General features: G+C 37.7%; 1 protein-coding gene across 1 annotated transcript; it reads right to left on the bottom strand.

Annotated features, from left to right (window-relative positions):
• Window positions 1-15,380: 15,380 nt before the first annotated feature.
• Window positions 15,381-55,410, bottom strand: GRXCR1 (glutaredoxin and cysteine rich domain containing 1; the record flags this gene model as incomplete). Its single annotated transcript, XM_084285990.1, has 4 exons — window positions 15,381-15,560; window positions 18,429-18,494; window positions 26,311-26,550; window positions 54,964-55,410. The coding sequence occupies 4 exons, from the start codon at window positions 55,408-55,410 to the stop codon at window positions 15,381-15,383; spliced, it is 933 nt and encodes a 310-aa protein (XP_084142116.1).
• Window positions 55,411-72,089: the final 16,679 nt, after the last annotated feature.

Here is a 72,089-nt window from a genome sequence, read left to right on the forward strand (position 1 = left end):
CTGAAAAAACTTTTTTTCTCTGTATAACCCAGACTAATACCTTTACATACCCAGACCTGAGTAATTACTACTGAAACACTTATCTGATATCAATTTATCATCACTACCAAATTAAAACAACATTAGCAGGATTTGTTGTTGCACAATAAAAATATAAATTATTGTAAAATGCTTTTTGTTTCCATACAGGCACATTTTATTTCACCTTTTCATCCTCAGTTCATAATATCATCAGTGATCAATGTATTTTCTTGCTTTCTCTTTATGACTAAAATTATCTTTCAAATAGAGACAGCTGTACCTTGATAACTTCCTGTATGATTGTGTCAACATCTTTACAATCCACCACCTCTTGCCAGAATGCAGAAATGCCCTGTACAGATAAAGTTCTAGTTTGTTTCTTTTCCAAGCCAAGTCTGAAGGGAAAACAATCTCTGTCTTACTAAATCATGATCAGTCATGTTTATTGAGGTCTGAAAGGTTCTGGAAGGCCTCAGAAAAATGATATCCTCGTATAAAAATACTGTTATTTGTAAATATTTTTGTTATTTATTATATTTTTTCCATATAAATATATGTCACAGGAAGCATAAGGGAAGCATTCAGTGACCTAAAAATCATACACTCAAAATATATAAGCAGGGTGGATAGTTGATGATGCATTTCAAAGGATGAATGAGAAGGCTAAAACAGACCTACATGCTTGTTCATGGTCCAAACATTATTGTTTATATGTGTGTACAAATATGTATTCCATATCAATAGTATGTACATTGTATATATAAATACATAAAAATATATTAAGTATATATTTATGTGTGTGTGCAAATATATATAAATATGTGTGTATAATTAACATGTCTGTGACCTGTTTAAGGTCACCTTTCTTAGGCATGGTTTAATTTCAGATGAGTTTACCTGCCCATATTTACAGTTGTCCAAACAGTACTGATCCACTCTTGTTTTTTCAAAAATATTTCATCCAAATAGTTACGTATATCTTTAAAATGTTTTTTTGCTAGCTGAAATTCAGTAGTATTTGCATGGGTCAGAAGAGAAAACACCACAGTGACAATCTCTGTGGTCGTTCCTGTAGGATGGAAAAGGCTAACTTAGTGAAGATTATTTCTTTGAAGAAGATTCTTTTACGTCATATTTCAGGAAACAGGAAATTCTGCAGCCAACAGGCAAAGAAGCAGGTAAAGAAACAGTTCTGTCCCTCTTATGCCACAGTACATATTATTATCATTAATATTGTATTATTGTCGTGGTTCCGCTCGAGTGGGCAGCCGAGCTCCACCACAGCCGCTCTCTCACTCCCCCTCCTCAAAGAGGAATGGGGAGAAAATATGTGAAAAGGGCTCAAGGGTTGAGATAAGGATGAGAAAATCACACAATAATCATTGTAATGGGCAAAACAGACTCAGCATAAGATAGTAAGATTTATTGCTCATTACTAACAAGCTAGAGAAGTGAGAAACAAAGGAAAGAAACCAAAAGCACCTTCCCCCCTCATCCACCCCCTTCCACCTCCTCCCCCCGAGCGGCGCAGGGGAATGGGGGAATGGGGGTTATGGTCAGTCTACAGCACTTCTTCTCTGCCGCTCCTTCTCGGTCACTCTCATCCCCTGTGCTGTGGGGTCCCACCCACAGGATGCAGTCCTTGATGAACTGATCTGGCGTGGGCTTCCCACAGGCAGCAGCTCTTCCAGAACTGCTCCAGATATGGGTCCGTACCATGTGGTCCATCCCTCAGGAGAAAACTGCTCCAACCTGGCTCCCCTACGGGCAGCAGCTCCTGCCAGGTCACCTGCTCCTCCGTGGTCTCCTCTCCACGGGCTACAGGTCCAGCCTAGAATCTGCTCCAGCAGGGGTCTTCCACAGGCGGCAGCCTCCATCAGTGCAGGGCCACCTGCTCCACCATGGTCTCCTCCACGGGCTGCAGCATGGAACCCTGCTCCACCGTGGTACTCCATGGGCTGCAGGGGGACATCCTGCTTCACCATGGTCCTCACCACAGGCCGCAGGGGACTTCTGCTCCAGCACCTGGAGCACCTCTCCCCCTCCTTCTACACTGACCTTGGTGCCTGCAAGGCTGTTCCTCACTGCTCTCTCCCTCCCAGCTGCTGTGTGGCGCAGCGTTTTCTTCCCTGTCTTAAATATGCTCTCACAGAGGCGCATAACAACATCACTTATTGGCTCAGATCTGGAAAATAATGGGGCCCTTCCCAAACATGGGACAGCTTCTAGATCTTTCTCACAGAAACCACCCCTATAGCCCCCTGCTACCAAAACTTTGCCACATAAACCCACTACAATTATATACATTATATATTATGATATATTATCCATTATATTATATATCATATTTATTATTGTTGTTGTTATTATTAATATTATTATTATTATGTGGTCAGGAAAGGAAATAATATGACAAGAAAATATTGTAACACTATATAATGGCATATCACCAGTTCTCTCAGTGTGACTACAAATTTTGCCCAATGTGTAACCAATAGGGTCATTAAGGAGCTTCCTAACCATTTTGAATTACTCCTGGTATCTCATAAAACTGCTGATAATAAAATGCTTTCGGCACACTGGTTCTCTTGTAATATATAGCATATCCCACATGGACTTCTACCTACTCTGACAGGGTCTGATTTACAATGATACTAGAAAGAATGTTTTTTTTCTGCTGTGCTCCAGATTCTGGTTCCATTGTTTTCATCAACATTGTGGTATCACTGTTTCCTACTATATTGTTCTCTTTATTGAAAATTCTTCTAATCCCTGCAGTTCACTGCTGATATTACAAACAGGGTATTTCACATTTTCAGAAACAGCTGCCATTGTGATGTGAAAGTTCAGAGCACAAACAATATATAGCAGCTTTTGGCTATAATTCCATGTACCACATTACTGTGTGCTTTCTTGGTCAAAGACAGGATGGAGATCAATTGCGTCTTCTTCCCATCTTAATCATAATTCAGTACAGTGGTAGGAAATCAAAGGAAAGCACTTCAGCTATCTTACATGCTCACTTAGGAATTCTTCTGGGAGTTCCTGACCCCTCTCAGCATTTCAGAAGGTGTCAATGGCACTCAGCAGCTGTGCTTTGGATTTGTCTATTCAGACTGAAGAATTGAGAAGTAAATAGCAGCTTGAGTTTTATGATTTGAAGTTTCTCAGGTAGTTTGTGTTTTGCTTTTTTTTTTTTTTTTTTTAACTTCCTTCAAGCCTTTTTAATTGCAGTGTCTATTGCAAATTCCAAAACAAAATTTGATCTTTTGGAATTTGTGGAAGAATATCTACAATCTCGGTTTTCTTGTAAGCAAACTTGCAATTCATCTCATAACACAGTGGTGGAGGGTAGAAATCTTACACCTTTTTAATGAGATTGCTGCTGAAGAATATAACTGTATGATGCTGGGATAACATGACAAGATTCAAGTTCATGACAATTTTGATACAAATCCAAAGGTTTGTTTGTTTTTCTTGTGAGATGAAGATTAGTTTCTAAAAAGATATTCTGAACTCTAAAAGGAATAATGCCTATTGCATACAAGAATAGACAAAAACTTGGACACATCTACATTCTTTACTTGGTCCAAGAATCTAGGAAGTCATTGAAGAAGCAATCTAAATTTTGTACTTCTTTATTTGTAAAATTCTGTTTATTATTCCTCATATCTAGAGAAGAATAAGGAGACTTTACAACTTTACTTCAAAAACTTGGTTCGTTAACAATTTTTCAGGGATAAAGAAACAGAACAATATTTTCCTCCGTTGCCTGATTTGTATACCACATTATCTCTGAGGATGAAAAATTAGCCAAAACTCCAATATATTTTTAAATATCCTGGTTCACATCGAGCTCTATAATAAATATGTGTCAAAATTGTCAAGGTCCAAGCTGAGACCAGTATACTTCTCACAGTTTTGGAATCTAAGCTATTGTCCTGGATCACCATGAATCCTCACAACAGGAATTTCCTCCATCACATCAATAAAATTCAGTCAATTCATCTAACTGATCTCTCATGATATGTGATATGCACGTAAATCATGAGCTTTATATGATATGCACTTAAATCATGAGCTTCGAGCAGCTAAAATTAGAGGGACCAAAACTCTTGGAGTAAGATAGGTACATTAAAAACTAACATCTAGTTTTCATCAGGAACATGAAATCCACACCATCTCTTTCAAAACAAGTCTGTTCTCACTGTCTGTTCAGTCCTGTTCATGATGTTTCTCATTTACAACAATCTATGTATTATTTACATCATTTATACAGAAGTATCATTAAGCAAAGTTAGAGAAAAGCAATGATGTTTCTTGGCTGCTCTTTGTTTCTCAAAGGTATCACTATTTTCCCTAAATTAAATAACACTTCTGCACTTCTGCTTCTAATATCAATTTCTTTAAAGGGACTCCAGAAGTCCTTCAGCATCCGTTTTGCTGCACCACAATTTCTGTTGCATTCAGTCAGGAAGACGTGTTCCCTTTCCATGACTGCTATGGGCAGTCTGCCATTTTCCAGCAATATTTTTTCAGGATTTCATGTCCTTTCCCAATGAAGTAAAAATAGACCCTCAAATGACTACCTGACTACCTCCAGATCAGATAACCTTGAATATATCTAGGTAATATTTTCTGGTCCCAGCCGTATCTATAGCTATTACAGTAGCAAATCCATTTTATTTTTTTTTTTAAGAAATCAGTGCTGACAAAAATCTATCCTAAAAATACATTTATGAGTTCAATTGCTGTAGAGAATATCCTTCAGTAATACAAAGATATTTGCAACATAAGGTCAGTGTTGAAAATCCTCAACTTGCCTGAAGCTCCCCAAAAGTCCAGAAAGTATAAGTAAAAGAAACTACAGCGTCTCACTATTTTTTCTGCTACAGGTCTCACAGTGTCAATGTCTACTCTGATTTGTCACACTCCTTAACCAGATGGGTAAGGGCTATTCTTCTGTATTCTTCTGCTCAGGAAAAAAAAAAAAAAAAAAAAAAAAAACAGAGAAAAGACCTTCACAGTTAATGCTAGAGCACAAGTCAGCCCATTCTTTATTACAGGTAACATGAGACCACGGTGCCATCTTAGATCTTTCTGAATTCTTTAGTGAAGTTATACATCAGCACTACTTAAATACTATTTTGGGGATTGCTTTTAGTTTCTATGTACATTTAATATCATCATATGATCACCGTCTTTTGATTGAGACAATAATTTCCATTTGTTATATAGTCCTGGTGGATTTAATCAGGCTAACTTCCCTGTTATTAGAAAATAAATATATAAATAATCAATTACTTCTAAAAGAAGGAAGAAATCCCCTCCTCACTTACTCTAGAAAACTGTGTTTCCAGTAATGCTATGTATCAAAATATCTTTTTTATTATTCTAACCATTAGTAATGTAACAGTTGCACAATATAATTGCTATATAAGACACAGATTTTTTGCTTATTTAATTATATTAGGTTGATTACTGTCACAGTAGAAAATAGAAATTAAATTAGTACACATAAGAGGAACTGGCCAAGAAATGAAGGAATAAGATATAACTTAGATAGTGTGCTTCAAAGAGAAAATGTTCAGTGTAGCAAGATCCGCCTGCAAGAATGTGAAAATGTCCAGCAAACAACAAATTAGACGTGATTGCAAAAAATTGTTATAATTTCCTCTTCAAGGAGGAATAAGTCTATGTGAAATTATTCTCCCTTTGCACAGACCAGTAGTGTTGCCTCTTTTTTTTTAATTTCTTTTGATAAGGGAAAACTCAAATCTCTGTGAACAATTCAAGACTCCTTGTTATGAAAGAAAGAAAATAACTGAAAAAATTCCATAAAAGAAAATCTGAGAAGCTAGCAGACACAATAAAATATAAAAAAAGATCTTTCCAGGAGTACAGGGGAGAACGTGTGAGGTCTTTGAAGGATGTTCTCAGATTATACCTCTGAGAATATGCTGGAAGAGAAAACACTGTGCTAGGATGTAGGGTTGAAAGTAGGGAAATTTTCCCAGAAGCAAAACAATTTTTTCTAATTCAATCTCTGGGTTATGGAATCTAAAATTGTGAGAGCGGGAGTCAGAGGACATAACTGTTATTTAAATAAAATTAAGCATATAAATGTATGTATATAGAGACACCTTGGTAGTTATTATTACGAGGTTATATTCTATACTACAAGACAAATTAATAGAATTACTTTATCTGTGATCACTGGATCACTGATTGTTTAGGTATCAAACAATCAATATGCTATTGTTTGCTTAGGTATTAGAACATTTTAAATGAGTTCACCTTAGCTCTTTCTTTCTTTGTTTCACACTGAACTATACTGAAACAGTACACTTCTCTCTCCAGCATATAATGTCATTAATAAATATCTGTCAATTAATTATACACACCTCTAGTCATTAAATGTATCTTTTAAATAGAAGAAAACATTCTTCTGCTCCATCTTTCTGAAACAAAGACATAATTATTGAGAAAGTATAACTGCAGAAATCCAGTCTTTCATTCTAAACAGAACGCTTAAGATAGATGGCTTTTAAATTTCCTTTATATTTTTAGATGTGAACAGAAATGTTTACATCTTATTTGAAATACATTGTCTTAGCCATAGGTCTGTATACATTTACTAGTAACAACTTCTAGCCTTAAAACAGATCATATAAAATGAAACATTAACAGAATAAGTTACTTCAAAAGTGTTACACACACACACACAAAAAAAAAGTATTTTAAAAAACATAGTTATCAAATTTGGGCTGTGTAACATAAAAGTTAAGTTTATTTTGTGAATTACAACAGTATTATCTAAGATTGGATGCATTTTCCTGGCTACAATGCAGATTTTGGCCTATACATGGAGGTACACTAGCAGTATTACTGCATCCAATACACAGGTGCTACTGCATCGAATATGCTCTGTGTGCCATCCTACCAGGGGGCTGGAGCAGGCGTGGAGGTACAAGTGGCATAATGTGGCATCCAAAGCCTCTGCTGCAGTCCATTGTGTCTCATGCAGGACTGAAAGTGTCAGTGAGGAATGCTTGTGAACAGGATAACTTGTTAATTGCTGGGAACAATGGGACAAGCATTTGTATTATTTATTTCAGAAACAAAGGAAGAAAATGGGGCTTTATTACTCTGAGTTTTGTTTTTAGCTGTTTTGTGGTGGGTTTTTGTTGTTTTTTGTTTGTTTTGTTTTGTTTTTTCAGCCACTGATGTTACTTGTAAATATTATCTCAGCTTTTCATAATCTCCTTTCAATTAAGAAAAAGCATTCTGAACAGATTGCACACATATCAAGCTCTAGAACAAAAGTTCATAAGAGTAGGAAGGTAAATTGTATTTAGTTAATAATCTCAATTTGATTGATACATTTAACAGCAAAACACACAAACATCCATGAAGGGTGGTTGTTATTTTTCTTTTAATTAGATGAAGTATCCAGCTAATACATGTACCATCATTAGCTTTTTCTTTTGCAATTAGTGTAGTAGTTGTTCTTTGTGGATAAGACATTTTTCAATATTTTGTCCATAGAAACAGTGTTCAAAAATTCTTATATATATGTGATAAATTACAAAAATAAAAAAATCCATAGTTAACTATCCTATTTCAACTGCAGATTATTAATCACAATCACAAATGTTCAGAAACAAAAAAGCTTTCCAAAAACTTGTTGTGACTTCTCTCAGTATGAAGCATGAATCCTTGTTTCTGCAGACATGATATGATCCTTTTGTACTGCCATATAAAACACTGAGTGTAACGACTGCTGAAAATATTAATAGTAATAGAAAGAATCAAATACCCATAAAGATGAGAAAACATTACCAAACTTGCTACCAGTAAATTACAATTGATGTCTGTTTCTAATGAACAGTGATGACATGGTGAATTGCCTGATCAGAGTTAGGTAGCACACTTACAACACAAAGCTTTTCAATTTACAATATATATGATTTTTTGTACACAATCAGATTTTAAATGTTAAGACAGTCATGCTATAGATATTTTTAACAATTTAATTATTTCCAGGTATCTAAGAGCATGGTATTTCCGAGTATCTAACAGCATGAACTGAGGAAGGAAATTAGAAAACTCAGAAACTTCTAGCTTTTCAGATAGCAAACTTTTGGCAAGCTCTATACTCTTTTTTTTTTTTTTTAAAAAAAAAAAAAAAAAAAGGATGGGGAGGGGAGGGGTAGCTGAATCCTTCAAAGGAACTTTTTAGGGGACAGAAGACTTAGTGTATTACAATTTCTGCCTAATAACCTCTACATGAATATGAGCATTAGCAAAGATTGCTTTTGTCTGGCGATTCAGATTAATTTTTTCTCCCTCATTGCCTCTGAGGCAAGCCAGGATGCTAAAACAGGGATACTAAATCTCACTCTTCATTCAGAATTGCTGTGATGATTTTCACTGTTTATGAAATACTTTCAGATCCACAGACAGGAATTCCGTTATCAGTTAGTAATTGTTACTGTTATCAATATGAAATTCCATAATGGAAAAAAAAAAAAAAATCATTTTGATAAAACTCTTGAAAATAAATCCTGCTATGAAGTTAAGCTGGGGAGGAGAGGAGAGGAGAGGAGAGGAGAGGAGAGGAGAGGAGAGGAGAGGAGAGGAGAGGAGAGGAGAGGAGGGGAGGGGAGGGGAGGGGAGGGGAGGGGAGGGGAGGGGAGGGGAGGGGAGGGGAGGGGAGGGGAGGGGAGAGGAGGGGAAAGGGAAAGGGAAAGGGAAAGGGAAAGGGAAAGGGAAAGGGAAAAAGGGATCTTCTCCACTCTTGAGCACTTTTGCTCTGCAGGTGTACACTGGATAGACAGTTGGTTAGAAGAGGTTAATACTGGTTAATACCCCTACCAAAGTCAGGATGAGTGAAGGACAAAGCCTGACACCAGTTGTGAATTTAGCATAACAGGATGGAATAAACTATTTCTATTAAACAGGATGAACAAGCCGTCTGAGGAAGAGAAGATGAAATGTGTGAATGTGGGATCAAACTGTAAAACTGAGTTATGGTATAGTAAAATATTCTGCACCATAAGTTATAGAACAGCATAGGCAGGTGGTAGGAAAGCTCCAAGATGGGACAATAGGATTTGTGGCTATACTCTGAGGCTATAAATCATATAATAAGTAGCTATACTGAGTTGGCTGTAGGTAAGTGCAAAGTGCAGTGTGACATATTTGACATTATTGAACACAAGATGCTCTGTAAGATGCACAAGCTGCAATAGGAAAGAGTTATTACCATCATAGACCAGATAAAAGAGGGGAGAATAAATACAGAAAAATATTATAGGGTTTTTCAAACCATATTGCTCACAAAGTATGTGCTGGAAGACCAGCTATAGTGGCTATAAAGAGAGGAGAGAATTTTATTGCTAGTTCTTTTTTGACACAGGATGTGAACATTTAGTTGATAATGTGAGAAAAAAATGACAAGTTTAGGCTCATTATGTCCCAAACTGGTAAAAGAACATGAGACATGGAAAAAGAAAGCATAACACCAGCTGTCTGGGTGCACTGTGTGCATTGCCAGGAGATATTGGAAGAGGACTCTATCAAACATCAAGGACGCCTGTCGCAAAATTCTGCACAGGTGTCTCAAAACACTAGGGAAGAGAACTATAGCCTAAATCTTCTGACATATTTCTCTTTGTCAGTATTCCTGAGATCTTAACAATGTATGGAATAACAATAATAATATTCTACTTATGTTTAAAAATGCAGTTTTATTGTTTGATAGCACACATGGAAATTTTTTTGTGATTATGATGACAGGCAAAACTTACTGTATATTACCATCAGTCTGCAATGAGAGGCAGCATGATTTTCCTATAATACTAAATGCAATGATTGCAATATCCCAAAAACATGAGTAATGACGATGACTGCTTATTATATTTGTGCTTATATTTAAAAATAAAAAAATAAAAAGACAAGTTTTTGCTGAGTCCTATAAATGTGCAGACTGAGGTATTGATTTTATGTCCTGTCTGTCTGACTAGACCCCTGAGGCAGTAGAAAGCGCAAGTTGCCAGTTCAGCCCTATTGATGCATAAGCTTTAGCATAAATATATCATCCCACAGATCTGGTGGATTTTGTTGAAGTATAATATCTCTCTCTTACTGTGCTATTCCCAGTTGTCTTTGGATGAGGAAAACTAATGCACAAATGAACTTTTGTGGTAAGACTAAAGAACTTTAAAGTCCAGTTGTCTTGAAGCTAGAATAAAACAAAGTACTCAGATTTAGATGATGCTTCATAGATTTGTCATCCTCACACATTCATAATTTAACTGAACTGAGATTAGAAGGGAATTTCTTTTGTATTTGACAGTCAAGAAGGTATCCCCCAGATTTAATGTGATAAACCAGCAAATTTTAAGTGATAGTTTTATGAATGTTGACATTTAAATGATGATTTGATGATTTTCTACTGATCATTATTTGTTTATTTTGAACAGATCATGATCAATAATAAAAATAACAGCTACAGTCAGCCTTTCTGAGTGATCATAAAATCCTTGCTCGTTTTGAGAACTCACAACTGCTTTTTTCCTCCATATCAAAGTATAACTCTTTGTCACCTACTAGAGGGCATTGCCCTGAAAAATATTTATTTTATATATACTTTCAAATTTCAGGTCAGTAAACTATAATAACTTTTCTTGTACTTAATGTCTAATCTTTTTTTTTTTTTTTTTAAATAAACCTTTGCTTTCAAAAAGATGATCCTTCCTTTAGGGGAAAAATTAGGAGACCTCAAAGAGAAAAATGGCAGGCATTATATGTTGTATTATAGTGTGGATCTTCTTGAGTGGAGAATTTATTGGATTTCATAATTCTTCTAACACATTCTAAAGCAATTTTTCAAAGTAGAGTTGATAAGCTAGAAGAAGCTTAATCTGCAAGTTTTTTTTACAGCCCTTTCCGTCTAACGTAATTATTTCCTGATTCATCACCCCTAAGCACATTAATGGAAGAAGGAAGAAAAATTGGATTAAATATAAAGATTTATTTCTAATCATTTCTACTTTTTAAATTATCGTGGGATTACAATGTCTTTTACTATCATCTCTAAATTATTTAAAGTAAGCTAAGCAATCTAAATTCTTCTCCTTCATAAATTATTTAGGGCATAAATGTTCCCTGTTGAATGCTTTTGTGATCAAATAATGTATCTAAGGCTAAGTGAATAAAGTTAAATTTAATGCAATAATAAAAAGGCAATAGCTGGAAAAGGTAACCAAAGTGTCTACCATTATGAATTTTCTCACAAAAACTGTGAAAACCAACTCAGTAAAATTCATTTCTTACTTTCATTAATAAAAACACAAACCTCTCAGGAATTTGTTGATTGTTTTTTCATGTGTCACTGACATCAAAAGTAGAAAGCTTTCTTCAAATACAAGTTTACTTACAGCAGAATTAGTTTCTCATGTTTCAAGATTGTTGTGGTTTAACCCAGATGGGCAGCTGAACTCCATCACTCCATCACAACCCCTCACTCCCTCTCCTCAGAAGAGAAGGGGAAGAAGAAAAGGAAAAGAACAACTCATGGGTTGAGATAAGGACAATTTAATTAAAGGAAAAATAACTATTAAGGGAAATTTATCATTAATTAAATAATTTAACTAAAGGAACAAAGGAAAGAGGGAAAGGAAAAAAGTCAAACAAAGGCTGCATGAAAGTGCAGAGGAAAGGAATTACTGTCTACTTCCCACCAACAAGCAATATTTGACCACATCCTTGAAACAGGGCCTCAACATAGTTCAGGAGGACAGACATTTTCACAGGAGTTCACCCCCACACACACCTTTTCTTCCTTTTTCCACCTTTTATGACTGAGTGTGATGCCACATGGTATAGAATATCCCATTGGTTGGTCTAGGTCAGCTGCCTGTGGGTGTTCTTTCCTCACCTCTTGCTCCCCACCAGCCTGCTGGCTCTGGGGGTATTAGAGGGAATCCTGATGCTGTGTCAGTATTGCTCAGCAATAGACACAACACTGGTGTAATACCAGTGCTGTTCTAGCTACAAGTGCAGAGAACAGCACAGTATGGACTGATGCAGGGAAAGTTAACTCCATCCCAGCCAGACCCAGTACAAAGACCTATCAGACTCCTTTCATGCATAAGTATGATTTCCTGCATGCAAAAATTTAACTCACAGAGTGAACAACATGGAGGGCTTCAAGATACAATGCATTATTTTAAGAGACATTTATACTATGTACTGTACGGAGTTAAGTTGGTAATTCAGTTTTTCGCAGTGTTTCACTAGTAAAGGATAAGCTAGACCCAATCAAACAGGTGTTTAAATCACTAGAATAATTTTAATTAATTTGAGAGAACTGTGTTTGGGGTCAGCAAACTTTAGAAATGGGAACATAGGTCAGCTCTGTTTTGTTTTCCCCTCTCTTCTAAGCACCCCTTTTTATTTCTTTTTAAGTTTCTTTATTTAGGCAATTAGTTCAAAATTTTTCTTCTTTTAAAAATGTCCTGAAGCCACAAAAATGTGTGTAATCTGATGGTCAATTTATATATACTGTATATATGTATGTATACTGCAACATCATATTTGTCAGGCCAATTACTTAGAATGATATATACAATCTCCAAAGCAGTAGTGGCAGAGTCTTTGTTGCTCATATCTGAAACAATACCTTTATATTTCAGTTAGTAGGAGCCTTTGCCATGGGACAGCTTTAGTTTATCCATGAAGTTTGGGAATGTGAGATTTCAAGTGGTTCTAGTGTGGAAGCCATCTCCCTGCAGCATTTCAATTTCTGTTTTTTGTTTAATTTTCATGACAAGAAAGAGTAACCAGAGCTCATGAAATAGGGAAATGAGAAATTAATTTTATAGTAAAATCAATGATTTACATTATGTTGTGGCATGAATCCTGGTAAAGCCAGGCCACCTGATGGCTGTAGCATATCAGTATGAGGGATGCAAAGCCACTGAAAAACATGATGGAGGCTACAGGACTGAGAACTCCAAACCTTTATCTTTCTCAGGATTAAAAAAGATTATTTTTGCAATACAGACAGCCTAGGGATTACCTTATTCTGTTACTTGCTCTCATATATGTTAATATGCTGAGCTGTCAGCCAAAGAACATCTACATGGTTCCTCACTTCAGTGTAGCAGGGGGCCAGAAACAAGCTTGACGTGTTTTAAAAAAGAAAATTTCTTGTGCAAAGATGCAACTGAGTCTTATTTGTTATATCAGAGGAGACTACTTGGAATCAAAGATGCTATGCTAATTCTAATCACAACAGAAATACACTCCTTCTCTACTCTCATACTGGCATAAAAGTCATATTACTAGCTGCCCAATACATCTCTTACACCAGAAAGTATCATACCCCTGAAATGATGCTCTTGCTGTTGACTTTTTCTGGCTCCTGGACTTGCCTTGGAAATCTTGGAAATCTCGTCTTCATTGACCTCAGTGCTTCTAGGTTGATTGGAGTGAGCTGAGGAACCAGACCTAAAGCTCTAGCAAAGACAGCAAACCATGTAGTAAAAGCATCCTCTTGCAACAAATTATTATCTGGTTTTGGTTTTCATGCAGGCTGTTACAAGGAAAATATAGCTGGAGAGAAAAGGCTGGTAATTCATCTGATGACAAAAGAAAAAAACAAAACAAAACAAAACAAAACAAAACACAAGAGCGTTTCTAGTACTGGAAAATTTTCATAGGCTTCTTGAAAAAATAGTGCCTGAGGAATTCTCTACTTATGATCATTACTTGTCCTGTGGTTTTATAATGTTATCTTCTAGTTTCTTAAAAATATTCTAAAAAACATGACATTTTGCTTTCATCATTTCTTCTTCAAAAATCCATAATAGTTCTATCTCATCTTTGCTTGTAGGAGTGAAATGTCTCTGTTACTTCTAACAGTAATGCCTAGGCTTGGATAGTCTCTCTAGGTTTCTTACATGCCCCCTGGGCCATGGAATGAACTGGATTTAATTTATTCATCTCACTCTTAAGAGAATGATTTCTCTCATCACCTGAGAGGTGAGGAAAACAGCTTCAAACCCTTACTCCAGAGTGATGAAGAATTTAGTTTCAATGAAAATTTTAACCATACTCTTATCCGTTATAACAATTTAGCCATGTAGTACTTCAGTGGAAGAATGGTGACATGATTTATGCCATCAGGTAAATGTCTATCCAGGATAAAGTCTGTGGAATTAAAAAATCACAAATACACTAGCATTCTCTTCAAAAATAATTTCCCTCAAGAACACATTTGTTTATGTCATGTGAGGTCTGGTATTAGCTACCATGAATACTCTCACCCCCTAGAGCCACAACATGTTAACGTCTTAAAAAAATAAGGTTTCGTGCAAGAGAAATGATGGTTCTAAGAATCAGTATTCTTCTTTGTGTTATATTTCATTCCCTACTACACCAGTGTGGACTGCAATATTTGCCAGAAATAAAGGTTACAGGATGGTATTAAACACAAGAAGGGAACTGTAAAGGGAACCGTATTTTCTTTTCTTTCTTTCTTTTTTTTTTTTTTTTTTTTTTTTTTAATTTCTTCCACATACACTCAGTTAAACACATCCGCAATTCAGTTTTATAGCTGTGGTGTTGCTAAGTTTTTTGGATGTTCTCTTTAGAAAATATAATCTCTCTCATGTTATGCAGAAGATCCAGATGCTCCCTCTGAGCCTCACTATAGAAGCTAGAAGAGCAGTAGGTTCTTATAACACTTTCAAGCCTGCACATTTAATATCTCATAGAATACACATAAGCCTTCTATATTCAAAAGTTCAAAAATATGTTAGTCCAACTTCTCCAGCTCATCGCTAACTACTACCTCTAGATAAAGCAAGTGGAATGAAAGTGGAGGAAAAGTTCTTTTTTTGTTGATTCAGATAAGGGAAATCAAGAAACAAAGTTTCAGAAGAGAATTTTTTGCAAGTCACACTTAGGGCATAGACCAGCCCTTGAAACATAACAGCAGCCTGATCAGAAATTTCCATGCAATTTATAAAGCTATCATGTGTTCTCACTAGATCACTATTATTCATTGTTCTGTATGTAAAAAAAAAGGAAGAATTCACACCCAAGTGGCTGATAATACCCTACGTTCAGTAGACAACAAATCTCTCTATAAAGACTGTAGAAACATACACTTCAAGATTCATGATACGGTCGTGTTTAAATGGCTTCAATAATCAAACCAGCAGAAGTATACTATAAATTGATTTTTATTGACTGAATTAGTTAAACAGATTCATTTAAAAAAAAAAATCATATTACAAACTGCAGCAGTACAGTAAAATGAGTTTGCACATGTGGAAATGCCATTCTTAGCCTGCACAGCTCCTGCAGCGCTGTAGCCCATTCTCATTGCAAGCAGTACACTTGAGGGCTTTGAATGAGTCCGTAAAGCAGTTCCGAAACACAGACATCTTGCTCCCATGGCACACTGAGCACGGAAGGAATCCAAAGCCCCCGCAAGAGAGGCACTCATGAGGGTGCTGGACTCTCTGCTCAAAGAAGAAAGTAAGAAAGATCACAATGTTACCTCCTCAACAGTCATATCTCTAGGACAAAGAAGGTTCCAGGACAGCTTCTCAGAAACACATTTAGGTTTCTGTCGTGAGAAACATCCACTTCCCCACCCCGTGGTATACCATCACAGATGACCCATACGTCTGCCTCTGTATGGACCCACATGCAATGGTTAGAAATGCTCACTGTGGCATCATCAGTCACATTACACCTCAGAAGCCTGTCTTGATAGTTGTCAAAAGAGCTGGCTAAGTCATCCTTGCATACATTACACTGATGTAGTCTTAGACCTCGATCAATTCTAACAGGTATTGCAATTGACTGATTCTGAACTCCAGGCAGTTTATGTTGATGTTACATTTTTCTATGTTATATGTTAAGATATGAGTACTTTTATCATTTGTACATGCTCATGATGAATATGTTGTTCCTATTACAGTTAGAGCTGATCATATCAAAAAAAAAGCAATTCATAGTTTCTGACAAGGAGTGCTTTAGGAAATAAGTGAAGTATTCAAATTTACGGGTGTAGAATGCTGAAGCTTTAAGTAGGAAAGAGAAAGATCATTAACATTCAGCAGTTATAGCTGGAGAAAACTGCTGCAGGAAATACTTGGGCTCCCTCAATTTTCTTATTTCATGAGTAAAACAGTAGTTTAACTCTACTTTGTGATGGATTAAAGATGATTGAGAACACAGGAAGATATTTTGAAGACATTTTTAAGTTACAGTTACTGAAAATATTGCTAATTTATTTAGTGGTTGCTTGAAAGTTCTGTACCAAATAAATGAAAAGTAGACCAGTACTTACCACAGCACAGATATTTAGCTTTAATATTGTGCTGTTGAGTAAAGTCTTTATAGATTTATTTATAAAGGAAGAAGGGTAATCGATAAAATTCCTGTTAGTGTTGCTCTGAGGAATCATACACCACTGAAAATATTAGTCAAAAATTGTTACCAAAGCATACTAAAATATGTAAAACTAACATAGCCCTTTTTTAAGCATCATTGAGAAAACTGAAGAGATTGCTGCAAAGTTATTAAAACCAGCATTCATCTGCTGACAACTTAGATAAACATTAGGAAAAAAAAAAAAAAAAAAGAGTATAAGATGAAAGGAAAGAGTCTTAGCTGATGTAAGTCATTTCAGCTGCTTTGAAGTCCATGTCAGTTTGATGTAGTAGAAAATCTGACTCATAATCTACAAAAACTTATTTTCACATGGGTTTGATTAGGTGAAATGCGGATTTCAAAGTGCACAGTACGCCCAGCAGGGCTTGTGGGTTGTTGTAGTAAGGATACTATAGGCTCTAACAGAGGTATGATGCACCTGCAGCATCATACTTGCTGCTGCTGTCATGTTGGTGTATCTTTCTGTTCTGAATCTTTATTGTAATGTAGAAGTAGCTTTCTACTTATTTCACTTGTCAGTACTGTTGCTACAACAGTATTTGGGCTGCTGCACAGGAGCTGCAGTGCAAATCTCTCTAAGATAGATTTTTTCTTAATAGATTTGCAAAACATTTCCATTAATCTTTCTTGCCATGTGCTTGGCATGTTTGTCCATTAGCTTATCCTTATAGGTTAGCAGAAGACACAGCATGACTAACAGATTATGCGATATATACGTCTGTCAAACAAAGATCAAAGTTATATGGGAAATTTTTGAGGGACAAAACAAATAGAAATGCAGTATAATAGTATCGGATTTTTTATTATTATTATTTGTTTGTTTGTTTTGTACTGTAGTTCATAAATTTGCCATTCTTCTTCACTGGACATACAACTCCTTTTACTGTTAACTTCTCCAGGGACAATGTTTAGAAGAATATAATGTAATGTTTTTGTTCTCTTCTATCTTGGGAGTGCACGTCATTCATAATTTAAGATGGAAGTTTACTTCATTGGACATTATTGTAATTAATCTCAACTTTTTAAGATAATATTGTAATCATTCAATTCGTTATTACTTCTTATGCTTATAAATAGCAACCTTTTCATGTAGAAAGCTAAGTAAGATAGCTAAGAATGCACAAGTTGGAGCAGTCTTGCACTGAGACCAAGAGTCCTCAGGGAGAGTATATCAAATGTTCAAAACTAAAGACAAATAAGCCCCAAAGTACTTGAACTAACAAGGCAAACTAAGAGCTGGAGAAAGGCATAACAATCTGTAATGTGAGGTCTGTGTAATTTTGTGTAAATTGGTGTGACTGAAAACTTCCAACTTTGCTCAGATTTTCTAGATGTCCACTTTCAGGTCTAACCAGAATGCAGGAGATGTGCATGAACAGCATGTTCACTGTGGCACAGAGAAAGTGGGTCAGCATCCACACAAGAGGCTTGAATCCTTTGGGACATGGTGAAGATTAAATATCAAAGGTGTTGTCAAAAGTTCTAGGAACGTGAAAATTACCTGCCTTTCTCGCTGTGGCAAATAAGAAAAAATATAGTAGGTGTACATTTGGGTTTCATGTTATCACTGAGTTTTCTCAAACTTAATAGGCTGTGATACTGTGATATCATTCATTCAAAGAGCAAAAAACAAACCAGCATTTGGGATCATTATATAACAGAAGAAAGAATAACAGAGGAAGAACGAATAGAGAAGAAATAATAAAGAAAAGAATAAAGAGAAATAAACAAAGAATAAAGAGAAATAAACGAAGAATAAAGAGAATAAAGAGAAGGAATAGAGAAGAAAGAAGAAAGAAGAAAGAAGAAAGAAGAAAGAAGACAGATAACAAGAAAGATAACAGAAGAAAGGGAATCCATTCAGAAAAATGTTCTCAATTGCAAGTATTCAATGTACATTCACTGTGATTATTTGCAGAAATAGTTACCTCAATTTTGGTTAAGAGATCCTGCAGTTCCCCAGATTCATTCATTAGTAAAATTTTCTCAGCACCCTATTAGTAAGAAGAAGAAAAAGGTCAGCCAGTTTAACGTGAAAAGTAGAGATGTTTAGAAGATTTGTCCTTGAAATTTAAACAAGCTGAGGACAAATTTGACTCACATTAAGCATTTTGTAATTAGGTCAACATTAGGAAAGCTAGAAGGAAAGAATCTAATCATTGTTGTGGTAGAACTGTTTGAGGTTAGTCACCAGATGTCATATTGCATTTCCCCTTTGTAAAAGGTGACATGGCTCGGAAATTCTGGTTGTGTTCACTTTATTTTACAGGGTGTGGTTCCTGACAGAATACAAAATATGTCTAGTTACTATGTCAAAAATCACAATTATATAAATATAAAACACATCAGAGACTGCAACTAAATGAGAGGAGGAAATTTTATTTCAAGTATTATAGCAGTTGAGCATTGAATTAAGATATAATATGCCTAATGTATAACAGAAGGAAAAAAAAGGTAATGAAAATACCATAACAACATTAAAGTCAGACACAACAATGAATAATAATAATTTAGTCTGAGTACATTAGGCCTCTGAGGGGTTCTGTGATCTGAACCAAGACAGCACTCAAGTAGTTCTTTTTCCCTCTGAAAGTAAAGGCTGAGAGATTATTGCAGACAAAACAAAACTGTCAAAGATGATGTAAATCTCTTTTTCCCTTTTCTTTAATTAATTTAATTTCTTCTCCCTCTGTAGTTAGAGGAACATATTTGAATGCTTGTGCTTCAGTTATATAGCCAAATATACTGATTACTAAATATTCCCGAATGCTTACAAGTACTTTTAATCAGTGGTTCAGAAGAAATTTACAAAAGGTAAGGAAACTGAGGCATAGACAGAAGGAATTGCACAGTCTTGAAGCCAGCTTACAGCAGAGCTCAGATAAGACCTATGTTCTCACCTCACTGTCTTGTGCTTACTCACTGCTGTGGAAATTGGCCACAAGTGGTGGTTCCATGACACTCATTGTCCCATTTTTCAGGTAACTGAATGCCCAGACTGCTAAAATTCATCTTTTGTAGACTCCACATGAGCTGGGAGGTGTGGTGGGATGCTGGAAGTGGAATGCTGGCAAACTACTAAGACTTGAGCCAGCTCATGTCTACTAAGACATGGCCATCTGCAGGGCCCTGAGGGGCTCTCAGCTCCTGCTCCTCACCAGCACCATTCTCCCCATCATGTGGAGGTACAGGAAGGGATGCCAGGGAGCATATACATCAGTAACATATGTGCTAGTGTCAGACGAGTGCCTTGCTAGAGACTTCCTATGCTGCATCATCTTTCCAGTATCCCTTTTTTGTCTTGTAAAGCCATGGTCACAGACCAACCCCAGAGGGACCCAGGGACCCAACACACACACACAGCTAGCATTCGGATGGAGCTTCTACCAAGGTGCACAGCAGGGAGAAGGGAAGAAGCCCACAGCTCTACCAATAGCTGAGCACAGGGTACAGAACCACTTCAGTGTGTAACACAAACATCAGCCAAGGGGCACAGAAATGTTGCAAGGGATTTTGCATGACACCCTAGTGAGGTTGGTTTCCCTCTGCAAGGTCTTTTAGCTGTGGCTTTCTACAAAGACTTTTGACTCTGTGTATGGTGATATACTAAATAGGCCCCTTGCTGACTTCTTTACCATGTTCATGTTTCTTGTTCAGAGATGTTTGTAATCACAGCATTGCATTTCTCTTAAAAAGCAAGGTATTAATATTTTAGTGGATGTGAGTGTAACTTCTGCAGTGAATGCTATTCCTTCAGTGCTACACTTTCAAAGAGATTAAATAATAATAATAATAATTATTATTATTATTATTATAAGTATTTACAATGTAATTATTTGTGTTTAATTATGTGGAAGATGACAGGATATTCAGATCAGCTAGCATTGCTTGTGCTGAGTCTTCCTCTGTTGAAATCTATTATATATCACGGGTCCAGTGTATACCAGCTTCAGCATATGCATTGCATCCCTCTGTGTCCCCAGAAGAGAAGCTTTTAGCAGTTGACCAGCCTCCTTCACACTTGCCCTCTAATATTTCTCTATTTTCACACAGAATGGGCAACAGGAGTGACTGGCACAGAGAAGCAAGGGTTTGCCAGGAACCACAGGGTATTAGCTCTGGGCTTGAATGCTCTGCAGTTGCTTAAGACAGAGCTTGTACTGCCTGTGCTAGGCAAAAACATTAAGTATCTGGAGCTTTATTGATGTAATTGCAGCACTGCAAATTCCCTAATCTGGACAAACCATGATTTGCCCTCATTTAGACAGGGATCTCTTCTCCGTGGCAACAGCTGGCAAAAAGCATTCCTGTGACTTCTGTTCTGTGATACAATGGTACTGTACTGTAATGCTGACTGGCTTTTGCAGCCCTGTAATTAAAAATCTGACAGGTTTCCCATTATAGATTGATATTTCAAAGGATTTATATTTCAGATGACATTCATCAGCTAGCTGTGTTATTTCCAAAGTGGAAAGTCTTATTATTATAGCTTTAAAATTAAAAACCAAAGTTCTAAATGTCTATCAACATTTTTAAGTGTTTCAGTATGTCTTCTGTGATTAATGTCTGCCTCAACTGAAATTTGAATAAAAGATACTTTGCAGAGGTTAATCTACCCTTTAGATCTGTGAATCTTAATTCTCAGTGCCTGCAATTAATAGAATAATGAAAGCACCTGTAAAATATGTCCAATAGCTGCTCTCTGACCAAAAATTGACACCTTTCTTTTTATTCTTAGATTGTGTTCTGTCCACGATTACCCATAAAAGGATGTGAAAAAGTTAAGAATCTGTCCCTCCAAACACAAACATTTTGTTAACCAGGTTAAGGTTCAAAGCACCCACCTGTTAATGCTACAGACTTTGCTAAATCATTCAACAGGTTTTCTAAACTATTTTTTTGCTTCAAAATACTTCCCAATTTTCCCTTGAGATATTTAGCAATTAGCATCATATTTCAGGTATGGTCCCACTATCTGCAGAATTAGGACAAGTCCAGTAAATTTTCTACTGCTCCAGCTCTGTCTTGTTAGTGAACCAGCTTGTTGATAATCCACCATGAATGTAACCTGTTACTATTTTCATGATGTAATTCCTCATCAAGGAATGCACCTAGATGTACACATTTGTATGCAAATGTTCTGCATTTGGCTGTACTAGACTGCCTGCTGATTTGGGGTAGCAGACTCTCTTTTGCATTATTTCCTACATTCAGAGAAAAATTAATACAGCACTGAAATGTTAAATGAGAGTGGGCTGGAAACCAACCTTGACCACCATGTGAGAGAGTTAGGTTTGCAGGAAATAGACAAACCCAAGTACCTGTTGTGGACTTGTAAGGAATTTGATTAAATGCCTGGAAATCTGCCAATAAACTGATAAAAGTGTGACTGTAGCATAAGAAATGTTAGATTTGATATGCAAAGAGCCATCAGATTTTGTATTAAGAGGACATGCAATTAAACCCTGCTGTTCCTGAAATGTTAAACTGCAAAACAGAGGAAGCAGATGACTGAATGAAATAATTATATCATAGCTTTACTGCCACAGACCAGATATTTACCCCATCAAGTGAAGGTCAGGAAAATGCGTTTACTCTAGCAAAACAATAAGGCAATGGAGAACTACTAATCATAATTGACCACTGGAAAAAAGGCAAAAAGGAAACTGTTAATATTTTCATAAAGAAACAGAATTTACACAGGTATTTTCTAAAGTTAATTACAAAAATAACTTTATAATTCTTAGTAAATGGTCATAACCAATGAGTCAGAATATTTTGACTGTAAAACTCATGCCATTGTAGATTCATTACAAGACTAAGTAGGAAGTTGTTTCTTCATGTAAAACAATGTACATATTTGAAAATGTTTTGAGTAAGTTTGAAAGGAGGAATGGCTGATGCCCCAGACGTCTGTGCTGCCATTCAGAGGGACCTGGACAGGCTGGAGAGTTGGGCCAAGAGGAACCTCATGGAGTTCAACAAGGGAAAGTACAGGGTCTTGCACCTAAGGAGGAATAACCCCAAGCACCAGTACAGGCTGGGGGCTGGCCTGCTGGAGTGCTGCTCTGCAGAGAGGGATCTGGGAGTCCTGGGGGACAGCAGGCTGACCATGAGCCAGCAGTGTGCCCTTGTGGACAAGAAGAACAGTATTCTGGGGTGAATTAGGAAAAGTGTTGCCAGCAGGTCAAGGCAGGTAATTCCCCCCCCCCCTCTACTCAGGCCTGGTGAGGCCACACCTGGAGTATTGTGTCCAGTTCTGGACTCCTCAGTACCAGAGGGACATGGAACTACTGGAGTGAGTCCAGAGGAGAGCTATGAAGATAATTAGGGGACTGCAGCACCCGTCATACAAGGACAGGATGAGAGAACTGGGCCTGTTTAGCCTGCAAAAGAGAAGACTGAGGGGAGACCACTCAATGTGCATAAATATATGAGGGGAGGGTGTCAAGAGGATGGATCCAGTCTCTTCTCAGTTGTTCCCAGTGACAGGACAAGAGGCAATGGACACAAACTGAATCACAGGAGGTTCTGGCTGAATATGAGAGGGGTCACTTTACTGTGAGGGTGACAGAGCACTGGGACAAGTTGCCCAGAGAGTTTGTGGAGTCTCCTTCTCTGGGGATATTCAAAACCTGCCTGGATGCCATCCTGTGCAATGCGCTTTAGGTGATCCAGCTTGGCAGGGGGGTTGGACTAGAGGATCTTCAGAGGTCCCTTCAAACCTTGGCCATTCTGAGATTCTGTGAAAGGCAGCTGAATACTGGAATTTACTCATGTGCTTAAAGTGATACATAAACAAATGTATTTTTAAAATATAGTGCATTATGCATTAATATCTATAATGAGCTAATATGTATATTAGGGATGGCTCTGTCTTTTTTATCTGCATCTCTTTTCCAGTAAGGTGGGCTTTTACATAACATAAATCTCTAGCAATCCTGGGTTCCTTTGTACGAGTAAGAGAATGTTCCTTTTTATTTATTTATTTATTTATTTCTGCATTGCATTCTGCTTTCTGGAAATTATTTTTTATTCTGCTTTGGCGCCCCAGCAGATGGCATAATTCCATTTCAGATGGAGAGATGGAGACAGCCTCAGGTGAAAAGGGAGGGGGGGTGGGGGTGGTATTGTATCAAATGGGAAGGAACATGTTGCAGAAAGAACCTGACATTTCCTGAAAGACTGATATTTAGACAGCGTGTGTCAAAAATACAATGATTCAATCCTGAAAGAAATGAAAAGATTAAAAAACTTTCTGTACTACAGCACACCGGACTTTACTTGACAGGGACTAAATATGATTTTTCTATTGCTTTTGCCCAAGTAGCTGATTTGTCTCATTCCCCCTGTGTAGGCAATGATAAATTCCACAGTATTGTGAAGATTTATCCACACAGCTTGCAGTACTCTAGCAACCCTGTCAGGATTTCTGAGCAGCTCGAATACTGTGTACTATGTCACATGCACATATGCTGTGTTCTGGTGCTTTTGTTACATTTATCTCATTAAAAATAATCTTGTCCCTTTTCAAAACTCTTCATATTTTAATTAGGATGTTTTTTTATCCTATGACTCATTGAAAGGTTCCTGGCTCAATAGAGATTCTCTTTTGTATTGCTACATGCGATCTCCTTTAGGGAGGGATTTGCCAGGAAATAAATATTCAAAATTAAAAAGAGAGAGAGAGCAAGAGAGAGAAAATATTGCATGTTTAATTTACTGACACACCAGCCTTGTGGATTTCTGTTTTATGATTGCATATCAGAATATAATTATCATAAAAGCCATTACAGAAATGTCCACTGTTACCAGTGAGACCAAATTCTGTGTGAGTTCTCAATCACATTTTGCTGAAACACAAGCCCAGTGAAAGATGCAGCCAGCTTGCTGCCCTGTGAGTCCCTGACAAGTTGTTTTCTTAAGATGTCACATCCATGAGGCATAGAAATAGCTGGGGAGTGATTGCTTCATGGCCAGATCCTGAAAGACTGGTAAAACATTTGTAACCTTCCTTATATGCAAACTGTCCTCCAACTTATTTCTCTTCCACAGTGATTTGATTTTGGCCAATTTTGTTTTTTTACCAGATCAACAGATACTTTTTCTTGTCTTAAACAATATGAATGGAGCTTCCATGCTGTAATAAATGTGTGTAGACCAGAACACTACATTCTTTCTTCAATTTTTAACCAATGGTGTCAGCAGGTAGTTTGACAGTTTGATATCTCTCCCACATTTATCTAGCTTCCTAATTCACTTTCCTTCCTTCCTATATGTCTGTTAAATATCTCATAAAATAATTAAATAGTTTTAATAAAATTGTATTGCTTGTTACACTGTTGCTCATCTGTTAAAGACAAGTTTCGTATGGTCTTCTAAAAAAAAAAAGTGGCAGTGAATTAATGGGCCATCCATCACACCAAAGTGACTGTAATTGGGCATCAGCTAGAGCTTAGCAAATAATTTAGTCAATACATTTCAGTATTTTACATGATTTATTTTGACAAAATTGATCACAGTGAGATTTTCTTGGACTTGGTCATAACTCATTGTGTTGTTTTTTTAATTATTATTTTCTTTAACATGACAGTTGGGTAAGCAAATCTTAGTCTGAATCCTGGTGAATTTTAGGCTTTTCTAGAAGAAGGACTTCTGTTGTTGGCTGGTTGGAGACATCTCTGTTTCCTGGATTTGACAAAAGCAGTCTCTATGTTGAACTAAATTTCTCTGTCTGCTAATACCCTGCGCATGGCCCATTCTGCAAGTACTAGTGTTGTCCGGTGAAGTGGACTGCTCAGAGAAACCAGCCCTAAGCAGAGCATTAAGAGTTTGACAGAGTCCTGCCAGTGCCACGAAAGGAAGGAAAGAATGTGTGCTTGAGTGTCTTTGCAGCCCCAGCACCAATTATATGCTGTTTGTTGATTGCATTTTATTCCATTACTTAAATCTTTTATAAAAATGAAAGCGTTAGGCAATACCAACAAAATAACCCTGCTGTGTTTAAATACAGTTTGCCTCCACAAACCATGGTCTCGCAGTTGGTGTTAATTGCTAATTCTTCAACACTTGAGACAAATACCTTTTCTGAGATCCCAACCTATTTCGTTGGTTGCTTTCCAGATTGTTTTGCTTTTAAACTCTGATTTTTCAGTTTATGAAAGACACATTTCTAAAGAACAGGTTGTCCCTAATACAAAGGTGCAGTTTTAGACACAGAGTACCAATGTACAAATTTTTATTATAATTTTCTACTTGGAGTTATGTCTCACAACAGAGCAGAGTTAGGCTGGTTTTATTGCTAGATTTTAAGTATTAACCAATCCTGTACCTAAAACAATGTTCCACTGATTATAGTTGCCCAATACAGACTACATTATATAAAATTCAGTGCATGTTTAAGTTCTTAAACTTGAAGCTGTTAGACATTCTAATATCCAAAAGAGTTATTACTAAGTGACAGGTATGTTTTGTGTGTTAATTTTCCTGGGTCAATAATACACACAGGTTTTCATGAGGAAAAAAAATCTATTTCTCTAGATTTCCATGGTTTCAACTACAAAGATGAATTCTTTTCTTAGAAACACAGCATCACTTCCATTGCATTACTACATCTTACTCCCCTCCTGAAAGCCTCTCTCCAGCTCTGTTGTGTCTTTACATCAAACTTACCAGTGTGGATGGGTACAACACATCCCACAAAGGGGCCTCTGTCTTTGTTCCCATCATTCCAGCATTGCAAACGATTTCATAAAAACATAATGACTTTCTTCTGTTCTTACAGACTTCATAGTCTCATGTTTTACTTACCCCAAGGTAATGGCCATCAACAAACACAACAGGGAGGGAGGGAACTTCACACACCTTCCTGCATCTCTCATCTAGTTCTTTTCCGTAATCACTGTTAAGAGCAATATTTTTTTCTTCAAATTTAACTCTGTGGTTTTGAAAGATCTTTCTAACCAGTTCACATCTTTCAAAAGTGGTTCTCACCACACGAAGGCTGGTAGTATAAATTATTATACGGCCAAATTCTGGCACTGATGACACCTGGAAAGGAAACAAAAAAAAAAAGTTCCACTTGCAGTATATGAAGTGTTAAGTATATGAAGTGTTAAAAGATTTTTTGTTTCTTTTTTTCTTTTTTTTCTTTTTTTTTTCTGGCTGCTGTAACATCCACATACTGAATAATTTCATTAAAAATATTATTTAAGCAAAAAAGAGAAACACAATCTTTTCTGTACTTTATTGAAATGTAAAGATGGAGTGTGAGGAACTAAGTGTTTGTAATCACCACCTTAAGGCAATTTAAACTGCTTATCAAAGTAAGGTGCAAACTTTACTTCTTTTGGAAAGCTTTGGAGATAGTTAATCAAGTACAACATTTTCAAGAAACAGACATATTTTAGAACTGGTGGGCTTCCAAACTTGAATAAGTCATCACTCTTTTGTTGTTGTACTGTATACAGATTCACCAACCTTCCCCAAGCTGTAAGACACAATGCTTTGGATTAAACCCATTTCATTTGCAAAAGCACAAATTCTTCAAAGAAACAACAGAAACTTGAATGCAGGGTTCCCCACTGTTTTTAAAACTGCCTGATTCTGTTACAACAGTGACTCCTTGCGTTTATACAAACACAATCTGTAGTATCCAGATGAAGTCCAGACTTGATAGCTAAGGTGTTAACAGCCTCCTTTCAGCAAGGTCAATGCTAAAGAACCTTCAAGCAAGAACCAATGCTAAAAGCTCTATCACATCCATGAACCAACACTGACATAGAATAATTTATCTCCATGCTGAGCTAGATCTGGATTGGAGAGAGGACAGATTTATCACTAATTTTTTAGTGGGGACCTAAAAAATCATTCTAAAATCCAGCCAACATTAAAAAGTGTATTTTGTGTGTACTCAGTCTCCAAATCAAAGTTCACTGCAGTTAGGAGACACAGTTCCATTGACTGTAATAAGTAATATTGGCCCGTAATATGCAGGCCAATTCTTCATAGGTATAAGTTTATACCTCATATTTCATTTCTACGATGAAGAAAAATATGGAGTGTAAATACTACAGGGGTTATTTTGTCCAAGAGAGAACAGTATATTTAAAAAAAATCCTGAGAATCTTTGCTCTAATCAAAGACACTATGTACTAATGAATAGCTAAAATCCTTGCTTTTCTAAAAGTTAGTATGACATTCCCAAGGTTATCTATACTATATTGCAAAGGAAATTTCATTATTTCAGTGCTATTCCAGGAGTAAAACCACAAGTTAGAAAATAATAAGTAAAGATACCTATAATGCACTGTAGCAATCTATGCAAAGCAAAGCTTGATGGGTGTATGGATACTTTTGAACCATGTCATGTAATAATTGTAAAGACAAAACTGGGTAGAAGCCACTGGAGATTTTGTCAAATAATAAGGTCATGATTTATCTTACTATTTAAATTGAAGAAAAATGTTTCTTTGAAAGCATATTCTATTTAAAAAGATTTCTACGTGGTTCAATGTACAGCAAAGAATTCTCAGAAGAACACGTGAGTTTTATAGATCACTTACAGATCACTGGAAGTTTAATTGCAGATATATGTAATTTACCTATTTTCCATCTGCCATCCTAGGAAAGAAGCATGTTGTCGTACGTCAGTATTTATTTCTCTTTGAATAGAATTCAGAGCTTTCATTTTAGGAAAAAAAATAAATGTTATAAATAATGTTACAAAAAGAGAGCTACTTTTCTCTAGTCTTTTTTCTGTGCTGAAAATCTGTTATATCTCTACTGCAAATTGACTCTTCTCCAGAATATTATTCACACATCCCAAGTGAAAGGATTAGCTTGTCCTCTGCTTAAAAGACAAGTAATCTACTTAGACACTGCCGAATGTTGTAGTAACTGTGCATGGAAGGAAGATGAGTTTATCCTTTGCAGAAGTAACCAAAAGGAGGTCTTAAAATATTCTTTCACAAGATAATTTCACATACTCATTGTTTTCTCCTCTTTGGAGTGAAAATACATTTTGAAGTGGAAAACCATTCAACAGGATAGAAATTCGTGTTGCTTCATAGCTCTAATCTTTAATGCTGTTTGTTCCCAGACAGCAGGGGCTGGCAGAAGAGATACAGACAGTCATTATCTAGCAAAGCATCAGGGCTGTGGTGTCCCTGTAGCATACAAACAAGCAGCTGAAGACATGGAAAAATGGAAAGTTGTAAAGTAATCTGGAAAGATATCAAGTGGAAGGTGTGTACACAGAGTCACTTTTACACTTATTCCATTATTTTTCCCTGATGTGGCAGTGAAGAATAGCTCTTGTTTGCTCTGCGAAGAAATATCAAGGGCATTGATGATTAAAAAATTCTTTAGGGAAATTTTATTAAATACCTTGTTTTCATTGCTAAAAATGCACATAATTTATCCTTGGCAGGACTTTATCATACCAGAGAAAATCCTTCCTCTCACCTTTCCTGAACCACATTGGTAATTAATAAAAAAATAATAATAATAAAGATAATTAGAGGGATTTACATGTGTGTGTTTTTTTTCCTTAATGAGAATCTATGTTAATTTCTATTTTTCTATCCTATTCAACAGCTAAAGCCTGTAACGTTTAATTGATAGAATATGCTCTTGAAATAAATCAGCAGAATAATGTTTGAATCCTCTGCTTTTCCTTCCTAGGAAAGGGAACTTCCTAGGCTGGAACTGTTGCAAAAACATAATAAATGGCAAGCAAAGTAAGCAAATGAATAGAAAGGCAATCTTTAAAATGAATATTACAATTTAATATAACAAACTTCAAATTAAAATCATCTTGTATGACTCATACTTGCATAGAAAATTTGAGCTGAATTTAAACAGAAGGTAATTCTCATGTTAATGGGCATGACAAAATTTTGCTTAGGCTGTGGATGTTGGACAGATGTACAAACCAAAAGATTTGGAGTGACTTACATTGACCATTCTCTTATACTTAACTAGGATTCTCCTTGAAACCTGTAGCTTATGAAAACCATTTGGCCAGAGGCAGCAACTTTTTGTAACAAATAAAGAAAGTCTCTTGCACATGGGCCAAGAGTGTGTTTCAGAGAAGGTGTCCATAGAGAAAGACTGTCAAGGAAGAGATTTAAGGCTGCAGATGGAAATAAACCTGCTTTAGTTTCAGTGCTCTGCATCATTTACAGCTCAAAAGTTAACACTGTGCTACCAACATCCAAAGAAGCATACAAAGTCATTGGATGTTTTATTGTGTCAGTCTGAACAGCTTAAATTTGGCTTGGGACCATCTAGCAGACAGCAACAGCAGCAACATAATCTACATGACTTAAAGACACAGATGCCACTAAGTGATTGAGGAACTGCTGCCTTTTCTATGCCTTTTTTTTTTTCTTTTTTATTTCTCAGAACAAAAAGAAGAAAAAAAAAAAAAAAAAAAAGAGCAAAAAGAAGGGATGTAGGAGACTGAAAAAAGAGATGAAAAGACAGAAATAACAAAAAAAAAAAAAAAAAAAAAAAAGATAAAGCAAAAAACAATTTGTTGGGTACCAACAAATTTAGAGCAGTACAAACTAAATGTAGAAGTCATAATGCAAGAAATATGACAGAAAATACAGACAGTGAAACAAAATGTAGTAAACAATAAAGCAGAGACAAGGTCACTAATATATGACATTTTGAACCTTTTTTTTAAACAGAAATCCTGGTAGCCAATGAAAGTACTCAACAGCAAATATGTTATGGAATATACAAATCTCCAAGTTGTTTCAAACAAAAACTTTGGTTTTGTTTGTTTGTTTGTTTTTTAAGCAAGGCATATTGCTGGAGCTGCACAAATATCATGAAATATTTGGGACTCACACTCAAAATTTATTTGAGAATTTACTTTTTCTATACAACAGCTGCCACAACAATAATAACAGACATCTCAATAGCTCTGAAAATATTGTGTAACAGCCAGGAGTTTCCGTGGTACTTCTGAAAGTATTTTAAATTCATACATTGTAAAATTTCCGTAGATGTCTGTGGGCTCAGATCTGCCCCAATGTATCTTAAACCTAGCTTCAAAATCCCATTGCAACTGAAGTAGCAGCAAAAAAAGTCCGTGTTCCTCTGCTTATCACATATCTATGCTGGCCCTGACCACTACTCCAGTCTGTGTAGATAGCACTCACAATCCTATTTGTGAGGGAAAAATATAAAATGAATTATGGAATAATAATACTAGATTATTTCTTCAGCATATTTGTCATGAATTGTTTTCCCAAGGCTAAGATTTTAATATCTTTTATGACATTTTTATGTCTGCCTTGCTGACTTTGAGTGGTTCTTTGGACCAAAATTCATATCATGGATATTTTTGCAGCACAGTTGGGATCTGAGCAGAGGAAGTGGTCCAAGCTGACAGTTTTCCACTTGTGTAAGGACCACTGGTAGACCTTGGGGTTGTTCTTAAGCAGTTATAATTCCTTTTCTTTTTTTTTTTTTTTTTTTTTTTCTGAAAGCCTTTGTATATGACCATGTGTACAAGCGAGTAGACAAACTTAGCAGGGAGAAGAATCCATGTTGTTAGCCTCATTTTCATTTGCTTGTAAAAGAAAACTGTGACAGCAACACTTTGAAAGTCATCAGGGGATGTTTTTGTGGGTTTTTGTTGTTGTTGTTGTTGTTGTTTGTTTGTTTGTTTTTTATAATCTTCCCTCTGGACAGAAGTATAAATGCGTATTTTAATCTCATTGGTGTGAAAAGAATATCTATTTATATTCATACTCATATATAATTTATTTCAATGGTGGTGTCACCTGCAAATTTGCACTTTTAAAGTACTTGTTTCCAATGACAAAAAAACAAGCAAGCAAAGAAAACCAGCTCTATTTTACTTTATATGAGCAACTCAATTCTAGTAAAAACAGAATCTTTTTCTGGTAAGATTAATGGGCTTGTATAATACTTTGTCAAAAGCCCAAATTTTAATGCCAGCCTTTATCACATAAGAGATTTTAAAAGATTTTTACTATGTTCAGGTATAACATTCAACTAATCTTATTCATGCAATAGTGAATTGCTTCATTGACCTAAATCAATGGCTGATATGCCCTTCTCTGTCTCAAAATATCGTCTTTCAACATCTCACAGTGTTCTACTGAAATATGCACCTCTTGGCTTTGCAATTAGATACTATCAGACCAGCAAAGTATCTCTTATCCACTAAGTTGGCTGAAGAAGGAATCTAAAGTACATTACAAACCCTGCACCAAAAGATGCTTCAATGAGTAAATGCAACATTCGTGACCTAAAGAAAATGTTGTACAAGAGAAAAGATGTATATATAGATATATGTATGCATGAATGCATGCACATATATATTTATATATGTTTGCATATCTACAAGTTTTAAATTAAGCTGTTCAATTCAAAACTGTTATTGCATAACTTAGGGCTTGAATCAGTATCAAAAATTGGCAAGAAAAGTTGTGGTCTAACAGTAGTTTTCTAATGATGATTTGTTTTGGATTTTCATTTTTATTTTACACTCGGAAGGGATGGCAACTATGACTGACTGTTGAAGAAATTTAGCAGAAAAACAAAATAAACATTTAATTTCTTCAAGATTGAAAAGTTTGTACCGTCTTTTGACTTTTAAAAGATTTCCAAAATCTATGCTAAATGTGTACTAATATAAATGTGTTCTTTCTGAAAAGTTAACATAAAAAACAATCACCAAAATGTTTTTTGTTTGTTTTTTTTTGTTTGTTTGTTTATTTGTTTTTTACATGACATTTCCTCAGGGCATACGTGTTTTCCAAAATGCATAGTATTTAATGAAAGACACCAGGAAACTCTTTAGATGAAGATGTATAACATTCTTTGAAAGAGATGGCTGGAGACTGAAGGCTTGTGGTCTAGTGAAAACTCTGCAGCATTGTACAGTGCTAATAGAGTTGTGAACTAGTCCCTTTGGTCTGCCATTGTTGGTTTTCTATTTCAAATTAAAGATGTAATGGCATTTTTCAGAAAGCATTGATTCCCAGGACATAAGACCTCTTGCAATGAATGGATCTCATGTTCCAAAATAACATATTTTTCCTTGGCAGGTAAGGTCTGTTTATGCATACTGAAGGAATTGCAAACAGTCACGGTGTGCACTCTCAGTACAAAATCACATTCTGTTCCATTTCACTGTTTGTAGTTCAAACCCTCCATAGGCTCATGCAGCAAAAGCACAGCGTTCACTTATTTTTTAATTTAAGCACTCTCTAAAGTGCTCTATTATGTTAAGGCTGGTAGTTCTGTTTACATTGTCTTCAAGGACCTGGCACTATGTCAACATTTGGGAAAATTCAGAACTCGAACTTTATTAAATACAAGAATCTATGCATTTTAGTAGTGCACTGTAAAATAAAGACTAATTTTCTGAAACATAGCAGGTCATATACTCGAATCAAATCATGTCCTGACCGTCTCTTAAAAGTATCACTTTGATAGCACTACACTTTTTCTTATCTGGTTTGGTACTTGCAGGGACCATAACTGTAGGACTTGGAGTTTTTGACACCTTGTCATTGCAACAGTGAAATTATATCACCAGTTATCATACTCATAACCATGAGAAAGCTGAAAAGATGTATCAATACCAATTTACAAATGACAGCATCAAGAGCTGCACCTCTAAACTAGGTAGACAGAGAGACCGGAACAGTCTCAAACACAGACAGTAGTTTTGTTGTGTTCAAGAAATTGGTTCAGTCACTGTTTATCTCAGTTTTCAAAATAGCACAAGTACTTGTGTGCCTTTTGTCTGCCTACTTTCTGGCATTCTGCTCCTCCACAAACAGCAGCCCTAGGAATATATCCATTTCCAAAAGCAGTACAGAAGAACCTGTTCTTCTGCTTGACTGCATGTTCCAAAACTGGCATGAAGCATCTAATTTTTTATTTGTTTCAGTTTTAGGGCTAGTTAATTCTGAGGAGCTGGTCACAGTTACAGAGAAAGGCTGAGATCCAGCAGGAAACTGAATTGTTTGATCTTCCAGCTCCCGGGCAATTCTTGTCTCTCTTGCCTATACATCCACCATATAGTGCAGATTGTAAAATAGCACATTTTTACCTCCCTAAAGCTGGCATCTTCAAAATTGCTCATCAACAGCAATATAAAATAGATACAGGATTTCATTATGCTTAAGGCATATGTATAGTTTCTTTACAGATGTCTGTAATTCATTTTTACTTCTCAGATCATATGTCAATATTGTGATTTCAGATGAAAATAACAAAAATAGTAATAATGTTACATGTGATTTTTATATAGTTCCTTTCTTCCAAAAGAATCCCAAGCCTCATTTTATGGGAAAAAAAAAAAGACAAAAAAAAAAGTCAGTTGACTGAGTACTCAGAAAACAAAAGGAGGCCTGTCCAACCTCTCACACCATGTATAAGTGCATTGTGACCCTTTCTGTTCCTCAAATAACACGACATAGTATTTTTTCTGCCACTGTAGGCTTTCCCACATACTCTCCAGCACAGACTGCTGTGCAGGAGGTGTCAGAGTTTTCACTTCAAACCAGAAAAAATAATTGCAATATCACAGCAGTGGAGTACAGGGTGTGACTCTGCTTCTCCCAACTCTTTGTAATGCTTCAGCTATTCATGAAGTTCATGAAGGGTTCATGAAGTACAAAGACTACATCTGAGCTCACCTCCCAATGTTCCTGTTACCATTCTTCCTGCACACACTCATACAGCCTGCTCTCAGGTGACCCCACCCCAGCTAACAGAACAAGTTATCTCCCTCAGGTTCATGGTTTCTGCTATACCCTGATGCCTCTGTTTGCATGTACTTTCTAAAGCCAAAACTGCCTGCTACCAGCATTGCACTGACTCTGGTTTAAAAATAAATAAATAAATAAATAAAATTTGAATATATAAAATATATTTTGAATATATATTTGAATATATAAAATATAATTTGATTTACTTAAGGAAGTCAGCCAGTGCAAAATTTAATAGAGTGTTCAAATTTTTTAGGAAAAAAAAAAAAAAAAGAAGAGCAGTGTCTGTCCATGCCTAATTGGATGTTATTTATCATACTTTGGGATGCCTATCAGTATTTTCTTATTAATGTATTTATTCCTTTTTGCATATGATAGGAATAAATGAGGCCTTTGAAAATTAGAAAAAATAATAATAATAATAATAATTTCTGTGAGTAATTCTAATCTATCCTGGAATTCTCCCTGGAAGAAACCTCACTGTGACATAATGCTTATTTTCCTCTTTTGCTCACTCACTCTTTATTTCTCTCTCTTCATGCTTACCAATTCGATATCTCCAAGAAATCCTTCCAGAAGAACAGGGAGAGAGTTTCTGGGAAGTCTCACTTGGAAATGTTGAATGGGTTTGCAAGAAAAGAAAAGGATTTCATTGTCACACAGTTTCACTGCCCACAAATATTGAAAGGGAAGAAGCAAAAGAAGCCAAAAATAGTTTTGCCCTCAGTAGTTTACACGAGGCACTAGAAGTTGTTTGAAAAAGGTTCTTTGGTAGCAGTGTCCAACAATAATTTAACATCATACAATGCTTTTAAATATTCTTGGCTTTGGTGAAAGAGGCCTGAAGACAGAAAAATTGTACCTAGATTGTCTTGTAGCAGCTGCTTTTAGGTAGTCTGGGGTATGGGACAGGTTAGAACAGGTAATAGTTTAGTTGTTTACACTAGATGAGTGTTTCTATCTTCTGCACCTTACAGATTTCATCAGCCTGGTAGATCTTATCTTAATATATATATATATAAGCTGTTGCAGAGATCTCTGTGATTGTTTCTTAGCATCTCCTTCTCCGCTCATCAACATAATAAAGACACCAAGATAAATACAGTGTTAGAATGCACAAGAGAAATAATAAAGTAGTAGAGCTAGACAAATTGTCCCACAAGTAACCTTGCTACAGTTGGCCTGTACTGACTTTAGACTGCTAATTATTTTGAAACTTCCACTGCCAGTACAAAGTCTTTATGACTGCATCCACAGTGGAAACATCTGGCACTTAACTCCAGACAGTGCAATCTGTTAAGTTACAGCACTATCTATTAAGATACAGCAGTATCCACAGAACTTAATATCAGAAAATTGTTATCAACCAATACAGTCACCATTCAAAAATAATGTTTATTTATAGCCAAGAACTTCTATTGCAATTTTAAGTCAGTAGTCAGGTAATATCCAAACCAAGTTTCAGCAAGGTATAGAAACACTTTCCCCTTTATTTACAAAGTGTGCTATGGGATCTTACAAAAAAACAGATACCTGAAACCTTTCACACTTATTATGATCTCACCTACAAAATGATTTTCTAGTGACAGATGTTTCCAGAATTAAGTAGTACTTAAAATCAGAGTTTAAGTGTTGTCTGATCACTTTAGTTTCTTTGAGTATATCAATTATCATAAACCACACAAAGCATCATTCTGGGATGATTATTTTATATCAATTTGTTTTATTAATGATATAGATACATTTGGAGTTTTTTAGCCAGTCCAAACTGACAACCAGGATTCATGTCAGTATGAGGAGACATGGTGGAAAGAATGCTGTGCACCAAGTGAAAGACATTCAAATTATAAACTGAATAAAACTGCAGTAGTTCCTAGAATTCATTATGATAAGGAGAAATATTTATCACTTGATTGGAAACAAGTCTCATAGAATGATTTTGCAACCCTAGGACCATCATTTTCTTCAGTGCATATCCATGAAGTGACTTCACCTGAGTGAAGCTCCATGACAGTTTCTCAGTGTGTTTATTTTACTATATACAGTGTTTGCTTGTTGGCTGAACAAAGTGGCCTCAAAGCAAATGAAAGGTACACTTGTTTTTTCTGATGTTGATCTTCATCTTCGCTAAGAGCTCGATAGCTTCTCAACTTTCTATAGCTGTGCCATTGTATAGTACGGTTTTGTTCTGTCGTTTGTTAACTAAATAACTGTAACATCATCTCTGAAATGAACTGTTTGGGAATGTGAAAGTAAAGAAAGTTTAAAACTGCTCTCACTTAAATCACGTATTTTAAACTTTCTTCACCTTACCTTTCCTGATCAATCATTTCAGAGGACCAAGATTCCTATACAAAAGTGGTGGTATTATTTTACTTACAAATATAATATTTACAAAGTGGATCTTTTGAGACAATGAGCAGCACTAACTTCTAAGAGATTTTTCTTCCAGCAAAACAAAATTTCAGTGGGGAAATGTTACAATTTCCAAAATATGTTTTACTTCTAATATATGTTTTAGAGTATGTTTAACAAGAACATGTTTAATACCTGCGTTAACCTATACAGAACACATCATGCAGAGAGCAACACCTGTCCTAACAATAATTTTCTTTGGCAATAAGATATGTCATGTTCCTTTAAGTGCCTATTTTATGTTGAAAGATTTATTGTAGTTAACTGTAACCTTACATACAACCAGGGAAATAATTGTTCTCTACAGGTGCAGTGGTAGAAGAGTTATAAGCTAATTTTACTAACATTTGATTATCTGCTATGTTTGATAAATGGCTTTCAGCTGAACAGTCTGAGTGGCATTATAAACAACTTCTCTTTGATGTATTTGCTGGATCAGGAAATTGAAATCTATAGTTCTACAAAATTATGTTACAGTCTTACAGGAGATATAAGCTCTCTGGTTTGCTTCTGGATATACATAACATAAATATACATATGCATATATAACTCACATTGTTGTTATTCTATAAAAGAAATAATAATTAAATTTGAGTAGTATGTCTTAAGAAGTAGGCTGTGCCAGAGAAATTCTGAGGAGAAAAAAAAAAAAAAAATAGTAAAATTAAAATGTAGTAGCTGCAAAATTTTTCCAAAACCTCAAATTCTCTTGTTGTCAGACTGAAGTCCTAGTTGAAAATTATTCTAGAGTTTTTTCTAGATACAACAAAGTTAGGAAGAAAATTCCCCATAAAGGAGGATAAAATATGGGTATTTTTAAGCTGTAAACCTCCTGTTTCTACAAGAACATTATTTCTGGAAGACATAGCTTGTGTTGTGACATGCCTGTATACAGCCCTAATGCCTACAAAATTGTATAACATTATTTTGCTTCATGAAACATTTGGAAGTCTTTTAGCATGAACTTTCACTGTATTAAGTTATCTTGGTGATGGCTTATGATTTTATTACTTCAAAGAGAGGCAGAACAGCATAACGGTTTACGCAACATTCGTTTGACATGCAAAAGATATAAACATTTCTAAATGTCTGGAAAATTGGGAAATCAAATAAAGTGTGAAAACAGAAATGGTGGTTCACAACATATCATTCCTACCAATTTTCTGTGTCTGCTGACAGACAACAGAGAACAGGCAAATTGGAAGATCATTGCTACTTCTCTAAAGCATCTTGGAAACAGAAATTAATTACTGTAAGAGAGGAAAAAAAAAAAAAAAAAAAAGTCTACTGCTCTACTGCATATCACTTAGAGAAATGTTGCCATCCGTAAATGAAAAATGTATGAATGTATGACTGGAGCTGCATAGCATCTGCCTACCGAAAGATACCTCTGTAAATAGTGTGGAAGACCAGAGAACTCAAACAATGGATCACAGATGGATCATGAAAATAATGTTAATATTAATTATGAAATTCTAAAAAATTTACAAGTCCTGGATATCTAAGAATTAGTCTTTATTCTTAGAAGAAGATTTGACCTAGATTACACCATTTAATTTCCTATTGCTTAACGTTTATAGGATACTACTTGGTACTAAAAGTTATATCTAGAAGTATGGAAAAGAATTATTATTCAACATTTGTTCTCTCTTTATTTCACCTTTATCTCCTTATCACTGGGAACAGGGAGGTACAGATTAAAATGAGAATGGAGTTTCAATAAAATGCAATTTTTCTCAAGTTTAAAAAACACTCTAATTTTATGTGCTTATTTTTTCTGAGCCTTTCTTTTTTTTTTCTGGTTCTAGTCAAAACAAGAAGATGGGCTGAAAATAAAAGAGAGCATATAGGTCAACTTGAAAGAGTTGTGACTAGTCTTTAGTGTTTCACCACTTGCCCAAACAGAAATGTTAAACTTACCTAGAGTTGATTATATTTGTCTGTGTTCACAAAATATTTAGAATTGCTAATTATTTTTCTTGCATGTTATATTACTCTCAGTTCACATTGTAAAGTTCCTTTGGGCCTTGCTTTCTGATAACACGAGTATGATTTTTCAAATATGATTACCTGTCATGAGTAGAAGCATCTTGTTCTGCTAATTATTCAAATGCTGGGGTTAATTCTAAGGTTTATTTACACTTCCCATGATGTCACCCTGAATTACTGACAAAACAAACAAACAAAAAATAAAAGCACAATTTAATTGTCTTAAACAGGTTTAGGTCTCAAATCCTATCTTCAGAAATAAAACAGCTTTTATTCTTGCTTATGTTTATCACACTGTTCAAGATATTTGAATATTGAGTTGTCTCTCCATGTAGAGCATGTCTCTCCATTGTACAGCTTGTGTCCTGTTTGAGAATATCCTATAAGTAAGGATGGCCTTAGCCAGAAGTGAAGCAAAGCAAGACTTTCTGAGGGTGGGCAGATAAAGATTAAGCTGTTTTAGATCACGGATCATGTGAAAAACAGCATGGCTCTGAGTCCTGGTTTGAGCATGCTGGTCCCATCTGTCTGTAATCACTGCTGCTTCCCCCGGTGGAACATTTCATACTTCAGGGTTGTGTTGATCAGCAGCAAATTGCTGTCATGAAAATGACCGTGTCTACTCCAGCCCATTTCTTTTTGGCAGCAGCTTTGGAAAACCCTGTTTATTGTTCTTTGGCAGGCAGATGAATTTTAAAAGAAAAGGTTGCTACTCCTTCCTATTTGGCAGGTTGATTTCTGCTTGAATAAATAATCACTCTTTCTGCTTTCTCCAGTCTTTCACCAGTCCCTCACTCATCCTTTCTAAAATATCCCCTTTGTAACCTTACACTGCTGGAGAGATTGATAGATGCTAATAATAGTGTAATAAAGCATACATGGATCTCTGACAATCATTTTACATTTAAACACATCCAGGTGCAGTTTGCTCACATAGTGATTCTTCCAGCAGTTCCCAAATGTCAGTTACAGTTTGTTTAATTAAAAGGCATTACTGCTCTATGAAAATGAACTGTAGCCTGTTGAGCTTCTTACAAATGTAATTCATCACACTGCTGACTGCAGAACAAACTGTTTATCAGGTGGGAACCTGGTCATGATATTATATGCTTCTGTCTTCTTGGTCAACCTATGCTGTGTGTGGTGAATGGTTCTGTTTTCCTAAGACTTGCCTTGAGTATATCACACACAAAAAAATAAAAATCAGGAAACAACGCAATAGTCCATGACATTGCACTAGTGCTGAAAAGGTTAATTTTTCTAGTGTTAAAGATACTGTGTAAGTACAAACCAATATCAAGGAAAGCGCTTATCAGTTAGATTTAAGTCAGGTGATAACTTACCTTTAATTACGAAAATTACAGACTGACCAAAAATCAGTCTGTCTTACACAATAGAACTACTGCTCACTCAGAACAGCTGAAAAAAAGCAATAGCATAAATGGATTAAGTTGCTGGTGCCACTTCTGAACTGCAAGTAGCAGCAGTAGAGAAAATTCTAAATTGTAATCCATTCTTCACAATTTACCTTCCTATTCTATCAAATGGCTGGACTTGATGATCTTATGGGTCTTTTCCAATCTAAATTATTCTATGAAAACCAGAGGAAAAATTTGAATGAATATTACTTTGATTTGGGATATACCCTGGAGTTTTTATGCTTGGCAGATAATAAGCTACCTGTCAAAAGTAATTTAATCTTTTACTTTATTCCTGTGAATGGCAACTGGAATGATATGCACTGGCATCTTGAAACTCACAAGAAGTGTTGAGCAAAATTGGGAAACCAGCACCCTCCTGGCATGTATAACTTTCATTTCCAAACTTCTGCCACTTATGTGGAAAATGATTCCCTTTTTCTTTCCCACTGTTCTATACTATTTAAATACTACCTGAAGATATTACTCATCTGGGTTGAGATAAAAACAGGCTATTCTGTAATAAGTTGAAGTTGTCATTTGTACTTCACAGTCAAAGAAAATGCAAATAATTTTTTCAGGTGTGCAGTGAGCATACTCACCCCCAGGACCACAAAACACTCTGCTTCTGCTAATGAATGTTCCACAAGTCTCTGAATGAGACAAAGAGCAAAGTTGAGCAATGCTTAGCTTGACAAAATGCTGATGAAGTGCTGACTCGGTCCTTGCTCCGCAACAACAGAGAGCCTTATCACTCAATACACGGAAGTGATGAACAGGAATGTCTTCAAGTTATAGCACTACTTAGTTCTGTATTAACACTGAGAGATAAAGGACCCTGTTTCCCTGCTAAATTACCTAACATAATTGGAACTATGCTTTCAGCTATATCTTCATTACTTAATAATATCTAGAACTTTGGTACTTTCATCTTCAAACTCTGAGTAGTTAATTACTCATTACACACTCAATCTTTGTTTCTTTAAATTAAAGAGCCATGTGCATTGAACACATAAGGTGCATCATTCCTTTTCTTATTGAATGGATTCCAAAACCAAAGGCAGAGATGGAGATTTTTATGTAGACAAAGAGGATGCAACTCCTAGACAGCATAAATATACTAGCTCAGCCCTGGAATAACCCATACTGTTATTCCTAGCTTTGATGTAAAGAGGTACAGATGACTCATCCATCATTTTTGTGTGAGAAAAGTAGATTATATCTCAGTGCAGAACAGTTATAGGTTTCTTGTTGGACAAAAATAAATAAATAAATAAATTGCAGGCTTTTTATTTTTTTGTCCTTTTTTTAACTAAATAGATAAAACGTCTGAAAATCAGAATGTAACAGGTTGTATGCTTCAAATGAATACCCCAACCTGTTAGCAAAATAGCTGCCAATGTAATTGTTCTGTATATCACATCTGTAGTTGGTGAAAATTTTTTAATAGGGACAGTTTAAGCAGCTTTATGCTCTAGTCAAAAGCAGGATTTGGTCCAGAGATGTATAGTTTTAAAATAAAATATACATTTTTATTCTTAAAATTATATTTTCCTATAATAATGTACTTATAATAGGGATATAATCTATATCATGTCATGTAGTTAAATGTGTTGTGGTCAAAGAATATGAATAGAAATGGAGATGCTGGAGTTATTTAAGTTAGCTATTTGCTTTTCTTTTAGAGCAACATTTCCCTGTCTTCTTTGCATAGGTATTATTTAATCCCCTAAATAAATAAATAAATAAATAATAATTAAAAAAAAAAAAAAACACAGTAAGAACATTTATTCTAATATCGTATCACATCTTCAAGCAATGTTGAAACTCCATACTGATTGTATTTCTGTTTGCTACATACTTTTCTACTAATATGATAATTGATACAGAATGAAAGAATGGTCAGAAAGTTCACTTGACATCTTTTCTTTGTCAATTCTTGCCTTTATCTGTTGTGACTTTAAAAGAGAGCTGCAAGAGCAGCTGAGATAAAACTGCCTGTTGGATGGAACTGCTTATATTGTTGGACGATGGTGGGATTTAGAAGAACAAATGACTTCTCCATTACACATTTGGAAATCTGATTGAAAATATCAGCCAACACCTGGAAAGGGAAGTTCTCAAGATGCAGATTAAGATCTGCAATAGATGGAATGAGCTCTAGCAGTAATGGTTAAATCACTCATTATTCCCTTCTTTAATCAGGAAAGGATGTTTCCTGTCTCTTGTGGCATTCTGCACTTGAATACCAATGAAATGCTTCACTGATGCCTGTGTGGGAAGGGAGAGTCCTTTGCATTTAGGTGCACTACATCAAGAGCAGGATGTGAGCAGCTGGGCAGGAAAAGAACATATTTTCTTTTAAAATCTGCAATTGTGTATGCAGGTTTAGAAACTGTCCACTTTCTGATGTACACGCACAAGTTGCATGGGGAAATACTTTTTTATTAAATAATATTGCACAACTGTTAAAATTCATTAAAATATTAGCAATCAGTGGCATTCCAAAAATCTTACCAGGGTCAATCTCAAACAAATATTTTTTTGCCTTTGCACCAGCATTGTCTGATTTGTCAGTGTGGAAGATAACACTGCATTTTGTTATCAACTTGTGCAGTTATTGGCCAGTAAGCTTTCCCGTATTTCTTTGTGACAAGGGAAGGAAGAGTGAGTTTTCATGTGGCATTTCTGTAGTATGGAAGACATACTTCTCTGACATTATTGATGGATGGTGTCTCTAGATATAGTTCCAAAGCAAAATTGTGCTAAAGTTGTTAAAATGTTTTCCACAATTCACACTAGCAATATAGATGGCTTTTCTGTCATCTTTCTTGTCATGTGTGAAATAAGTCTTTACCTCACTGACTTCAGTTGCTCATCTGTGACCATTTCTGTTGCTTTGTATGACGGAGGTTGTAAAGACCTGTACTGTGGCCAACACTCTACAATATGACTAACCGTTCCAAGCAAAAGCACAAGACTGCCTCTTTGGTTGGGAAGCTATATTTTTCCTACTCCTTTTCAAAATCAACAGGCTAGGGATGTTATCCTAATTACTATTTACCTTATAAGATGTGGAAAATTTTAGCAAGATTTAACTTCTATGCTTTGTAATAAGTAGCACTGGATGTTGCAATGAAGAGGGTTTTCATGCCTGAAAGTCAAACCTTTTTCTCTCTGGCTGCAAATTACATTCTTAAGCATATTTTATTGCTCTTTAGCTACAAACTTATGATGCTGCTGAACATTACAGCCACAGGCTAAAGCTCCAGCCAAAAAGAGAGGTATCTCTATAACCACTTCTTTCTTTCAAACTGTTAATCACAAACCTTGTGTTGGTGTAGTGTGTAATAAACTGTCAACAGTACTAGACAAATGTCAGAGAAGGCTGCTGACAGACCAGAACAGTCTAGCAAGCATTATCTGCAAAGAAACATGGCTTCACTTCTTCTCTCTTAAGAAATGAGATGACACATATATGACAATTAAATTGGCAGCAGGTGACTCCTGAAATGTGTTTTTGGTCAACTACTAAAATACACTTTACTTGGGTCATTGTAACAGAGTACCAATAAAGCATGTGTACATTTAATGTCGACTAGCTAGTCTTTGCAAATACTGGTATTTCAAAGGGTTTGTAAATCCTAATTCAGATCTGAAGTAGTTCTGAGATCTGTAAATTACATGGAATCATAATGTAATTAACTTGTTAATAAGTACTTTTGTTAATGTCTTTTATGGCATGAAATGAAAAACATCAGTACACACCTGGAGAACCATACTGCTAAGGTGAAGAAAAATTCTAACTCTTTGAAGCTAAAATTATTTGAAATAAATGAGCTCTATCCTCATCATTAATATATTTTTACAATTGCACAACTGTACTGCTGTGCAAACTAATGACAAATTGGCCCGCTCTAGCAAAATCACAGAATCACAGAATGAAGGTTGGAAGTGACCTCTTAAAGGTCATCAGTCCAACCCCCCTACTGAGCAGGATCACCTAGAGCACATTGCACAGGATGGCATCCAGATGGGTTTTGAATCTCTCCAGAGAAGGAGACTCCACAACCTCTCTGGGCAGCCTGTTCCAGTGCTCTCTCACCCTCACAGTAGAGAAGTGCCCTCTCATATTCAGCCAGAACCTCCTGTGCTTCAGTCTGTGCCCATTGCCTCTTGTCCTGTCACAGGGCACAACAGAAAAAAGACAGGCTTGACACCCTCCCCTCATATATTTACACAGATTGATGAGGTCTCCCCTCAGTCTTCTCTTTTGCAGGTTAAACAGGCCCAGTTCTCTCATCTTGTCCTCATACAACAGGTGCTCCAGTCCTTTAATCATCTTAGTAGCCCTAAAATATTTGCTTCCATGTTTGCAAATGTAACTAAAATATACATCACCTAAGACGTACAATGAGGACCTTTAAATGTCTTGTTGCAAGGTGGTTTATTTGCACATAATCATTAGATCTAAATAAACAAGACTGATGCTAGTAACTAAGCATATAGGATGGTTCGTATTTGTAGACAACTGTATTTCAACTTTCAGCTTTAAGTGTTCCACAGACTTCATTTGTCCTGTGTCAAAGGGATGAAGATATCTATTGGCAAGAGGACAGAGCAAATGAGCTAGCAGGCAGCATGTTGTACCATATCAAAGAAGAGAGAATAACCTAAATTCTTCTTGATGGTCCTAGTTTTAAGAATACTTTGAAAGTCATTTTTTCCTAATTGTCCTCCTGAGTTACCAATTTGAGCTTCATAGACACACACAAAAAAAAAAAAAAAAAAAAAAAAAAAAAGTTATTGCTGCTGATTAACATTTAATTTTAACCAGTTCATCATTTTATCTCTGTTGTAAGAGGCCAACTCTCAGAAAAAAAAAAAATAATCATACTGTTATAATATGCAGAAAGAACTTCTGCACTAATATCCTAAGAATTTTTTGATAAGCAGTTTACTTAACATTACTCTTTTTCAATCACCAATAAGGTCAGCTTAAAGGAAGAAGAGGCATTTTCCACATTCATTCAAAGGCTGAGCACCTTCTTGAGCAGCTCTGCAAAGTGACATTATGTAAGAATACTAGAGCCGCAACTGGGCTCAGCACCAGTGTTCATCTAGTATTCCAGGTCATCTACCAGACAGATAATTAAGAGAGGATAGAAAATATATATGGTATTTCCCCCTAATAGTCTCTAAGTTTATGATTCTTTTCAGCTCAGAGAATTTCCTGAGGGCAATATTTTTAGGAATACTACTTCCTACAACCAGGAGGCACTTTTTTCCATTTGGCATTTGTGTTCATTGCCTGAGAACAAGCACATTAGTTCTTTCTTTCAAAAAGAAAGTAAATGTTTTTGGTTTTGTTGTTTTGTTTGTTTATTTGTTTGGTTGGTTGTTTTTTTCAGATTTAAAGGGAGGCAGAGAGTGGCAGAACATGGTTACTTGCAGTCTCTCAGGTCGTGTCTACCTGGATTCAGTCTGCTCTCTACCTCCTGTCCCTGACAAGTAAGTCACAGGTTCCAAGCTTTTCTAGGATACTTTATTGCTGTAGTAATGCCATCACCTTATAATGTGTAAGACTGGAGAGAGAGAGAGAGAGAAATGCAAGTCAAGTATAGTATTTGGGATGACAAGTTGAGACTCAGCAAGCCTGTCCCCCACTCACGCTCCAGCAACTTATTCATGCTGTCTTATGACTGCTTAACTGAAAGTACTACTCCCACCACTGCCTCCTGCAGACACGTTTTGTAACAAAGCAGCATCTGCTTATGTATATTTTGTGTAGGATCCGATCCACCAGGCATGCTCAGAGGACACCTACTGCATCAAGCCCTGAAGTTGAGACAAGCAAAGGAACACCTATTTTGTGGTTCCCACGGGACATGAGTAGGAGGTACCTGTCACGTCCTGTCAATACCAAGATAATGAGGCACATGGCCAAGGCAGATCATTAGTCAAATTTTCATTAATAAAAGTTGTTTTGTTTTGTTTTGTTTTGTTTTTGCCTTTGAGACAAGGTGGCAACAAAAGAGGGGTTTGGAAAATCAATTTAGTTGTAAGTCCTTATTCAGAAGCCTATCTTTTTCTGAATCTATACCTAAAGTCTTGGTTCACTCTAATACTACATATATGTATTCCATATATAAGTATTCACTGCAGTATAAGCATATCTTCTTCGCTCTGCCCTTTGTTATGCAAAGGATAAAGCCAGAGGGTGAGACTTATTAATAAATCACTCTGCTTGGGAAAGTAGCCACATGGTGTAGACTTCACAGAGAGAAAAATGTAATTGTGTTCTCCCTCACAGCCCAGGGCAACAGCTCTGCTTTTTCATACAGGCTGCTCAATCTGCTTGGACCACGGGTACTTAGACCCCAGCTGGGGTGAGTCTGAGATATCTCTATTCAGTACCAGTTAGTTCTTAGTAGTTGCTTTCTATCAGCAGAAGGGAGAAGGTGAAAACAAAGTGCAAAATGATCTCCCCACTGCTGCTCCCATCCTGCTCCTGCCAGAGTCTGGCTGTACATGAGACTCAAGTGTCAAGGGTGTTCACAGACCAGTGCTAGGAAGTGTCAATACAGTCTCTGTTTCAGGGAGGGCTGGTGTGCACAGATAAGCCTGTTGAGGTTCAAAACTGCACCACTCACATCACTGATGCCTGACTTCTGATGCAAAATGCACAAAGGCTGGTTCTCGGTTGCCTTGCATTTTGTGATCCTGTCTACCTGTGCTAAATTAATAAAAACAGTACAACCAGTGGGGAAATGCCAGTTCAGTTTTATAACATATTGCACTCAACTGCAAATGTAAGTGTGATTTCAGAAGCAAAGTACATGCTTATCTGAAGCAGAACCATATATTTACACTGAGCAGAAAGATTTAATTGTCTGAACTGTCTATGGGGTTTGCCTCTGCTCTGAGTGTCTCAAGAATACAGACTTCTTTTAAGGATCCTTTGTTTGGTGTTTTATAGCTGATTTATAGGAGAATATGAGAGCTGATTTATAGGACAATGTAATAACAATATTAATATCCTAAGTACAAACCAACCCCAGGTTCCTGTTAAAAACTGACAGACCTGAACGTTTGTCTTTTTGAATCAGTGTGGCTGTTCAGCAACCAGCTCTGGAAACAACCATTTTTAGCCATCACGTAATCAACTGAATTAATTGAATCACTGTCCCACATGTTGTGGTTGAAGATAAAAGTACATAGGAAGGTACAAAGGAGGAGGTGAAAAGACAGTTTGACCATTCCAGTAGTGATCCAGATGACCTGTTAACACTAATTTTCTGTAAAAAACACTTTTTTTTTTAGTCATTTGACTCTCTGTAATTATAACTTTTCCTATTCTTAGGTGGATTTCAGTGCTACACTGCTCAATACTTAGTTTTCCAGATTCATGAATACTAAGAACAAACATTTGAACTTTATATCTCAGAGAAGGTAACTCACTGGGGTGGAAAAAACTGTGGCTTTAGGTTATGAGCAGGTTTCCCTGCCATTGCTATAGACAGGTACTGGGAATCCAGCATGTCAATTCCTTCTGCGAACTATGCCTGTTTGGGAGTCACAGGACAGTGTCTATGGATAAGAATATGAAGAGAAAGCTCAGGAGGCCTCTAACAAACTTAGTCCAGTCCTGGCATAAGTTTTTGAGTTCAGAGAGTCCAATGATGCTGGAGAATCAGGAGCACAACCAACACTGACCATCCACCAAAGAAGCATGGAGGGGAATGATGTTACATCATGACTTCTCCAGTAAAACCACAGACCTCTTCCTCTCTCTTCTGCCCATAGTTTTGGGGATTGCAGTGCTACACTTCAGAGGATGGACTGATATACAGTGTGCCACCCAATCTAAGGCCTTTGGTTTTACTGTTACACCAGAAACATTCTTATCAGTACTTTTCAGCATCTGCCTTCTTTGGAAGACTGTTGCTTTTGTCGCTGTCTTTCATTTTATTTTCTCTGTGGCTTGGTATTAGCCATCCCTTCTGGTTTTGTGAGATCTGCATGTCTTGCAGTGTGTTCACTTCTCCAGATCACTAACAAACAGAGATGGCAATGAATCTAACCACCCTAGAAGCTTTCATTCTCTTAACAAACTCTATCTGATTCTTAACTCTATCTGATTCTTCCTTCCCATCTCTCCCTCTAAATATTAATAAGCTAATTCTTTATCTGGCTGAATATTGACTTGCACTTTGTAATGTTAAATGCTAGCTCTACCTGTGATACTGCACTGGAAAATATCATTAAGACCAAACACATTATGTCCCTCTTCACCCATATCCATTCTCATGCAATGTTCAGAAAGGCATTAATCAGGTCTGTTAACCAGGCCTGCCCTGCCATAATAGATGTCAGCAGGCCCTGCCTGAGAATGAGATCTGTAGCTAATTTAACAGAAAGTGACCTCTCAGAGCATATTGGAAGGCCAGTGTAGTGTGTAAGTTTGGGATTAGAGGAAAGGACCCGTGATGAAACTGGGAATGAGAGGAGACCTGTGTGAAAGCTCTGACTGAGCTCCATTGCTGTGCACAGCAAAGTCTCACATGAAACAAACATTGCACTACTTAGCAATATACTGGGCAACCCAAGGATTTTTGCTCTGCATCGCCTGGAAGCCATCACAGGGACAGCCTGTTCAGACACCCAGACACACATACACACACGCAAAGTAATTATGAAAAGAATTAATTTTATTTCAAGGAAACAATAATAATTTCTGTTCTGTTTCATATGGGAAAATATAGGATGCATTCAAACCTATTCATATTTTAACAATGTCCAGGTTTCAGTATTAGAAAACAAACACTTTAGTTACATGAAGAAAATAATTACTTTATATATTCAGAAAAGAGCTTATGCCCCTGTGTAATCAGAAGGTCACTTACTTAGCTCTGGAACTGCCAGTGTGGTCAGATTTAATATTTCAATTAAGATAATTTCACTCATTCTGAGAAGGTGGATGACCAGGAATACCAAGAGCTCATGGTCCTTTCAGGGTTTTGAACCATGCACATTTCTCATGGATAAAATATTTCTGACTATCTGACCACTGTAGTGTCAGCCTGTACAAATGAACTTGAGGCCACCCCTCAGGTCCCAAGTGAGGTGGATTTGGCTGCTGAATGGGCATGGTGGTGGGACAGGATGGACATAGTGGTGGGACAGACTGGACACAGGGGAGCCCCAGCAGCCTACTTGCTCCAGGAGATGGTTGCTATGGGAATGTTCTCCTTGTGGCACCACCCCTGGAAGAAAAAGGCTGGAGGGATTGAAGACCTGGGGAAGGTCTTCTATGGGGAAGACACCACTCCCCATAAACAGGGCTGGTGTCTTCCTGCATTTTTGTCCCTAACACTTCCTGCCATGGAGCAGAGATGCTACCCTAAGCACATGCTTCTCTGCCCCACACCTCTGCCCCACACCTCTGCCCCACAGCTGTGCACGGATGCTCCTGCTGGGCTCCCCAGGCTCCTCCCAGGGGGAAGGGAGATGCAGCTCCTACTGTCACTATGCCACAGCAGCTCGTGTCCAGGGACAGTCATTGGCCAGGCTAATGCATGGGACCTAGTTCATTTTAAGAAATGCCTGAAATTGGAATTTGGTGGCTGTGCTGGTGATGGAAGTGCTTGGCATGTGGTTGCAGGAAGATGTAGCTGGGGCTGCACATCTATTTGGTGGTATATATATATTCTCAGGCCAATCTTGTATCATACAATAACAATAATTTTTTTTTTCCTCTACAAATACTGCTTGTATGTCTCACAGTATTCACATTCCCAAAAACTCCAGAAGATGTAAGGTTTCTGCATGAGACTGTTGTGGGAAGGAGCTGTCTAAACCAATTCTGTAGAAAGGCTGTAGTTAGTAAATGGGGAAAAATTAGTCAAAAAGTCAAGTATTCAATGGAATATCAAAAATACGTAGGAATGCTTTTATCACAGGCATACCAGAAGTTTTTCTGAACATCATACATCAAAGACCTTTACTGTGTGACTTAAGGACCATTTAATGAATCCCTGTTTACCCTTAGAATATCTGAACAAAGTGACTTATTTTAAAGGACAGTTGGACTTGAGGATCTTTGCGGGTCCCTTCCAACTGAACTATTCTATTCTATTCTATTCTATTCTATTCTATTCTATTCTATTCTATTCTATTCTATTCTATTCTATCCTATCCTATTCTATTCTATCCTATCCTATTCTATCCTATCCCATTCAATTCAGGATAATAGGGTAATAGAGGTGTGCAGGTGTAGTCTGAAGAATCAAAGGACAGACACTGCAGAAAAACAAAAAAGTACTTTCACGGTCACAGGACACTCACAAATACACAGTATTTGACTTCTTGCATACATATTTTAGTTAATAAGTGATGTATTAAAACTAAATAATAAATGTTTGCATTCAAGAATTTATCAGTATTCAGTTTAGGACTGTCAAGAGGTCATGAACATACTTTGAGATTACAAATAGCTGATTTGACACTGATTCTGAGAATTGTATGATGAGGTCATCTACTGCTGAATCAGCAAAGGGGCAGAAACAGGCTCTCATCAAGAATAAGAGATTCCATACACATTTTAGCTGTTGTTATACATCTGTAGTGGGTTTACGTGGCAAGGTTTTGGTAGCAGGGAGCCATAGGGGTGGTTTCTGTGAGAAAGATCTAGAAGCTGCCCCATGTTTGGGAAGGGCCCCATTGTTTTCCAGATCCGAGCCAATAAGCGATGTTGTTTTTCGCCTCTGTGAGAGCATATTTAAGACAGGGAAAAAACGCTGCGCCACACAGCAGCCGGGAGAGTGAGAGGAGTGAGGAACAGCCTTGCGCCAAGGTCAGTGTAGAAGGAGGGGGAGAGGTGCTCCAGGCGCCGGAGCAGAAGTCCCCTGCGGCCTGTGGTGAGGACCATGGTGAAGCAGGATGTCCCCCTGCAGCCCATGGAGTACCACGGTGGAGCAGGGTTCCACGCTGCAGCCCGTGGAGGAGACCACGGTGGAGCAGGTGGCCCTGCACCGATGGAGGCTGCCGCCTGTGGAAGACCCCTGCCGGAGCAGATTCTGGGCCGGACCTGTAGCCCGTGGAGAGGAGCCCACGCAGGAGCAGGTGATCTGGCAGGAGCTGCTGCCCGTAGGGGAGCCAGGTTGGAGCAGTTTTCTCCTGAGGGATGGACCCCGTGGTACGGACCCATATCTGGAGCAGTTCTGGAAGAGCTGCTGCCTGTGGGAAGCCCACACCGGATCAGTTCATCAAGGACTGCATCCCGTGGGTGGGACCCCACAGCACAGGGGACGAGAGTGACCGAGAAGGAGCGGCAGAGAAGAAGTGCTGTAGACTGACCATAACCCCCATTCCCCGTTCCCCTGCGCCGCTCGGGGGGAGGAGGTGGAAGAGGGTGGATGGGGGGAAGGTGCTTTTGTTTTTTTTTCCTTTGTTGTCTCACTTCTCTCGCTTGTTAGTTGTAGGCAATAAATCTTACTATCTCCTTATGCCGAGTCTGTTTTGCCCGTTACAATAATTATTGCGTGATTTTCTCGTCCTTATCTCAATCCTTGAGCCCTTTTCACATATTTTCTCCCCATTCCTCTTTGAGGAGGGGGAGTGAGAGAGCGGCTGTGGTGGAGCTCGGCTGCCCACTCGAGCGGAACCACGACAGTCTTTTTTGGCGCCCAACGTGGGGCTCGAGGAATTTGAGATAAGGATGATAGTTAGTAGAAGTAACGGGCAAAAATATGTGCAGGATGATTGTTAGGAATGTACAAGTTGTGAAGAATTTAAGAAAGCAGTAACTGTGATATGTTAGTGTGGTGAAGGGACGAGGGGTGGTGTGTGTGTGTAAAATGTCCACCTTGTCGGTGCTGTGATGATGTTATGTTTATTTTGGTGTGGTGAATTCTTTTTCTTTTTGATGTAAGTGAAGTTTGTGAAGGTTGTTGTGATAATTGTAAAGTAAGAGTATGTTGTGAGTAGTCTTAAATATGCTTTTAACAGAGGCGAGGGGTGGAATGTAGTGGGTTTACGTGGCAAGGTTTTGGTAGCAGGGAGCCATAGGGGTGGTTTCTGTGAGAAAGATCTAGAAGCTGCCCCATGTTTGGGAAGGGCCCCATTGTTTTCCAGATCCGAGCCAATAAGCGATGTTGTTTTTCGCCTCTGTGAGAGCATATTTAAGACAGGGAAAAAACGCTGCGCCACACAGCAGCCGGGAGAGTGAGAGGAGTGAGGAACAGCCTTGCGCCAAGGTCAGTGTAGAAGGAGGGGGAGAGGTGCTCCAGGCGCCGGAGCAGAAGTCCCCTGCGGCCTGTGGTGAGGACCATGGTGAAGCAGGATGTCCCCCTGCAGCCCATGGAGTACCACGGTGGAGCAGGGTTCCACGCTGCAGCCCGTGGAGGAGACCACGGTGGAGCAGGTGGCCCTGCACCGATGGAGGCTGCCGCCTGTGGAAGACCCCTGCCGGAGCAGATTCTGGGCCGGACCTGTAGCCCGTGGAGAGGAGCCCACGCAGGAGCAGGTGATCTGGCAGGAGCTGCTGCCCGTAGGGGAGCCAGGTTGGAGCAGTTTTCTCCTGAGGGATGGACCCCGTGGTACGGACCCATATCTGGAGCAGTTCTGGAAGAGCTGCTGCCTGTGGGAAGCCCACACCGGATCAGTTCATCAAGGACTGCATCCCGTGGGTGGGACCCCACAGCACAGGGGACGAGAGTGACCGAGAAGGAGCGGCAGAGAAGAAGTGCTGTAGACTGACCATAACCCCCATTCCCCGTTCCCCTGCGCCGCTCGGGGGGAGGAGGTGGAAGAGGGTGGATGGGGGGAAGGTGCTTTTGTTTTTTTTTCCTTTGTTGTCTCACTTCTCTCGCTTGTTAGTTGTAGGCAATAAATCTTACTATCTCCTTATGCCGAGTCTGTTTTGCCCGTTACAATAATTATTGCGTGATCTTCTCGTCCTTATCTCAATCCTTGAGCCCTTTTCACATATTTTCTCCCCATTCCTCTTTGAGGAGGGGGAGTGAGAGAGCGGCTGTGGTGGAGCTCGGCTGCCCACTCGAGCGGAACCACGACAACATCTGCTGTTGCTTACCCAAGGGAAGCAAAACATGTAATTGTAGATGTTCTCACATCAATCAAGTGAACTTAGGAAAGTGCTCAGATCAAGGGATTTTGAGTTATATCTTTTTACAGTGACATATTTCTATCTTAATATATTTTTGAATCCAGAATGGTTGTTGCTCTCTACATGGTATTGCTGCACAATAAACTGTCTGGAACATACTTACAGAAAACTAGAAATTATCTTACAATGTTATCCTAAAAAATTATACTCCATTTGTAGCTAGACAGAGTATGATCTTATTTCAAATCAGGATCAGGCCATTCCAAATCAGCCCCAAAGACAACTTCTCTGTTTAGCTCTTCTCTGTGCTCACCAAGTAGCACAGAAAATTGTATCACAATATGACATAAAAGATATGCAAACAACCACCCATTTTCACTACACTTCAAACTTTATCTCTAAGGAAACGGGATCTTGTAGGAAAATAACATGGAGCAGGGTCTGGAATCAAGGTGGGAGAAGAACACAGACAAGTCCTGGCTAACACTTCTTAACTCATATCTGATTAGAAAAAGTCCCCAGTGAGTTTGTCAGAGCGGGGAACTCAAGAGCAAAGTTTTTGGTGAGTAGCTTGAAAGAAAGCAGTGCTTTCTCTGAGTGCTCTGTGATATAAAGAACAAAACACAGACATTACAGATGATTCATCATTGAAGAAAGAGTCATCTCACACAGAAATATCAGTACTGACAAAAAAAATAGGTACAGCATAAGGGGTGAGTTCGTATTCAGAAGCAAGAGAATGCTAGTCCACAGCCATTCCTAAAATATTATGAAATGACTTAGCTTCAAAGTAACAAAGAACTTTTAGAATATTTAATTTTAATACAAAAAGCCGTTGTTACTAATATCAAATTCCCCATGATTTAAAGCTGCATAAATTATTTTAAAAGAAGGCACTGAAGGCACTATAGGCTAATTTAAATAGGCATCATAATTCTGGGTTCTAACAAACTTTAGAGAGAGTTTGGTTGCATACCTGTTCCTTTGTTTGAATATTAATGACTGAAAGACCTGAATAATTATGTAGATAAATTATATATATGAACTAAATTTTTTAGAACTTTATCTTGAATTTTCTGAGGCCTGTATTTCTCTGCCTAAGGGGTCAGCATGTCACATACTGTTTCAAATACAGATATTCTACTCCTTCAATAAAATGAATGGAAAACAGACATTAATAAAAGAGACTAATAAATTAATAAATGTGACTAAGATTTCATTCCTCTGAAATTTTCATGTGGGAAAACAGTCATTGTTGCCATCCTGCATTTAATTTGATCTACTTTGCAGATTAAACACAATGGAATTTAAAAGTATACGTATTTACATGTAGGGGACAGTAGATAGCATTGCAAACTCATTAGAACTAATACAAGAGAGGTGGAAACATGACACATCCTTGTACATATCCCCTATACAGATCTTTGGTAAAGTCCCAGTTAATTCCTCTATTTTGTTTCTTTCCTGGTCTTGACGTGAGAAGCACAGTATACCCAGTGCTCGTAAGCAAATTTTAGGTCAATTTTGACAGAAAAATATCACAGTCAGCTTGGAGGGTGGAGCCAAAAAGAGGAATGAGACTGTGCTGAGAAAGAGCAGCCAGCAGCCAGCAAAGGGGAGGAGGCAGAATTGAATCCAGAGCCTGAGAAATTGTCAAAGAGAGAGATCTGGACAAAGGAACAGAATAACGTGCAACATTAAAAGGGACAGATACTGGGCCTAGAGCCAGCTGTACTGCATCACTTACCTGAAATACTTTTGACAGATTGTCAAAGAGGGCTTGACCAGCGCTGACTTTGTGCTTGACACCTCTGACAGTGCCATTTTTGCTGAGTATGTTGACTCGCTTTGTACCAAAACCCTTCTCTTTAGCAGCTCTGACTAAAATAAGCAAGTCATCCTGCTCGTTTTCATTCTCATCACACTCAGACCCGACGTGTCCATTCTGCTGCCCTTCCACCTCACTCAGACGGCTGGTCTGGTCGGTCTCCGAGCTACTGGCATATTCAGAGTCCAGCGAGTCAGTGGCCTCCCCATCAGCATAGACCTCCTTCAGCACCCTCCCGCTGTGAGAGGATGCCACACGGAACCGAACCTTCCTCGACAGTCTCTCGCCTTCCGCCTTCACCTCGCTCTTAAACATCTTCTCTTCTACCGATATAAGCAGTTTGCATTGTTCCACTGTAGTGCCCATTGGATCTGCCAGTTTGTCACGCTTACCAACAATACCAGCACTGTTTCCTGCTGACAGGGGTTCTCATATTAAGCCAAAGAGGATCCCCAAGAACCTACACTGCTGTTCGGTAGTTAATAATGGATGTGTTTGTGCTATGGTTACCTTTAAACTAAAACCCGTAAAACGATATCTTCAATTAAATATTAAAGAGCCATTGTGTAGTTTTTAGCACTAAAGAAGAAAGGGAGAAATTATATTAATTGAATAAAAATTCAAACCTACCCATGATAAACCCAATAACAGACATTACATGAGTTTATATAAATGTAATTTTTGTTTGCTGAGGAGGGCAAAAAGGAAGAAAGAGCTTTCCACGAGATTTATAGAGTCACAACTGCTCATGTACATGACACCTGAGGTGAAAATCACGAATTTCAATATCGAAGAGGAGTCAATGATGGGCACATCTTTCATCATGATATTTCATTCACCTACCAGTCAGACCTCATTTGCCAGTTTCCTTTCTGTATAAGCTTACAGAGATTAGGAGGGGAGCTATGACAGTACTTGGAGTTGCTGGCATTTACATAAACTAACAGAGCAGTGGAGAAGCAATTAGTCTCAATTTGTTGCAGAATAACAAGGTGATATTAAACAAAATTTAGCCACTGCTGTCATCAGACAGCAACTGTGGTCTCTGTTCTGTTTTGGGTTTTCAGTGGACTGGAATAAGGGAAACTGAACAGAAGAATAGGAGAAAGCTAATTAATTGGGGCAACATGTGTCAAACAAAAGAAATGTAGGATAAGATGGATTACACAACAGGAGAAGCAAAAATGTTCCATACACACTCTTTACAGCTTCTGAAATTATCTAAATAGGGCTAGAAGGCACCTAAAGAAATCACTTAACAGATTGCCTACTCCAAAGTTAACTATATCTTTACATGCCATGATATCTGAGTGATCTCCTCAGAAATCTGCAGTAATTAAATTATTTTTAATATTTTTAATTAAATAAAATCCTAGTGTTTTGCAATGAATTGTCACTGTTTAAGAAAGATGAGCTCCTATAACAAAAATATTTTTCACACTTTCACTATATTTTTAATCTCCTCCAATTAATGTTATACATTCTTTAACATAAAAACAATTTTATTCTCATTGTAGGCAATGGGAAAAGCTCCTAATGTCTGTATTGCAGAGAACCTGATGATACCTGAGTGATTTAAGAAGTTAATGTAGCATTGAAGAAATGCAGAATTAAACTGTACTACATTCTAAAAATATTTCAAATACTGTTAACAACTTGTTCTCTACTAGTAGGAAATAAACTCACTATTTTCATGGCAATTCCATTACTCAATGGAAAATATTTTTGTTTCTGATTAAAAGAAAGAAACAAAACAAAACCAAAAAACTACATGACAATTTTATCTGAAGGAAAACATGCAAGCACACTAGAGAATGCCCTTTGACAAAGGTGTCTACACACATAAGGTTTCATCTTTATATTCAAGCTGTGGACCTTCTCTGAGCAAACATGTGACTTTTGGGGGCAAGTGCACATAACCAGCAGGAAACAGATTACAGGGACTTAACTGATTGTGTTCTTGACATGACATCTAAGAGTTCAAAGAACTGAAATGCACAGATTTGTACCATCTGCTGGGTGCATATTCTCAACAAACACAGAATGGATAAAAATTGACTAAGCATCTCTGTCTCTCCTGTAGAATTAAATTTGTTAACTCCTGTAATAAACACTGACACTAACCCCACTTACCCACTTTGCTGCTGCATCCTGCCAGCTGATATATTTGTATTCCTCATTTCTTAGTTTTTCTATACAAAGTTATATTAATTCAAATGATTATTTCTTTTAATGAGCGATATCAATTAAAATTAATATGGCAGGTTATTTCAGTAATGACATACTTCTTACTTGTAATTATGACTTTTCTTGAAACATTTGGCTATTGTTTTTTATGTTCCTTCTTCATCAACTTTTGATTAACTTGGGGCAAGGGGATCAGCAAGCATAAAGTCAAAGCACATGGAGAAAAAGTTATCACTACAGAGATTTCTCCTGTATAAAGAAGCACTCTGTAAGTGTAGGTACTACAGTTTTGTAAGTACTAGAACCATTCTTTGAGTCTGGAGAAGGAAGGAGACACAAGGAACTGGAAAAGACCATTAGCTTGACGTTGTTGCTAAATAATAGTTTCCAGTAAAATTCTCAGACTTCAACCTTATCGGTAAGTTGAAAGGAACAAAGAAAACAGTGATTTTGGTAATTACTGACTTCCTTCTTGGCATGAAGTTCAGATAACTGTACTGGAGGAAGCTTATGGGACAAGTGCTGTACAGTGCAGCCTAAAAGACCAACAAGTGCTCCCAGATAGACATCTGAGAATCTTCCACACTCCGTGGAGAAAGGTACATGCAGTATGCAGCCTCTTGTATTTTCCTTCCATGACAGTATGAAAGTCCAACTAACTAGTTTAGCCTAAATACTTACCTTTTAAATTACTGAAATTAGGTCAAGTGAGGCAAATTATTTAGTGCTTTTAAGGAGGAATGATATTACGTCAAAAATTGCTATTCTAACTGTATCAGACTGGAAGAAAAGAGAATAGAAAGAAGGTATAGTTTCATTTATAACCCTAACAATTTATTTAATATCTAGACAACATCCACTTGTCAGTGTTCATCATATGTACGCATATATTATATGTTCTTATTTCAGCAGATTGTGCAAGTAGAGAATCTGTCCCACATAATTTGTTCTCATAAGTCTGGAGCACTAACAGCTTCATCTCAGAAATGGACCACACATCAAGAAGATTTAACTGTAGCAAAATGTTTGAAAGATAGTCTAGGCAAGTGATTAAGCAGTAAAGATTTGTTTCATTTTGTTTTCCTGAAGAAATGTAGCTTATACTATCAGAAACTACAGTAAAAATAGACCTCATGACATTCCCATTAGTAGAATAGAAGACCAAGGTAATAAAAAGATGCCAGAGTTGGTAGCTTTAAAATACCAATGAAGTGGAATCTAAATCATGAAAACAAAACTTTTAGAAGAAAAGAGCTGTCCAAAAAAGAAATAAATCAGGTTGAAAACAACAAATGTCTTTTTCATTTCTAAATATGTGATAATTTTAATAGAGTAATTTACCCTGTGACAAAGTGTTATACTCTCTGTTTTGATGCACAGTGTAAGTGGGGCCATTTTGCTTTGTGTATTTGCAGGTTACTAAGTATATATAGCAAATCTGTAGGCTGATTTGATAGCATTTACACTGGTGTCATTCATCATTAGACAGATGGCATAAATTCACAGTGACTCGTCTTGTGATATTAATTTTTTTTCACTCTACAAAGTCTGTTTGCAACTACCTTTAACTTTATTACACTGATAGTAATCAGAAGCATATTGCTGCAATCTATAGCTGTTAATGCATAATTAGAACAGTTATCAGCACCCAGATACTCAAAAGACAAAGATTTCCCATCCATTGTTGGGAAGCAGGTAGCTTGGTTTGAAAATCTGAACTTGTTCATTCTGTTACAAAGAACTAGTATTTGTGGATAATAACATCAAACAGGAAGGTTTAGAGATTACAAAAGTAGATGATAATAAAGGATAAACATGTTGCTAGCTGAGCCAGATTTAGTGCATTTCCCACTTGCTCATAAAAGAATATTCCCATTTGCTAGCCCTGTAAAACATCTGCCTACTTTTCTGCAGGTCAAGGGTAATATTTTAACTTTAGTAAAACTCAGAAGGACACACAGAGTATATACACAGATACCCACCAGAGAACATGCATCTGTTTGTCAGGCATAGCAGCTGCTAAACAAAAATACTACAGATTAGAGCAGGCTGAGCAGACTGTTGCTATTATAATGCCTAATTATTCATATGACAAGTGCTTTACAGTGTCATTTCATTTTGTTTGTAAGTTTTATTTAACTTCTGTTAAACACTTGATAGACAGAATGACAGGGCTTCTGTGACTATATTTCTGTTGGCAATAGTGGGTTGGGTATGTTGGTTCAATTTATATAATGGAGGATTTAAATGAATGAGGAAATAAACCAACACATGCATCTAGGCTGTGCACACAAGTGCACAAGGAGGAAAGAGGATCTTTCTGTTATGGCATCTTTCTGCTACCCTTTTTGCCAGGGTAGCAGAAAGCTTTCATTTCCAAACTCTTTGAGGAGACACACTTTATGTTGTATCTGGAAAGGTATTCAATAATTATCTTGATTTGAAATTGACAGGCATTTCAGCATAGTTCTTTCATTTCTGCTTTTTCCATGGTATATATCTGTAGGAGCCAGGCTGCTGGGTTAAATGCAGAAACAGTGGTTCATGAAAAGTTTCTGTCTTTATGAAGTAGTTCAACTTCTGCTGAAAACATATTTTGTTTATTTATTCTGAACAAAGTAAAACATCAGTTCTTAAATATGTTAAACATCTGAGTTATACAAGATACAGGCCAGATTTTTTTCTTTAAGAGAGCTTGCAAATACTTCTAGCATATCAACTGCAGTAGTAAGAACACTGACTGGAAGCTTTGGCCCATGTCATATGTCAGATAACAGGCGGAATCATTTATTTTCTCTGTTACATAGCCAGTCTCAAAGTTCATTGTTTGTAGCTCCTTTTTTTTTTTTTTTTGGTCATGTTAGTTGTCATCATTGGATATGTAATGTGCTAGCTGTCTCTCCAGAAGCTTTGGCTTGTAGTTAGACGCCAAAGTCTTTAACGATCATAAATTTTAGTGTTAAGAACAGGATTGAATTTATATGCTGAGCTTCATTAAAATCTTTGGTATATTTTCTCTCTGAGTAGGACATGTCCTACTGAGTATAGGACTAAGAACAGTGTGCACCTGTCTCCCAAGCCACTTCCCAGCTATCATGACAAGCATTTCCCCAGGAAGGAGGTTCCACTTACACCTAAAGTGCTAGGTCTGAATGTCAAAATCTAGCATAGAATAGTCATTGTCTTCAAACTAAAAGGTTGTTAGGCTGTGGAGTAACCATAAAACATATGACATAAAGTTCAGTTTTCTGTCTGAAAATTCCTTAGGGGCTCTGCTTGAGCCCATCTCAGATTGGCTTTACTGTCATTAATATAGGAAATTACAGGTAAGATGCAAAAGAAAACATGAGAGATTAGAGAACATTACAGTTAAAGGGAAATATTTATATATCATATTTATTGTAAGTTCTGCTTAGGCTTTCAAATATGAAAACATTCTATTTCGGTGTGATTTATAACATCTTTGAAATCTGGACTAAAATCTGATAGTTCCTCATCAAATATTACATTCCAAATTCTACCAAACTAGCTAATATTTGGAAGAAGAACCTTCTACAGGAAGCACTGATTCACTAGAAAGAAGATTCTCTCTTGTATTTATATCTATATGTATATATATATGTGTATATATACATATATGTATATATATATAAATTTATAATTTTATCAATGACTTCAAAACCTAAGAAATATCCAGGACTGTAAAAGCATTTAATCTTCTTCTCTTGGGAAGAATAATGATGCTCACACTCATACTTTTCAAGGCTAATTTTCAGGGATTGCAGAGTCCTTCACTGAGGAAAAAAAGAAAATCAACATCATAATTTCACAGCATCATTTCCATTCTCGGAGCTCCACAGGAAACAGCAGAAATACCTGAACCCTGTCCTGAGCTGCCTCATACATCTATTCATCTTAACTCCTATTCTAAAAATTAAATTAAATTAAATTAAATTAAAACAAACAAACAAACAAACAAAAACAAAAACAAAAAAAAAAAAGGAGCATAAGAAATAAGAAAATCTGGCATTCTGTTACACCAGAATAAAACAGGAAGAACAATCTGGTGAAATTCAGTGTAGTACTGCTCTTCCTCACATGACTCACTACCATTTGTTAAGTATCCCAGGTGTGCTTTCAAAGACTTCAGTGTTCACAGACAGCATCTCTGGGTAATATCACCTAAATAAAATATAAAAAATTCTAGCACACTTCTGTCAATCTTCTGACTCCTAAATGCATATATGCATATTCACATGTATAACAGATATGAAGTTTTTGATTAGTAATACTTGGCTTTGGACTTCACCTTTGAGGGAGTCAATGCTAACAATGTGTAAGTGGCCTCTTCTTGTCCAGATTTATCCTTCTGCAGAAAGATATACCAGTTACTGTTCACAGACTGTATGGAAATTCTGTTGCTGAGCATGTAAATGTCTACCAAAATCTTATATCTGATTTGCAGCACAGATCTTGCAAGCCTCTCTCAGACTTCCCACCATATAGCATTTTTAAGATATATTTTTGAGCCAAAATATGACTAATAGTGATTTAGAATCTTTGTTTGCATCTCTGGCTTTCACAAGAGAAAATCAGATTCAGTGTTTTCCTCCTATCATTTTTTTTTTCCTTAGAAAACCACATCATTACTGTAATTGTAGATGTTAGATACTCTGGAGACAATAACATATAATAATGCAACTTAGTTCTGACTTCACATGTGGGAATAGGAGTGATGAAAATAAGATAAAGGACTTTCATTTGGGTATGTTATTACTAGCTATTGTTACCACTAACATTCTTTCTGTGGATTTCTTTTATTCAAAACTTCATAAATCCTTACATGTTATTTTGCCATGTCTCCAGATCATTCCCGAGGAGAAAAAAAAAAAAAAAAAAAAAAAAAAAAAAAAAAAAAAAAAAAAACACCACTCCACAACTCCAAAATCTTGTGAAGTTGTTTTGTTTGGTTTTCAACAGTGTACACTGCTGTTCAACTACGTAGCCTGACTCCTGTACAAGGAAGATGATCTGCATACACTGTGATTTCCCATCTGGCTTCTCGTTGATAAGAAATGTAGCTCAATGCCTGGATTGATGTGCTATTTTTAATTTATAAATATGGTCCCTATCAGTAGTGATGAAGGAAATATTTATGTATGTACAAATGTATTAAATCCTGGATGGAAAGAAAAGGGTAGCATTTCATATACCCTTCAGTATAACAGGAACACATCAGCTTTGTTTTGTGTGCCCCTGAGGAAATTTTAATAGCTGTGAATTCCCACAGTCAATTCTTTATGAGGCCTGGAGGCAGAAGGACCATCCACAGACACAGAACAGATGAGACTGGTTTGATTTTTCCACCTGACTAACCGATTAGTGAGTCTAGAGGTGAGCAGAGAAAGACTGCAGAGGGCAGAGGCTTGGGGTATTGGTTTCCTTAATGGCTGAGCTAATTGCAAGACAGATGAATCATTAAGTCATTTTGGCTCTGCAGATCTCAGCCACTGAACTGGGATTACCTCACTCAGTTTGATCCAGGCAAAACTCCTTGTATAAGGAGGGAAATAACATTTACAAGTACTATCTGGAGTGATTGATGATATCACGCTCATGCTGAATGAAATTCCTGGCCTTATACTGACAAATTCAGAGCTTAGCCTGTGTAAATGAAAGAGAGGTAATGATCTGCACGTCAGCATAGATATGTTAGGGAGCTGTGGGACCCATACTCTGGGAAGGGCAGGCACAGGGCACCCCCAGGTAAGTGTAAGATGGGTTAGGGAGCACCACCACCAGAGGAGGGAGGCCTTCCTCTTCTGTTTGCTAGCAGAAAAATGGGTACTTTTTGATGTATAGAGGAAGAAAAAGCTTGGGAGGACAGATGACTTCTTTTAGCACTGATAGCTTCAAAATCCTTTGCTAATAAGTGATGCAGCACATTGCTGTTATCGTAAATCTAGTTATTCGTGGCTCTAATTTTCACTCTCTTCCTTGGGCCACTCATTTGCTATTTAAAAAATAAAACTAAAAAAATATGTCAGACATTGTCCAAAGGCATATGCACATAACAGAGTACTGAGGGGAAAGGAAGGAAGGAAGGAAGGAAGGAAGGAAGGAAGGAAGGAAGGAAGGAAGGAAGGAAGGAAGGAAGGAAGGAAGGAAGGAAGGAAGGAAGGAAGGAAGGAAGGAAGGAAGGAAGGAAGGAAGGAAGGAAGGAAGGAAGGAAGGAAACACTGACTTGCCAGCTGAGCACCCAACACTCAGATATTTGAACACTGTAACATGCTGGTTTGTACATTATAACAAATCATATGTCTTCAATCACATATCCTTTTTTCATGTTATTATTATTACGTTGGTCTTATTGCATTCCCCAGGAAATCAAAGACACCAAAACACAAATAACCTCCATACACTATTCTAATCTTGCTTTCATTTTGCTTGGATTTTGAGCACTTAGACTGAGCTAATTCAATTTACAGGCCCATTAACCAGACTGCAAATGAAAGGAGAAGACAGTGTGTCTCTACAGGAATCCTCAATGTCAAAACAGTCTCTGGGTTTTAAAACCTCAGGAGCTCCTGATGCAGCACCAATCTACTTTCTTAAACCTGAAATCCAAAATAAGATCCAACAGGTAGAGAAAGTGGCAAGAAAACCAAAATGAAATTTGTAATGTTTTATTTTCTCAATAAATGCTAAATTGCATGTGAATTTATCTACAGGCTTCTGAATGAAATCTCGACAAATAATCACAGAATCACATAATCACAGAACTGTAGGGGTTGGAAGGAACCTCGAAAGATCATCGGGTTCAACCCCCCTGCCAAAGCAGGTTCCTCAGAGCAGGCTGCCCAGGTAAGCATCCAGACAGGCCTTGAATATCTCCAGAGAAGGAGACTCCACAACCTCCCTAGGCAGCCTGTTCCAATGCTCCGTCACCCTCACTGTGAATAATAATAATAATAATGACTGACATGCCTACTGGATTTTATTCTTAATAACATTTTTTTATTATTATTTGCCTAAAAGGTGTTTAAAAATAAAAAAAAATATTTATTTCTGTGTCTCTCTCTAACTCTACCTCTATCTCTGTCAGAATTGAGGGACAGCAACAGCATTCAGCCCTGTGTTTCCAGCAGGCATGTATGTCAGCTGCAGATGGCTGTGTGCTGAATCCCCCCATCAGAACTGTTCCATGCATCCAGCCTCACAACATTATTAGTACCTTGTGGTACTGCCACCTTTTAATTACAAGACTCTTCCCATTAATGCAAGATTCCTTAATTTATATATATATATTTTTGGTTTTGTTTTGATCAGAGTATCTTTTGTATTTGGTTTGGTTTGATTAGTTTTACTGTAGTTGTTAGTTTACTATTTCTGCTCCCCAGAGCTGAGAAGACTGCTGAATTGCATCTGTTCCCAAAGGACACATCCTTCAGCTGAACACTCGTACATAAACGACTATTATTTCCTCTGTGATGTGTATTCATCAGAGGCAAATTCAAATGTGCACTCTCACTCTATTACATTCCTACATCTGAAATACGTTTACACAAATGCAAGATTTCAAATCAAGACTTTGGCAAGGTTCAGTGGCAATCTAAGTAAGTGGCAGTCTAAATAAGCTCAGAGGATTTCAGATCTCCCTATCACCTCTCCATCACTGACGTCAAGCCCAAGATATTGACTAAACTGTTGAATATTTAATTTAGAAATTTACCTGTAGTCTCCTGTTAATAATACACATAGACACTCTCTTTTTTGAACAAAAGTAGTGGCCTTTATGTCAGGCAACTAAATGCCTGCTGACTAAATGTCACCTCTCTGAATGCAAAAGCTATTTCATTGTCCAGAACCGTTCCTGGAACACTGAGCAGCATAACGATTCCTGATAAAATAGGCACCTGGGAGGGCTGATACCACAGTGAATTTTCATAGACATGCACTGTCACTAGACTCCCATTTTATTGTAATCTCCAAAGACTTGCATTTGTTGGATTCAAAGTCTCCCTTCTGCCATTCTGCTGTCACTTCTCTTCCAAGGTAGATAATTTGAAGTTTTTCCGCATCTTACATTTTCTGGGGCAGATTCTCTTCTCTGCAGCAAGCTTTGTTTATTTTCAGAAATAAAAATGCAGGTGAGAGACAAATCAGCTGCGCAAATGAGCATTCCTTTTAAATAAGTGAAGCATTTTGGTGGTCTAAACTATAGCACAGATATCAGACTATTTTAACATGTCCCAGAGTCACCTGAATGAAATTTAGTCACTAACAATATTCCCTAAACATTTAAAAATCATGAGTCAAGTCCCCTAAAATCTTCAGAGTGAGTAACTATTGTACTATCTGAACACATGCATATTTCTTGTCCTGTCTGATCTTGATCTTGTTATTGCACTCCTATTTTCAAACTTTGCCCCACAATAACATGGAGACCAATCTCATTTTTCACAGAAGATGAGATTTTCATGCAATCCTTGTATTTCAGTTGTTTTGCATTTGCCCAGGACCACGTCCAGTCATGTTTCAAATATCTCCACATTTTTTGCTTAAGAACACCAGTTATTGTGATGCTCACATAAAAACTGCAAGGAATGCTAAATCTGTTTCAGGGTGCACAGTGCTTCAAGGTGCATGCAGCACTTGGCATCCCTCTTGAACATCCTCAGCCACAGTACAGCTAGTTGTGTATGATAATGACAAAATCTTTTACCAGTTTATGCCACACATCAAAAGTTATGCACTACAGTGAGAAAAGACCCAAAAATCTAATCCCTCAGCCCTTTGGATTTCTACTGGAAGTACTTACAGGGTCCTTAACAAATAAGCTTCTCACTAATCTTTAGTAGAATAACTTGACAATATTTCTGAGGTGCAAAAGTGTTTTCCATCAGTCATCCCCATTGCTTAACCCTTGTAAAGCTACCAGAGTCTGCTAAGAACTATGTAAGAACTTCTGCCCTTCGCTATGGGAGGATTTGGGATTTGGATTGACCTCAGGGGTGAACTTCTTTACAGATACCAGTCACAGCAGCATCTATAGTCTGCAGGGCCTTAGTTGTCCTACCTAGCATTTAAGTGATAGTGATTTGATATTTCATTATGGACCTTTCTCAGAGGGAATCCCTTGCTGCCTGCTACAACAGTAGTTGGTGTTTGTGAAGGTGAATCTAAATACAATATGGATGTCAGCAGCCATGGCAGAAACTCTGATCTTCAGCAAAACAACTATATATGTTGTGTCATGCCCCAGACCTTGTACAATATTGAGGCTCCTGACTCCTGCTGACAGAAGTAAGCCTCACTGATAGGTGTCTGAGTATTTCAAAGCCAGCAAGTCCAGGGTCTTGACCTGAAATGGCCCACAGTTAACCCTCAGATCAGCTTCCCAATCTTTCCCGATAAAAGAAGTTGAACTCTAGACCTCCTGCCAAATTTTATTTTTGTTGTTTCAGTCCTACTCTCCTTTAAAAATATCAGCAGCCCATAGTAAGCCACCAGGTTAAAACACACAGAGAAAAGAAGTTCAAGTGTTAGAAGGTGTCCTTTTCTTCTCCCTCCCTCAGACAGCTTGACACTGAAGGGCAGTACAGGCTGCAGCAGGGAACTGAGTTACCATTCACTTGGACAAATAGGATGAAGTTCATGTCAAGAATGTTAGGAGGTATTTTTAAATAGGATGAAATTCATGTCAGGAATGTTAAGAGGTATTTTTAAAGTATATATTAACATGAAAATATATTTTGTTACCAAAATTTGTCTGTCAAATTTGTAACAAAACAAAAAAAAAGACACTCCAAAACTGGCTTTCCATGTTTTTACTAGCTCTGTATTATTTCATTATTAGAAAGTTTATTATTAGATTCATTATCATTATTATAAGATATTATTATTATTATAAGATTCATTATTTTTCTGAGACGTAAGAAAGATGTCCGTTTTCATATAAACCAACCCCATAATTATAGACAATACTTTAGACAAACATATTTGGAAAAAAATAAAAATTGTTATATCTCTGATTCTATGTTTTTTACTTCAGTCATCATATAATATGGCTCATACCACAATGAACCTTTTCAGACCTATGATAGGTAGTATACAGGGAGTAAATACAGCTTACAAGAAAGCCATGAATGTACTTCTGAAAATACATACCTACTCTAAAAGTACTGTTTTATACCGATAAATACTAGGTTGTAATAAACATGAGGTTTAGATCCAAGTTTTCATTGTACTACAGCTGTAGTACTTGAACACTGGAATGAAGTGCCTGGATGCATCTTATTTTCCTTTTTGGAAGAAATGGATGATGCTTTCCTCCATGCACAGTTGTAACCCCCCCCCCCCCCCCTTTTTTTTTCCATACAAGTCCACTAACCAACATATGAGATTTATGAGATTTGAGAGCTGTTCCTTGTTGCAGGTTAGTTGCATTTAGTGTCATCAACCGGGGTCAGAATAGCCTCACCTAACTTTAGTATTATTGAAGCTTTCAGAGACATTTGACAATGTTAGCAATCTTTTTAGAAAATGCAATATAAACATAAAACATATTGATATTATAACTTCTTTGGCATTTGATCAAATACATGACAAAATGTTTGTGCATGTATGTTTGTGCTCTTTGCTTAGTACCGTATTTGTTGTCCTTGCCCATCTCAAAAGGAGAAATGGGAAAGGTGGATTTCAGCCAAGTCATTCGTAACATATTTGAAACAGCAGATCACATAGTTTGAGTGCTCAATAGATTGTGTTGTGCAAATAAGTGATTTCATACCTCTTTGACTCTCATAATGAAATAATTTTATTATACCAGAATTATATCTATTATTCTCAAACTGTCTGCACTGCTGAATGTGTTATCTTGGGAAGCATACATATTTCTAAAGTGAACTAGCTGATGTTTTAACAGTATTTTCTTTTGCAATTTGTTGACCAGAGAAAGAAATTTTGCCTCAATGTTTCCAATAAGCTAGTACTTTCAGGGGAGAAGTATAATATTTCATTGGATCTAGGCTTTTTAGTTATTTCCTTTGCTGGAATCAAGAACAACCCAAAATTTATGCAGGAATAAGAAAGTAAAGGATCTTTTCAAATGGAATTTGTATTGAAGCAATGACTGCAATTCATATTGTTTAAATATTTTAAAAGATAAATTAGTTTAATCAATCTGACAATGCAGACAGTTATTTTTGTACCTAGGCCCAACATTGCAAAATAAACGATGGTATTTGTCTTTACTGATTTGTTGAACATCATTATTTCATGGTCTAATTCACCCCTCTAACCTGCAGGCCTGAAACATCATTGGTGTAAAGAAAAAGTGATTAAGCTTTTGCTGATTAAGCAATGCATTTTAAATAACATAGTTACCTAATCAATAATATAACTAACCTAATAAACATACTGCTACTACCGATTTAGTTATAGCATTTTGCATAATTAGAATCATAGAATCATAGAATCATAGAATATCCTGAGTTGGAAGGGACCCTTAAGGATCATCAAGTCCAACTCTTGACACCGCACAGGTCTACCCAAAAGTTCAGACCATGTGACTAAGTGCACAGTCCAATCTCTTCTTAAATTCAGACAGGCTCGGTGCAGTGACCACTTCCCTGGGGAGCCTGTTCCAGTGTGCAACCACCCTCTCTGTGAAGAACCCCCTCCTGACGTCCAGCCTAAATTTCCCCTGCCTCAGCTTAACCCCGTTCCCGCGGGTCCTGTCACTAGTGTTAATGGAGAAAAGGTCTCCTGCCTCTCGACACCCCCTTACGAGGAAGTTGTAGACTGTGATGAGGTCTCCCCTCAGTCTCCTCTTCTCCAGGCTGAACAGGCCCAGTGACCTCAGCCGTTCCTCGTACGTCTTCCCCTCCAGGCCTTTCACCATCTTCGTAGCCCTCCTCTGGACACTTTCCAACAGTTTCATGTCCTTTTTATACTGTGGTGCCCAGAACTGCACACAGTACTCGAGGTGAGGCCGCACCAGCGCAGAGTAGAGCGGGACAATCACCTCCCTTGACCTACTAGCGATGCCATGCTTGATGCACCCCAGGACACGGTTGGCCCTCCTGGCTGCCAGGGCACACTGCTGGCTCATATTCAACTTGCTGTCTACCACGACCCCCAGATCCCTCTCTTCTAGGCTGCTCTCCAGCGTCTCATCGCCCAGTCTGTACATGCAGCCAGGGTTTCCCCGTCCCAGGTGCAGGACCCGGCACTTGCTCTTATTGAACTTCATGCGGTTGGTGATCGCCCAGCTCTCCAACCTGTCCAGATCCCTCTGTAAGGCCTTTACGCCCTCATTTGAGTCCACAACTCCTCCAAGTTTGGTGTCATCAGCAAACTTGCTCAAAATACCCTCTATTCCTACATCCAGATCGTTTATAAAAATATTGAAAAGTACCGGCCCTAAAATGGAGCCTTGAGGGACCCCACTGGTGACCGCCCGCCAGCCTGACGCAGCCCCATTTACCATAACCCTTTGGGCCCTGCCCGTTAGCCAATTGCTCACCCATCGTATGATGTTTTTATTTAGCTGTATGGTGGACATTTTGTCCAGTAGGATCCTATGGGAAACCGTGTCAAAAGCCTTGCTGAAGTCCAAAAAAATCACATCAGCTGGTTTCCCTTGGTCCACCATACGGGTGATCTTATCATAAAAGGAAATCAGGTTAGTTAGGCAGGACCTACCCTTCACAAACCCATGCTGGCTGGGACCAATGACTGCTCTGTCCCCCAGGTGCGCCTCAATAAGTCCGAGAACCAACTTCTCCATGATTTTACCAGGCACTGACGTGAGACTGACAGGCCTGTAATTGCTAGGGTCTTCTTTCTGACCCTTCTTGAAAATTGGCACAACATTTGCCAGCTTCCAGTCTACCGGGACCTCTCCAAATTCCCAGGATCGTTGAAAAATAATTGAAAGAGGTTCCGCGATGACATCCGCCAGCTCTTTCAGCACCCGGGGATGAATCCCATCCGGACCCATGGACTTGTAGGGATCCAGGTGGAGTAGCAAATCCCGCACACGTTCAGGGTCAGTTGGGAGTTTGTCATCCCCACCGTCCCGGTCCTCCAGCTCAGGGCACCCTCGGTCCCGAAGCCCATCATCGGCATTGAAGACAGAGGCAAAGAAGGCGTTAAGCGTCTCTGCTTTGCCTACGTCATCGTCTGTGAGGAGACCTTCCCTATCAAGGAGCGGCCCTATGTATTCTTTAGTTCTCCTTTTTCCATTTACATATCTAAAAAAACCCTTTTTATTTTCTCTCACAGACACAGCCAGCTTCAACTCTAGCTGTGCTTTGGCCACTCGAACTTTCTCCCTACAAACACGAACAGCATCCCTGTATTCTTTCCATGACGCCTGGCCCTCCTTCCAGTAGCGAAACACTCTCTGTTTCCGCCTAATCTCCATTAGAACATTCCTGGTCAGCCACACCGGCCTCCTGCCCCGCCTGCCTGACTTGCGATATTTTGGAATTGCCTGATCTTGTGCTTCTAGGAGGCATCGCTTAAAGAGTGACCAGCACTGGTGGACATCGAGGCCTTCAAGAGCAGTTTCCCAGGGGACCTTGCTGACTAGTTCCCTGAGCAGCCTGAAGTCCGCTTTCCCCATATCTAGGGATGAGGTTTTGGTGGCACTTTTCCTTCTGTCACCATAAATATTGAACTCAACCACTTCATGGTCGCTATGGCCGAGGCGGCCACCAATCACCACATCTCCCACCAGACCCTCTCTGTTTTCTAGCAACAGGTCTAGGAGGACACCTTTCCTAGTTGGCTCCGTTAGCACCTGCACCAAAAAGTTATCATCTAGGTGCTTCATGAACCTCCTGGACTTGCTTGTGTCAGCTGTGTGGCACTCCCAGTTAACGTCCGGCAAGTTGAAGTCCCCCATAAGGACAAGGGGAGTTAATCTCGAGGCCTTTCTTAGTTCTGTAAAGAATAATTTATCGGCGCTATCGTCCTGGCCAGGCGGTCTGTAATAGACTCCCACAACGACATCCCCTTTATTCGTTCGTCCCTTGATCCTTACCCAGAGGCTCTCAACTTTGCCATCGCCGACCTGGCGATGTGCAAAATTATTGCACATAATTTTAAAGTTGCTAGTCATCAATCTCTAGCTCTATAGATTTCTATAAATTGCACACACCTACCATTGAATTGCAGCTTTATCACCTTTTTCTCTCCTGATCACCTAGCACTAGGTTGCAAGTCCATCAGTTGTTACTACACATTTCATGAAAATAGTAAGTTCAGCATGTTGTCTAAGAGAGCTTGCTCCAGCATCCCACTGGGTGGATCAGCATCCCTGTTCACCAGTCAATTTTGTTAATGTGTGTAAACATCTACACTACTAGTATCAGAAGATTTACCCCCTCTTTTGTTTCTTACCTGGTTTATACCTTAATCCCAAGTTATTCTATTTCCAGACCCATCTTTTTGCCACTCTTGCGCCACCTTCTCTCCATCCAAACTTCTCCCTCTGGGCCAGAGGTGGACCAGGTCTTTTGCTTGAAGGCACTTCTGGCTCCTCATCAGCTTGGAGGGGCAGTGAACCTATTTTGTAACTGTAAGACATTGGGTGGGATAGGAGCCTTCCTCTTGGTGCCTGAAGTCACCAGCTTTCATCCTTCATTTCTCCAGAGGCTGCACTTTCTTAACGCTGGGGGTGGACACTGCCTGCTTCTCTGTTTCCATTGAAGTCACAGGCTCTTCAAGCCACTGCATCAGAGAAGATCTCGTCTATCTCCCTTTAAAGGTTGTACATGGTGCTTAGGAACATGGTTTAGTGGGTGACTTAGGTGGTAGGGGGATGGTTGGATCAGATGATCTTGGAG

This window comes from Netta rufina, assembly GCF_964035555.1.
Source record: "Netta rufina genome assembly, chromosome: 4".
Classification (NCBI taxonomy): domain Eukaryota; kingdom Metazoa; phylum Chordata; class Aves; order Anseriformes; family Anatidae; genus Netta; species Netta rufina.